Raw genomic sequence first — 65,491 nt, 5'->3', positions numbered from 1 at the left:
CTCTTCCCACCGGCAGAAGTTCACTCTTATTCAAATTGATGCTCAGACCAGAAATGGATTCAAACCACATTAATAGTCAGCTTAGAAAAGTCATTTGCTCTTGGGAATCCTCACAAAAAATCAACGTGTTATCAACAAACAGCAGATGAGACACTTGGATCCCATTGCCACCCCTTCTCCTTATCCTACAACCGGTAAGGAAACACCCCCCCCCCCCCAACTGCTCTGTTAATAAGGCAACTTAAGGCCACCATCCCTAAAACAAATAAGTAAGGGGAAAGGGGATCCCCTTGCCTTAACCCCCTAGTGCTCTGGAAAAAACCTGAAGGCGATCTGTTAATCAAAACTGAAAAAGAAGCAGTGGAGATGCACCACCTGATCCAGCCAGCCCATTTCTCCCCAAGACCCATTTTTTGCATCACTGTCAGTAGAAAATCCTAGTTAATATGATCGTAAGCCTTCTCTAAGTCCAATTTACACAACACACCAAATTCATCCCATTTCAGCAACGAGTCTATGGCCTCATTAGCAATTAACGTAGCATCAAGGATTTGCCTTCCTTCAACAAAAGCATTTTGGGTAGGAGACACCACCTTACTACCTTCTTTAACCTATTAGCTAGGACCTTGGCGAGAAGCTTGTACAGACCTCCCACCAAACTGATGGGTTTATAGTCGCATAAATCATCAGCCCCGCCTTTCTTAGGGATTAAAACCAGGAAAGCGACGTTCAGACTTCTAACAAATTTACCCCTCTAAAAAAAATCCTTGAAAAATTCCGTTAGCTCATCTTTGACAAAGTCCCAGAAAAACTGCCAGAAAGCAAGGGGAAAACCATCTGGACCAAGAGCTTTGTCCCCATTCAACTCTGAGAGGGCCAAAAACACCTCTTCCACATAAAACATCTCCTCCATCCCGGTTGCCTCCTCTTCCCCAATTTTGTCAAACTCCAGACTATTCATACTAGGGTGCCAGCCACTAGGATCCGATAATAGATTCTGATAGGCCCTCACCTCACCCCTTTGATATTCTTGATCTTCTGAAAGCCAGATTCCATTAACTTTAATCTTTTTCAAAAAATTCCTCCTTCTATTAGAATTTGCCATCTCATGAAAGAATCATGTATTCTCATCGCCTTCCTTCAACCATGTTTCTCTTGATTTTTGTCTCCATGAGATTTCCTCATAAAGCGCCCACTTCTTGAAGTCCTCCCTGGCCTCCTTTCTAGCCTCTAACTCCTGCTCATTTAAGACTCTTTGCCGCTCCTGATCATCCCAAAAAGACACTTTGTCCAGAGCCACCCTCATGTTCACCCCCACTTTACCAAAAACTTCCTTGTTCCAATTCTTCAACTTAATTTTTAGAGCCTTTAATTTCTCTGTCAGGATAAAACTATAAGACCCACTATAGTTGAAACCTTGCCACCAGCCCCTAAGCAACTCCTTAAAGCCCTCCTCCTTCAACCACATATTCTCAAAACGAAACGGAATTGGACATCTCCTCACACCACCCCCATCTAACAAAATTGGGAAGTGATCAGACACCGACCTTGGGAGAGTGCACTAAGACACCCCACTAAAATTATTCTCCCAATCCTCCGAAATCAGAGAACGATCCAGTCTTGACCTGGATTGACCATTCAACCCTCCACTCCACGTAAAAGGCCCCCCCTAAAGAGGCAAATCTCTTAAAGCCAACTCATCAATCACCTCCGAAAATCTTCTCATGGATCCAGACAATCTTCCTTCTCTACTACGTTCGCCAAGAAATCTAATCACGTTAAAGTCCCCACCAATACACCAAGGATCATACCACAACCCTCGAATGACACCTAACTCTTCCCAAAAAGGTTCTCTATAACTTTTCAATGTAGGTCCGTAGACCCCCATAAAGATCCACAAGAACCCATCCTCGCAGTTCTTAAAGCGACACGAAATTGAGAAGAGACCACTTCCATGCCTACTAACTCCAAAACTCTCTTTATCCCAAAAGACTACCACCCCACCAGCTGCCCCCCGTGCACTCACTGCTCCCCAACCTAAGAATCTTCCCACACCAAGACTATGAACAACCCCCTAGGACATATCTTGAATTTTAGTCTCCTACAAACACACCACATCCACTCTTTGCGACCTGATTAGGGCCTTAATTACTTTCCTTTTATTTCTATCATTGGCCCCTCTAACATTCCATGATAGAATCTTTAGCTTCATCTAATGGTCGAGAATCTGGCCCCACGTTCTCTAACCAAAGAATTCTCCTTTCTCACACCATTATAATTAATGGACCACTCTAATTTTTTCAATTCGCGGTCAAACTTAGTGGACCCTGACGATCCCTTCTTAAGATTTTGCTTTCTTCTTATCTTGGTCCTTAGGAGCAAATTCAAGATTTCACCTTCAAAACCTTCCGTAGAAAAACCCAGAAACTTACTAAACCTCGCCAGGCAGCTGTCGTCCCATCAACAACCTTTCCCTTCCATATCCTGTACCAACCCCTCAAACTCACCCCCCACAGCTTCTCTAACCACAAACTTCTCCCCTTAGAGACCAATTCCCCATTGGTACCATCAGCCAGGATGATTCTCAGCCGGATCTGCTCCTCTCCGTTAACCACAAAAGCCAAACCACCGAAAGACTCCTCATTCAACACAACCCCTTCCCGACCCCCCATAGGAAAAGAACGAGGATCGACGTACCTGGATGCCTCTTCGCATAGCGCTTCGTCAGTCAAAACCCCCATTTCCGTCGTCTAAGAGGTCATCAACGGCAACACCTCCCTCGACAACTCGGCGAGGGGGTCGTCATCTCCACTTGCGCCTCCACCAGCGCCTCCACCAACGCCTCTATCTTTGGAGAACGACTGCTCGCTTCGAGCCCTAGGAAGAGAGACTAGAGCCTCGTCCCCATAAAAAGCCCCTTCTCCCTTTGTGTCAGTTCCAGCAGACCCAAAGCCCACCCCTGACTCCCCCTCACTGCATCTTAAAAGGCCATTTAAGTGAATGGGCCTTGAAACACGACCCAAATCCACTTGGCTCACGTGACAAGGACCCTAGGCCTCCCCGATTAATAAAACATTAGGCCCACTACAAAGGCCTTCCAACCCAAAGCCCAAGGTGTCCAGACTGATGGACAAGGTCTCCCTACCCCCTCCACTAGGTTTACTGAACCACCTACCCTACCCCTCTCATCAATCTCTTCTCCAGAGACCTCAACAGAAAGGGTGGGTGGGTTACCTCCAGCAAGAGACACGTCCTGTACCTCCATTTGCGTCCTCAACTGCTCCCACCTTCTCCCTTTGACTCCCATAGCAAACAACACATTGAGCTCCGCTAATTTCTTCTCCTACCCTTAGGCCGCCCTTCCCGGAGAAGCTTCCCGCCGGCACCACCTGTGTGAACCAAGGTGGAGATTCCCACCACAGTTGGAGAGAATAGCATCCCAACCCCAAAACTATATGAGCAGAGTTAGGGACCTCCCTTTCCACACGCTTCACCAGAATCCGAGCCCACTACAACTCAATCAAAGATCTGGTGTCTTCATCCACTGCAACAAAACCTCCGCACCCATCTCCGATTCTTTTAAACACCTCAAAACTCCACAGATGGAGTGGGAACCCAACCACCCTTACCCAAGCCTCATCAACATTGGATTTCTTGCAAGAACACCCCACCTTTGGATTCCATTTATCCAAGATAATAAAATTTTCCTTTATGCTTCTTTTGCCTCTGGCCAAAACACACTCAGCCTCGTAAGGCAACTCAAAATCAAACAGGAGGAGTCCCCTACCTAACACAGCAACCTTCAGTTTCCCCTAAACCTCCCAATTCTGACGAGTCCAGCTCCTTACGTATTCCAACTCAGGTAATGGAGCTGAAATAATACCCCACCTCCCTACTAGATACTATCTCATCTGATCTAACCTTCCACACACCTCTCTTTCCCCTACCTCTAACCAAACTGACTCACCTACCCTTCCCGAAGTCGACTTAACAGCATCTGCAAATGACTTCGTCTCCACCCTCTTTTCTCTCCACAGAACCTTCGAAACTCCCTTCAACTTCAACGAAACCTCTGGCACATTGGTAACCTTTATACCTTCTGAAGGGACCACTCCAAGGCCTCTCAACCTTACGGCCAGAGAATTCCAACCACTAGCCTGTCCCTTCCCTTCAGGAAAAATAATACTGTATTTTTTAGCTTCAAGATCTCGAACAGAACATAGAATGAACCTTCCTGCCTTATTCAAACGACGCTCCATTCTAAACTTCCTGTTCCCCTCCATCCAGCCAATAACCCAACTTTGATCATCAACCTCTCTACAACAGACTTCAACACCTTTCAGTAAGCAACGTAGACTAGCATCCCCAAATCTAATCCAAGAGGAGATACCTCTACTTCTCTCCCAAATACAACCTTTCAGCTTTCCTCCCAAATCCTCAACTAGAATCTCGAAGGATTTGGACTCCACCACAAACTGACTTCTTCCACCCCTAACAGCTCTACATTCCCCCATTGACATCGTCTTTTAACCACCCAAGCATCTTTTGATACAACTAAAGCAAATAAAGAGGGGAAGGAAGCACACAATGGTTCATCACCACACTACTTATCTATCCAAAACTTCACCCTTCTCCCATTACCCATTACAAAAGAAAAATGACCCAACAAAGTTCTACATTCCTTCATAATAGATTTCCAAAGCCCAACTGCATACCCATCTCTAACTTCACTAGACCACCACCCACCCTCTTCCTCTCCATTTTTGCCCCTAATCAATCATGTCCAAAAGGCACCTATTTCAATGGCAAACCGCCAAATCTATTTGCACAAAAGCATCTTATTTAACAATGAAAGACGTAGAATCCCTAACCCACCCTTACTCTTGTCCAAACCACAATGAACCACTTCACAAGATGTATCTTCTTATTTTTGTAAACATTATATGCATCGTCGATTAGGCACCAGCCACTAGTCATGTCAAGATGAGTATTCAAAGAACAGAAAACTAAAACGTCCAATAATATATACAAAAGACCCAAAAACAAAACAAATATAACAAGACAAAACAAAAGAATTCTGTGCTTAACTGTATCCCACCCAATATTACATGAAAAATAAAAACTCAAACTCTAAGGCAACACAATGAACCAAACACAACAAAATAAATCAGTGAATATAAACAAGTTGAATACCTCTGCCTCAAGAGAAATAGGAACATAACGACGAAGTTGTTTCTGCAGAGTTAGACTGCGTTCCTCCATGTTCTCTTTGTACCTTAATACACAATCAGTATGTTATTGCCAGGAGAATAAAAAAGTCATACGGATAAGAGAGAATCTGCACATGTTTGATTGTCCTTTACTGGATCCAGTAAGATACTCATGGCCTCACAATAACATGGTCGAGGTTGTCACATTAAAGCAGGTAACAGGGTGTTTTTTTGTCCCCACAATAACCGAAAAAAGAGACGCTTCTTAGAAAGGCAACCAAGCGTGGCCTTATTCATCAAAATAATTTCTTTCCAAGGTCAAATTAATTCAAAAAAAGAAGAAATTAAATATCAAAGATAGGCTCTTCAAAAGATAGCATCAAAATTCTTTTCAGTTTTTCATTCAGATTCCAGGGAATGAATCAGTTTCACATTGAGACCAAAAAAACAAGGAATAATTTACCATGGCAGATCCAATTTATACCTTTGTGCAATTATATCAAAGAGCTGACCATATTTCCCATTTACATCATAGGGAACATACTCTGGATCTTCTTTAGCAAGTAACCTCTTATATTCCTCACAAGAAATGTATTTAACAGCAGAAACTTCTGATTCCTACCAAAAAATTAAAAGGAAACCACAATCTTCAGATTCTTGAAAAAAAGTCTAATAGTGTAAACCATGCAGTTGTAATATGTCATATGTTAACTAAAAGGATAAAGAAGCTTGAGAAATTACACACTGGTCAAAGCACCTGAGATTTTCCACATATGATGCTGAAGCATGAGAACATATAAATCTTAGAATAATGATGTTTGTGCCTTACTATCAGTTGGCCAAGGTCTACAGAAGTGAACAACTACCAAAGTAGATTCCATAGAGGGGTCCTTTCTCTCTTTCTCTCTCTCTCTCTCTAGTTGTTTGATAAGAAACTATACTTGTATGCCAAGTAGTTCTAATACTTAAATTATTAAAATAATCATATATGAATTATAAAATTCCAATGCAAAGAGAAAGCCCAATCAACCCATTTTTTTCCCTTTCTTGCCATTTGCCAATGTGCTTTAGCAATATGGCTAGCAAAGAATCATAAGAAACCAGTAGGCTTCTCATCAAAAAAGAAACCAGTAGGTTGCCAAAATATGGTTAGAAATTTTAATGATCAAGATCAATTGATGTAGCCAAGGTATGCAAGGGTGACAAAAATCAAAATGCCTCTAGCCAAAGGGTGGATAAAGGCCTAGGATTAGACCAGGCTGAAACAGAATCACCAAATGTCGCTAACTGTGAATCACTACATGAGAGAACCAAAACAATAGATTTGGGATGAAGTTTTTACTTCAGTCTAAAGTTATAAAGCTGGTCCATTGAGTTTCCCGTGACACATCCTTTCCATCTCCATTCTCTTCAACATACCGTAGAAAAGTACAAACTACTCCTGACAAGTGGCCATCGATTTTTTTTCCCCCTTTTTAGGGGATAATGAGTAAGAAGTGGAGACCTTAAAAACCAAACAAAAGTGACAAGAAAAGAAAAATAGGTAGAGAGGTCTTAGCCACAGCCCAAACCCAATATGAATAAGGAACCCATGAAAAGAGCATCCCACTTTACCAGAAACATCTAGAATTGTGTAGAGCTAATTATCGAATTTTTATGAGTTTCTCTCCTTATGTCAACCAAGAGATAACAACAAGAAAATCTCCCTCTAATTTAGGCTTGATAGACACAAAGCTTTAGCCTGCAACGAGATTGTCAATAATGCTAGTATCTCTACCTTAATTGATGAACCCACTTCATCAAAATTTAGGGTAAGCTTTTAAATTGTACCTAAATGATGTTTGATCTTGCCACCTATGGGTAGTTGTCCCAGATTTCCCAAAGAACATCCATTGAAGTTTAACTTAATCAAATCCATTTGAGGAGTTCACCACTTAGGCATAGTCTAACTCTTCCCATGTGATCTCTTCGCATGGTAAATATTTTTCCAATCTAGAAACAAAACTACAAAGGAATACCTGTAAAAGGATCAGTAACCAATGCCTAAATGGAGGAGAAAAAGTAAAGGTGATCTAAATAGCCTACATGAATCTCTTTTTGTCCTCAAAGACCTTAGCATTTCAATCTAACCATATAAACCTTAAGTTAGCCACCTGAACAAGAAATCTTTGTTTAAGCTGATGGCCAAAGACTTGAAACGATACTACCAACTTATTTGTTATGGCCCTCTAAGAGACGCCTGATTAACCTTAACAAGACAAAACATACTATGCCAAAGTCCCAATGCTACAAAGCAATGAAAAAAGAGATGATCAACTGATTTAGTACTCCCTAAGCAAATGATGCACCAGTTCTAGATGAGAGCTTTGTAAGGCCTCCTCATCTGAAGCATATCATTGGTATTAATCCTCTCATTAGCCACAAGTCCTACAAAAATCTTAACTGAGAAAGAGTGCTAAAAGTGAACTCACTGAGAAAAATTTTGATGGTGTAAATAACCAAGTCATTCCCACTAAGAAAGGTACATGTGTAATAAGGAGGAAAGAAGAATTGTTAGCTCTTTAATTTATGGACCAGAAATTGAAATTCCAAGATACAGAGGTAGTGGAAGGAACTAGAACAAAAGAAACATGAAAGTCTCTAGTCCTCAAAATCCTGAAAAGAATAAGAAATTGAAGCTTAAAGGTCAATTATCCAACCATAGATCCTGCTAAAAACGAATTTTTGCACTATCTCCCATGGAGATACAAGTACAATTCGAAAAATCAATGAAAACTTGAGAGCAATAGCTTTCCAAGGGCATTGGTTCGACCACCTAACTACAATGTTGACATTTTATTACAATGTAACCCATAAATGCTTACGATGATCCTATGCCATAAAGCATTGCTCTCCCTATAAAATCTTCACAATCACTTACCTAGGACTTTATTCTTCAAGGAGATCCTACTTAGCCCTAAGCCTTCATCTCTTTTTCACTTGCACAAATGCTCCCAATTGATAAGGTGGTCTCTCTTCTCCTCCACAAATCCTAACCAAAGAAAATCCTGCTATACTCTCTCAATCCTAGTAGCTACTTTTACTACTATGTAAAACAAAAAGTAAATAGGTCAGGATAAGAGATAAACAAGACTGTACCAGGGTTATTTTGCCACATAGGAAGCAAAAAGCTTTTTTCCAACCATCTAGACCATAGGATATCCTAGCTAAGAGAAGCCAATCAAAGAGCATATTCTATTCTAGCATTCTCTCCACCCAAAATGCACCACAACATAGAAATAATTTGATTTTTGTGGATAAGAAACCCAAAAAAAAAACAAAAAAAATAATGATGAAAAAAAGAATCATTAAGAAGAATATAGTTAAGGATGAGAGATCTATCAAAAATATAGTTAAGGATGAGAGATATTCATTAAGGAAACAAGAAAAACCTAATCAAACCACGAGAGGAAAACCCAAACAAAAGTAAATAAAAACGAGAACCCTATACACCCAATATCCCAATCACAAGGAAGCAATAACCTAAAAAGATCACAAAACTATACTTCTATGACCCTTCCCAAAATCACGAAAACCAAAGACTAGGACAGTGATGCCATAGTGAACACCTAAGTCAACCTACCTATAGGGAAGGGCCAATGCTACAAAGAGAATAAATGGGTGATGCAGAATTAGTAACCTACTACTCTTGAACAAGACAAAATTATCTGACATTAAAGGATTCTTGGACCTACCAATGTGAAGCATAATGTTGAGACTTTATTATGAGTTGTTTGATACAAGGCCCAACTCTTACAAGCATGTTTGCCTTCCAAAATCTCCTGGCAGGTATAGAAATGTACCTTCACATCTTAGACTTGAAGCCTATCATTACATATTCCACCTCGAACACTAAATGGCTCCCATCTAAATAATATTTTCTAACTAAACAAAAGATATTTCCACCAATACATACATACAAAAGAGTCATGTAGTGCCACATGACACTCCATTTGGGAATACTTAAGCTGTGAAATCATTGCCCTCATCATGAAAAGAAATGTCCACAAAGTCCATTGACAACCATGCTGAATTGAAAATCATCTAGCTTCCGTTGGGCTTTGACTTTTTGCTTGGTTATTGTTGGCAAAAACATATAGCAAATATTGGTGCTTCAGTTTTGGCAAGTTTTTAATCAACTGTTTCACTAAAAAGACACAGGAAACTTTACCAAATGTCTCCAATATTAAATAAAGCTCTACCAATAAGTGTTCTCTTACTCCCGCAAAAGCTTCTTTAATGTAGCTTAGAACAAGGATCGCATCTTGTCAGCATGTAGCACATAAACAAGGACCAATTTCAGAATAATATTACCAAATGAATAAGAAGTTCTCTAGTAAAAAACATTAATCTCCTCACCTGTAGAGTAAAGGCTTCCAGAGGTATAGGAGCAAGAGTTGTTACCAAATACACATCATTGAATTCATTATTAATGAATTTTCCATCATTTATGACACTGCACTCAAAATGCAAAGCCAAGGGCAGTTAGTCAAACAGCAGCAATTTCATGCCTGTATGGAACAAAGGATGAAAAAACAAGCAAAATATTTTAATAATTCATAAAGAATAAATAAAATATACTCTACTTACAAATCTGAGTTTATGGCACAACCATTGAAGTTTTTGAAATTAAGTTCTATGAGAGGCAGTAGTTTTGAAGGTTGACCCAACCTGACATTGTTTGGACAACACCAACTCCTCTTCCTCCTTAGGGTTCATTAAACTAAATTTCAACCATTGTTCTTTGGTCCATCTAGGGAAAATGGGATTAAGGAGAAAACACAATCCCTCCCCCTTAGGGTACATTAAACAAAATTTAAACAATTGTTCATTGAGCAACCAAGGGCAAGTGGGGTTGGTGGAATTTTCAAAGATCATTTAGGCAGGATGGTTAGACATTTTTCAGACCAGCTGCACTCGGCTTGGCCATTAACCCAGGGACTCTTGTTTCATTGGAGGATTGTTTAAGGCTTCTTTATGTGGTATCAGCAACTTTCAGGTGGAGGGGATTCAACTATTGTTCTTCCATGTGATTTCATGGATGTCTCAAGGAAAGAAGAGCATTGCAAATAGGATTGTTGGATTCAGAAAATCATTGACCTGTAAAGAGCTCCAGGTCCTTCTTTGCTTGGAAACCTAGATTGGCAAACCAGGTAAAAGATAGCTTGACCAAGTGAGGAGCCTGGATTTAGTTTGGGTCCTCAGTTGGGGAATTATGGCAGGTGTCTTCTAGCATCACACTATACTAGGCCCATTTTATATTCAGATTCTTTCTTTTCTTCTTTCCCTTTTTTTATTTTATTTGGATAGGCTATTTAGATTCTCTTTCTTTATATGTTTGGTTAAAGGATAATTCAAGCCTTGTCCAACAGTTTCACATTGGCTGATTACTTCCCTGCCACTTTCTTCCACCCAAAGCTATATTTCCCATAAGTTCAAGTCAAATTAGGAAACAAAAATTTAAAAGAATGAATACATCTTCAACCTAAGCAAAGGATGGATATCAGAAGTCAAAGCTACAGACCAGAATCTCAAGGATGGATATTAGAAGTCATAATTGTGTAGCAGGATCTCCCTCATGACCAAGTCGATATCAATAGGAATTCCTTCTTCCCCTACTAAGTCAATGCTAGGGGATGTATTTTATACAGAAGGAGGATACACACGCAAACCAATCACAGGTGGAAACATATCAGGTCCATTGTAGGCCATTCCAATTTCCTTAAAAGAAAAACACATTACTGCCCACTGCTTGTACTCATTTTCTTCTTCCTGCCATCTTTCACAGTTTCTATGGCTTTCCACTTGCAAACAGCTATGCACTCAATGATCTAGTCTTAAATCTTCAGCATGAATAATAAAACCATGTAACAACTTGTTTATTGCACTACCAGTTATCAGGGCCAGTCCAGGCTATCTTGAACACTTTGTTTTTATCCAAAATATCCTTAGTCTTGAGAATCATCCACCTTTTAACATCCTCATTATAAATTTGATTGATATTTTATACATTTTTATTGTCGTTGTTCCTTCCATCAAATATGTCTACTCCAAATGTTCTATTAAAGTATTCACATCTCTACCTATTAGGGTTGTAGCCCAAATTGTTAGTCCACCATTATCTAATAGCTTAAGTTTTTGGGTGTATTAAAGCCTTATTTTACAGAAATTCATGAATTCAAACCTCATTTCTTGTTTATTTCCCCCATTTTATTGAGCCTACATGTAAGCTCAAAGAAAGGTACCCTGAAGTGAGGTGTTAGGACCATAGCCCATGTCAATATATATCGATGGCTATAAACAACTTAAGCTTTTGGGTTAAATTTGTAGCTTAGCAGAACCTTAATATGAATTATATATTTAAACTGGATGCAAACTTCTGAAACTATTGAACTAGATATGATGCATGCAAACAAGCACATGAAAGCCTACTTCTTTTTAACCATTTTCAATGTTCTTCATAAAAACAACTCATTAACTTTTCTGCAAAGCATACACGCTTCACCTCAAAATTTAATAAACATTCCAGGATGCTAGCTCACTAGATGTGGTTAAAAATAACTTCAGACAAAACCTAGCAGAATGACTACCAACACATCTTAGTGATTTATTTTCCAAAAACATTCAACAATGAAAAATGCAAAACATAATGGAGAACTGTGAAATGCCATCACAGAAGAAGGGGCTTGATCTACCAACCATTCTTGAAGGAAAACGAATAAAAATTCAAAGGCATCTTTTGGAAGGATTACACCAAGCTCTTCATGAAGCTCCCTCCTGAAAGCATAAAAACCTAAGTATCAATAACAAGTAGGACAGCATAACCAGAGCCACTAGAACTCGTTCTGTCAAAATAGATCTTTCAAGGGATGGAAAATTATACAAACCCATCTGTTGATATCTGAAAATACAGTAAAAACATAAAATTCTATTCAGGAAATCTATATTTATTTAGCTGCCAGGAATTTTCACATAATATAAGGATTTTTTATCAAAAAAAAAAAATGAAAATCCAATCAACAGATATTAATTTTAATTACTAGAGGAAGATAGAAAAGAAAAACAGTTGAAGAATAGGGTTTCACAGGAAATAATATTCTTTCATTGAGATTATTCTTTTATAGAGTTTACCGCATATACAAATCCTTCAAATTAGGAAACTAAATCACTGATTAAAAGGAAATAATAACTCTTAACAATTACTTTCCTAAAAATACAAAGATTGACAACTAATAAATAATTTACAGCTTTACAAAGTTATTTCTTTCCATATCAGTTTCGGTTTTCCAACACTCCCCCTCAAGCTAGCTTAAAGATATCTTCCATAGCCAGCTTGCCAACTAGAAAATCGAATTGCCTCTTGTGTAGTCCTTTGGTGAAGACATCAGCCACTTGTTCCTTGGTAGGGATATAGGTCATACAGACCAATCCGTTGTCTATCTTCTCTTTAATGAAATGCTTGTCCACTTCCACATGTTTGGTGCGGTCATGGAGAACCGGATTGTGAGCTAGTGAAATTGCTGCCTTGTTGTCACAATACAACTTCATAGGAGATGAACTTGTCATCTTTAACTCTTCCAGTAATCTTCTTATCCATATAATCTCACAAATACCATGAGCTACAGCTCTAAACTCAGCCTCAGCACTACTTCTAGCAACCATGTTCTGTTTTTTTACTTCACCACGTAACCAAGTTGCCACCTACAAATGAACAATACCCAGAGGTGGACCTTCGATCCACTATGCTTCCAGCCCAGTCTGCATCAGTGTAGGTTTCAATTTGTAGGTGTCCTTGTGACTTGCACAGAAGACCTCTACCTGGTGTCCCCTTTAGATACCTTAGAATCCTGTAAACAACTTCAAAATGCTCTGGTCCAAGCGCATGCATAAACTGACTAACCATACCCACTGAGAATGCTATGTCAGGACGTGTATGGGATAGGTAAATCAATCTCCCAACAAGTTTCTGATAACAATCCCGGTCCTTCACATTCTTGGCTTTTGTAGGTTGTAGTTTTACATTCCGCTCTATAGGTGTTTCAGCAGGCTTACATCCTAACATACCTGTCTCATCAAGAAGATCAAGAACATACTTCCGTTGATTTACAAAGATACCTTCTTTGGACCTAGCAAACTCCATCCCAAGAAAGTATTTTAATGCCCCCAAGTCCTTAATCTCAAATTCCTCAGCAAATTTCCCTTTCAGCTTCTCTAGTTCATTGCAATCATCCTCAATTAACACAATATCGTCAACATAGACAATTAAGATGGTTACTTTACCTTCATTTGAATGTTTGTAGAACATCCTGTGATCAGCTTGACTTTGAGTATATCCATAATGCTTTATTACTTTGCCAAAGCGCTCAAACCAAGCTCTAGGCGACTGCTTAAGTCCGTATAAGGACTTTTTCAATTTGCACACTTTCCCAACTCCAAAACTTTCTTCAAAACCTGGTGGAGGACTCATGAACACTTCCTCCTCTAGGTCTCCATTAAGAGAGGCATTTTTAACATCCAATTGGTGTAAGGGCCAATTGGAATTTACTGCAAGGGACAACAAAACTCTAATCGAGTTTATTTTAGCTACGGGGGAGAAAGTCTCTTGGTAGTCTATCCCATAGGTTTGAGTAAAACCCTTTGCCACAAGTCTGGCTTTGTATCTCTCAACACTTCCATCTGCTTTACTCTTTATTGTAAACACCCATTTGCACCCTACAACTTTTTTTTCCCTTGGTAAATCTACAACCTCCCAAGTGCCATTCTTTTTTAAGGCATTCATTTCCTCAAACACTGCCAATTTCCAACTCAGTTCATCTAGTGCTTCTTGAATATTTCTAGGTACCACAAGTTTTGAAATATTTGTAGTGAATGCTTTATAGTTGTCAGAAAGGTCAGTATAGGAGATATATTTAGCAATGGGATGTTTAGTGCAGGCTCGGGTTCCCTTTCTAAGAGCAATAGGGAGATCAAGGTCAAGGTCCTGTGCAGGAACAATTGGGGCTAATCCTAAACCGGGTTCGAGTGCAAATATTTCTGGACTTGGACCAAAGTGTGATGGTAAAGTTAGATCAGTAACAGAAGAAGAAGTAGCATGTATATGAGTAGGAATAGAAGGAGGGTTACCTGAGACATTTAGAGAGCCATTGCCCAGGGCTTTCGGTTGACAATGTGCTGGGATGATCAGCTGGTCTTTACTTCTTCCAGGGACTTTTTTCCTTGAATAAACCACAGGCTCAAGATTGTTTCTATTTTTTTTCATTCATAGTATTTCTTCTTCTGACTAAAAACATTTTATAAGGGGATTAAAACATTTGTAACCCTTTTTATTAGGAGTATATCCTACAAAAACACATTTTTCTGCTCTTGGGTCTAACTTAGATCTTGCCCTTTTTGGAATGTGTACATATGCAGTGCAACCAAATATTTTCAAGGGTAATTCAGAATTAATTCGAAATTCTGTAAATACCTTTTTCAAGCACTCCAAAGGAGTGGTATACTGCAAAATTTTTGTCGGTATCCTGTTGATTAGATATGAAGCAGTTAGTATGGCATCCCCCCATAAGTATTTTGGAATATTCATATAAAACATCATAGCCCGTGCTACTTCTAACAAGTGTTTATTTTTACGTTCAGCTATTCTATTCTGTTCAGGAGTATCAGAACACGAGGATTGATGTAAAATTCTTTTCTCGTTTGAACAGGTTTCCAAAACTTATTAAAGTACTCGGTCCCATTATCAGATCTCAAAATACTGATTTTTGTTTGAAATTGTGGCTACTTTTTAAGGTCCCCAAACATCACTGTGAAAAAGATAAAATGGTTTTGATGTATAGTAGGGTTTTGGAATGTAAGTTTTTCGTTAGCTCTTTGCCAATAAACAACTTTCACATTGAAATGATAAAGGATCAACCTTTTGAAATAACACTGGAAATAAATGTTTTAAATAAGAGAAACTAGGATGGCCTAATCTGCAATGCCAAACCATTATTTGATCACGAACAGAAAGAGAACTAATACTACTTAGTCCTTGAGCAATTTTATTACTAGGTAAATTATCCTCGAAATAATAGATACCATTGATCATCCTAGCACTGCCAATCGTCTTCCCCGAGCTCTGGTCCTAAAAAATACAATGGGATTCATAGAAGATAACACAACAATTAGAATCTCTAGATAATTTGCTAATAGACAAGAGATTACAAGTAAGTTTAGGAACATGGAGAGCAGATTTAAGATCTATTCCCTCAAAGATTTTTATTAGACCTTTTCCTGCAATAGGTGAGAAATTACCATCAACTATCTGAACCTTTTTATTTCCAGGACACAGTGAATAGGATTCAAACATGTTTGAGGAATTGGTCATGTGGTCGGATGCTCCAGAATCGATTATCCATGGAGTAGATTTAAAACAACAAGATAGAGCATATAATTCATTACCTGTGTGTGCTAAAGAAACACTAGAAGTACCGAATGTCAAGTTGGATTTCAGCAGTGCAAGAAGATGCTCCCCTTGTCGTATCTCACCCATATTTGAGGGTCAATTCAAAGATCTGTGATTGATTCCCTAAATCAGAATACATCTGATTTACATTCTCCCAAAGCTCTTGTGTTGTTGGATAGCACATGTAATTAGAGCTAATGTCTTCTTCCATAGAATTCACAAGCCATGTCATCACCATGGAATTCTCAGCATCCCATATAGCATAGTTCGGATCATCCACTGCAGGGGCCTTCTTTTCACCTGTCAAGTAGCCCATCTTTCCACGTCCTCTAATGTACATCCGAACTGATTGAGACCATCTCAAAAAGTTGTCACCATTCAAGCGAATCGTGGTTATTTGGACAGAGTGAGATTCCGAGGTGGTAGGACTGATTTTTGAAGAAACAGTGATGATGGGATTGTTCAGAGAAGGTTGAGGAACAGTAGTGGACTCATTTGAAATATCCGACATGGTTTCAGAGAACAAGGATTGAAAGAGAGGAAGAAGGAGGATTTCGGCAAGCAAATTGCTAGCTCTGATACCAAGTTGAAGGGGTTTCACGGGAAATAATATTCTTTCATTGAGATTATTCTGTTATAGAGTTTACAGCATATACAAATCCTTCAAATTAGGAAACTAAATCACTTATTAAAAGGAAAGAATAACTCCTAACAAGTACTTTCCTAAAAATACAAAGATTGACAATTAATAAATAATTTACAGCTTTATAAAGTTATTTCTTTTCATATCAGTTTCAGTTTTCCAACAAAAACAAACACAGATTCCTTGATTATTTTCTTTGAGAAAAATGTTAATGCATACAGGACAGATCAAATTGGCTTCATGGTTGTCATTATCTCATTGTTGGTAGCTAGACAATCATAATGGATATTTTAGCAAGTATGAACACTGTAACCAAGTTGCAGAGCTGGAAATGTCAAGATTGAAGGGTTTAGGATGTTAACTTTGCGACAATTGTGAGACACCCATCTCAACCCATTCAGTCAACTAGTTCATAATTTTATTTTATTTTTTTATTAGAAACAAACAAATATATTAATTAAGAAAAAATAAAACATGAGAAGGATGAAAAATCCCCCCCATGATATACAAACCTAACCAAAAATATCTAAAGAAACCTCCACTATGCAAGGAGGGCTATACAATAGGAACAGGAAAGCCTATACAAGTGTAACAACTTCTAACCCTGTAGGCCCAACCTTAGGGTGTACATATCAAAAGTCAACTAGTTCATATTACTTTTACTGAAGTTAATATTATAATGATGTCCAGTATATAATTAACAATATTACTATTTCAAAGATGTTAAGAAATGTTATATGGAATTTTAAATTTTAAAAAATAAAATAAAATTATAAAATTATAATAAAAATAAAAATAAAAAAACAAGATAAAGAGGTTGCAACCAAGTTGAATTCACTAGGAATCATAGCAATACCCATTTGATCTTGCCAAGGTGTTACCAAACTAACTACCATGCCCTCAACATAGCCTAATGCAGACAGAAGGTATCCTGATTAGGCGTGGCATGATCTAGATGACAGTTACACTAAACTGGGAAGTATTTGGACATATGGGGAAAATGGTTTTCTCCTCCCTATGGATATAGCCTTGAGAAACGAAGTGTGGAAGCTCCATCAAGAGCAAGCAAATCCCAAGATAGCTAGAATCAAACAAAGTTCATACATGAATGGATTTGTTATTTGTCACCTTGCAGTTATAAGGGATGAATCACCGGCAGATATATGGCCAGCGCTGGAGATATCCCACAACCCGGGCCATGAATCCTTGCAGTCAGCACGTCGTTGAAGAAGCAGTTCTTGTGTACTCTCAGAAAAAATCCACACATGAACAGCAGCATGGTAATCACCGTCTCTATGAACATCTCCCCTATATGTATAGCAAACTAATTTATTCAAAAAGAACATCTAAATTTATGCAAAAGAAGTAAGCAAAATTTTATGTTTACAAAAATGTAGCCATATGGGTCATCACTAAAATTAATTATCACAACAAATAAATGAGAGAAATCTAGCAATTTCTCATCTAGTGGCATGATAATAGCAACTTTGAGGAACATGAACAGTTCTGCCCATGGAAACAATTGAAACCAGACAAAATATTTTATAAGTGGGAAACTATTCAACAAATTTTCCATTCTTGGAACTGTTGCTCAACATAAAGAAGCAGTAGGTAATCAATAGATCAACAATAGCTTTCATGCAACACTGTCATAAACCATTAGTAAAGTGATAAAATCAACAAAAAAATGGTTGGATAACCAAAATTAAATAAGAGAAAAATGCTTATCACTGTTATACATTAAACAGATAATTTAAGACCTCAGTGCAGAAAGTTCTTCAGGCAATAAAATTTACTTAGATTTGCAGCTCAAACAGTAATGCCCAGGTTGGCTCATTCAGCCCATGAACATTAATAGGAAAGTACTAGATAATGTTTAAAATAAATACTAAAAACTTCAAACAGTAAAAAAAAAGGGGGTCTGCTTCTATTCAAATACTGAAGAACAAGAGTAATGTAACTTGGTTTTTCGATTTAGTTTTCATAAAAAATGAGAGTTTCAAATTTGAAATTAATTTACTCTGTTTGGTTGCGGAGTAAATTATAGGATAAAGAAAAAGGAAACCAATTTTGTTTGAGTTTGGTGTCTTTTCCCCATCAGGAACTGAGAAAGAAATTTTCCATTCAATCAATCAGTCATGATACAAAAGTTTAGCTTGTTCAATTTAGTTTTGCCCTTTTTCCAAACTAAAACAACACAAAATATAAGATTCAAAATTTTAACTTTCTTTTCATTCACTTTCTCAACAAGAGGAGCTCAGAGGACCAAATGAAATGTTAAAAGCAAAGAATTGCGCACGGATAAGATTAAAAACTATTCTATGAGAAACTCCATATACTCCACTAGGTTGTGGAGAAAATTTAAGAAAATGGGAATAGAACAAAAAATTTAGACACTATATTTTCCAAAGAAAAGCTAAAACCCCCACACAGCTAACCCCATGTTGGCCACCCATTTAGTAAAATTTAGTTGACCCTTATTGGGGACCAACAAATAAGAAGACAACCCATAAAATATCCCAAATTTTATTTTCTTCATTTTTCTTGGCAACCAAACGAAGCCCAAAACACTAAACTGAATGTTACAAATTAGAAAATACACATTAATAAGATTATCCCTTTGGTTGCCAAGAAAATTTATTTAAAGGGAAAAAATAAAACAAAATCTTCAACACTAGACCCTCCCAAAAAAGCTAAAAGCTCCATTCAATTGATCACAACACTGAAATTAAATTGGTAAAAGAAAAAATAAAAACTCCTTTCAACTGAACCAACCATACCACCCAATTACTAAAATTGAGTTGACTACTTGATTGGTGGGCAGAGCATAAGAAAACAACTCACGAAATATTCAAAATTTTCATCTATATTCCTTCATTTTTTGCATTTTCCGCATATATTAGCAAGAAAAATTAGGAAAATCCACTCAATTATCCTAACAGAACAGCCCAATTAGATTAAAAAAATAAGCTAACTACTTTATTGGTGGGGAGGCCAAAGCATAAGGGAAAAAACCCAAAAGTATCTAAAATTTTCATTTATTTTCCTTTTTTTTTTTCCATTTTCCTGTAAACAAAAAAAGGCCAGTAGATCAAACGAAACTTGAAAGTAAAATAAATAAATAAAATTTAAGCATTCATAAGATTCCCTGCTTGGTTGCAAGAAAATTTTGGAAACTCCACTTCACTGATCCTATTGGTAAAATTGAGTTGACTACTTAAAGGGTGGCACAGCCCACAAAATCCCAGCATTCATTCATTTGTCTTCATCTCTCCATTCTTGACAATCAAACGAAGACCAAACGGAATGTTAAAAAAACAAAACAAGTAAGAATTAACAACGTCCCCGTTTGGTTGCCAATAAAATTTAGGAAACTCCACCCAACTGATCCTAACACAACAACCCAATTAGCAAAATTGAGTTAACTCCTTCATTGGTGGGAGACCAAGAGCATAAGAAAACAACCCACAAAGAATCCAAACATTTCCTCTTCGATTTTTTTTTTCCCTGAGTTTTCTAGGAAAACAAACAGGAAGGCGTAGAAGCAAAGAAGAAGGGGAGTTGCCTGGGCTTGGAAAGGCCAGTCCTTTGACCAGTTTTGGTGAGAACGTCAAAGTGCTCCTCATGAAGCAGAGGCTCCGCCATTGATGCCATCCACACTCAATCGCCGAATAATCAAGCACTCTTTGTTGGTTTTATACTGGTTTATGTTTGTGAGTTCCCGGCAACCGATGCTTGGGAATTTCTTCACGACTTCAACCCCACGCTTGAATCCAATACTGCAACTTTTTGGAAAATGAGAATTGACCTGTTTGGGCACCGGTTTTAAAAACAGTATGAAAAACCTGAAGTGTTTTAATGTTTTACGGAGCAAATGTTTCTTGGGAATACTTTAACACTAGGTGCAACTTGGATGGGTCGGCCCGACCCAACCCATACCCAACTAGATTTTCTCAACCCAAACTTCATTTGGGTTGGGGTCAAGTCAATTTTCGAACAACTTGAGCCTAATACGAACCGATTTAATATTTTTATAATATTTATAATATTTGTTTTCCTATATAATAATTTTTATTTCAAATTACTAAAAAAATATATCAATTTATAATTATATTATGTATTTTTTCATTTTTAAAAAAAGACATAAGTTCATTTTCATTTTTTTATTATTATTTTTAACTTTTGTGTTATTTATTATTTAAAATTTGGTATAAATATATAAATAAAAAATTTTAAAACAACTATATATGGATTTTGAATCATGCAATCCAATCAATTCGATCAAGCCAAGTGCAATCCGATCAACTTAAGGCTAACTCGACCAACCAAAACTTAACTTGATTTTAGAAAAATGAGATTGGATTGGATTTGGTTTAAGTACTTCATGTTAGAGGTTGAGTTGGGTTGAACTTAGATTAGTTGTTTCTTAATTTAGGTTGGATTTGGATTAATCATCAACCTAACCAATCCACCCAAGTTATAGCCCTATAATTAAACTCTCTTTTTTTATGTTAATAAATATGTTTTAAAAATAATTTTTATACAATATCTTATTTTTAATTATTCTTTATATTAAAAGAGTTTATATTTTTTAATTTGTATATATAATACCACCGGGTTTTATAATTTTGATTGTCAAACATGTTTCCCATTTTTTTATTGTGAAAAATAGAAAATTGTTTTTTAAAATAGTTATCAAACACGGTCTCTATTTTTGTGTTTTTTTAAAAAAGACGTGTGTGTGTATATATATATATATATAATGACCTTTTTTGTTGGAAAAATATATCAAAAATATATTTCATTTAATCCCCTGAAAAACAAATATATAACCAAGATAAAATATACATCGCCATTCTGAGGTTACTAAAAATGAACTGGGAATGGGACCTTTCCCCTTACTGGATATATCTGTTAAGAACATCTCTGGGCAGTAGCATGTTGGATCCTGTTCATAAACCCTTGTCATGCCAACATAGGTTCTTCACATATCCCAAAGCGTGCATGTAACATAGTACATATTGGCATGCATAACAAGATGTTTTCCAAAAACAGGATTGAATTTGGAAGCTATGTTTCTTTCTTCATTTTCTTGTGTTTGGACAACGAGCTGATTTTCCTTTTTTTATATAGCGACATGCGTGTTAACTTTCTAGATTAGCATTGACGGTTGCTGCAACTTTTTCGTTAAATTCCAGTTCAAAGATTACGAGCTTTGTCTGTAGTGTTCAGGTATAGATTTGTGGGAGTGTCTCCCCGTAAATGATACTCCAAGGAAGAGTGTTGCATTGAAAGATACCTGCAGGAGGCGCCTGATTGGCAAGCACCTATTTTTTGTGCTACAAGTCGCCCTCCCTCCTCCCCCCTCCTCTCAGTCCCAAGGTTATTCTCGGAGAAGCTTGGGACCATGGGTCTTTTCGGGGATCTGGTATCTGAAATCCAGTCTGAACATTTGACTTTAATCTTTTGTCGAAGTTCAGCGACGACTGAAGGTACTCGATGATCTTCAAGGCTCGAGGCGATTAATGAAATAGACCACATTGTGCGATTAAGACTAGCTAAGAGTGTTTATTTTGCATTCATTGTTACCGGTGTTCTTATCTCTGTATTCTCATCCATGTCGAAAAGGAAAGGGAAAAAGATGGAAGTCATCTTGTTCCATAGAAGAATTTCGGGCGGAGTTTAATATCCCTATGTCAATCGGACTTAGGTTTTTAGAAGAGAATGATGTGACTCTGGATGAAGATAGCCCTGTGGAGGATGAGCTGTTTTTACCAAAGGGTTACTTCGAGGCAGGTCTTAGGTTCTCTTCCTCCTCTATTTAGGGACCTTACTCACCACCTAACACCGTTCGCTTGATTATGTCTATGGTCGTGTTGGATCATATAAAAGGTTTACACATTTCGACAAGGGACGTCATGTACATTTATCACGCTAAGAGATCTCGCATTTCGTATGAATGGTATTTGTCAAATTTGGGATTAGAAATTACTGCTAAAACCTTCTTAGCTTTATGCCACATTTGTATCACGTGGGTTTATCTCAACTGTGCCCTGCTTGTCTTTTGTAAAGACTGAAAAATGGATCTTCTTTGGAGAAGAAATTTTCTCTTCCGCCTCCTTCTTAGTTGCTGATCGTTTAGAGAGGAAAAGAGGGGCTTCTTCTGAGGTGGAGATCCCTTCTGAAGGGAAGTCTCAAAATATATAATCTAGTATTATAGGTTTTTTTTTGGCTCACAATATTTCGAGCAAGAGTCGATCCAATGGCCGAGTCACTAGGTATTCCACAAGTATCTTAGCGAGTAAAGTATCTTTTACATCGTCAACTGCCCTAATTGATTTGATTGATAAAGTTGATGAGGGGAAAGGTACTGCCCAACACAAATAGTCAAGCCTTCTAGAGGCACATGCATCTAAAGGACAAAGTCTAAAAGAGGTTCTTTCTTCCATCCCATTTCTATCTAGTTCGGAATGGTAAAAAGAAACAAATGGAAAATCGACAGTTGGTGAAGATCTTCTGTCAACAATTCATGTTGCTAAAAGGTATTAGAGCTCTCACTAATATCTCCGATTCGATTATAATGGATAAATCCATTGGGTTGAACTACTAGGTAATTACTGGATTATAATGTAAATTTTATTTTTGAAATACTTCGCTTTGTTGGTAGGCTCTCCAATTTGGCTTAGCAATGTGTCATCGTCTCACTACCACGGGTGTAACTCAAATCAATTTGAGAAACCGGGCAAGGAAATATGCTCTATTGACAAATGAAATATCAAATAAATTATCTTTGGTTGAGGAGAACTTTCAGTAAAAGGTTACTTGTTTGAAGACCCAAGTCGTATTTCTAACCACAAAAAATGAGGAGTCAAGTGACCTTTTAGAAGACACTTGTTGCGCAAGAGATGACGTATGAGGTTGATTTACATCAATTGCAAGAGAATTGGGAGAAAGAGAAAGAGGAGAATCCATGGTAGAGTGTTTAATCAATTAACAAATGATCTTTTGGTCGGTGATGAACAAAATCAAGACTGATGCATGCTTGGCTGGAGCGAGGTGCACTTGAAATTGGGAATTGAGACCTTTGTCTACCATAGTTTGAGACCAACAACAAATCAAATGGTGAATTTGGCCAGTTTTTTATTAGCAGCACACCATTAGGTATGGGAGCATACCTTACCAGATTTGAATTAGAGGTATCCATCTTGTTTTTCTTGATTTCTTTTTCATGTTCTACTCATTGGTTGTTGTTTGGTCTTACCATGCTGTTTTAGGGGTTGGGTTTGGATAACCTATTTGGCCTAGCAAAAGAAACTGGAATGTCCTCAAGTGTGCTTAGTGGTGATAAGCAAATTTCTTCGGAGGTACTTGAAGTTGGTAAGCCTATGACAAATCTAGGTGCACCTTCTAGAGATATAGGTGATTCGTCAAGGTCGGCTGCTAGTCCTTCCTTGTAGGGTGCGGGCTCATCTTCAAAATCCTCCCATGCCATAATCTTCTTGACTGTAGGATGACAGTGTATCCTCTTAGTTTTAGACTTTAGTCATCTACGGGAACACGACAAAATGCTTTTTACTGGTGTAATTTTTTTGGACACTTTATGATTAAGATGCTATGCCACACTTTCTTTTAATTTTGTATGTGGCTCAATTTGGTTGCATGTTTGAGTGCTACATGTATGCAACTCTTAGCCGTTGATGTTGTGCAAGCATAAAGATTGAATTATGGTTAGGTTCATGAGAAAGAATGACCGTTGCATCAGCTGTTTGAGGTGCGAACCAATTGATCACCCACAATCCAATTAATTATGTATTGATCCCCTTGTGGCGAGTCACCATGATAGAGCTAGGGCTTATGATTAGACTTGTATTGAAAAGACATTGCCCAGTCATATGACCTCGAGGCCTGTAACATTATCAATTATTTCTTTTTATTTTAGCTCTAGTGTTATTGTAACAAATTAAGGAGGCTAAAAAAGATGTGGCTTGAGTCTATTATTTACACAAGACATACTATATTATTTATGTAGAGCATTTTCTACTAGCTACATAACACACATAAAGACAAAAAGTAGATTTCCAAAAAGGATCAATGAGTGATTTAAGTTTAGAGCAGTACCTTTTTAGGTGCGCTTGATTCCACAATCGTGGTAGCTAAGTGTCATTTGGGTAGGCGAGCCAACAGGAGCACTTGTTGGTATCCAAGATAGCTCGGAGTACCAAGTCTCCTTCATTTATCAAACGATGTCTTACCTTTCGATTGTAGTTTCAGGTCACCCGTTATTGATACTCTACTACTCATATAACTATCATTTCATTTTTCTCCTCAAGAAATGTAACAACTTCAAACATTGCTCCTTGACAAGCTTTGTTGTAGTATGTTTGCACTTGTAGAGAAGGTAGTCTTATTTCCACGGGTACAATTGCTTCCGCACCATAGGCCAATAGGTATGGAGTTTCTTTGGTAGCACTATGTGGGGTAACGCGATAAGCCCATAAGATAGTGGGTAACTTTTCAACTCATTTGGCCTTAAACGACTCCAACATTTTCTTTAGTGCCATGATAATGTTTTATTGTCGACCTTTGCTTGTCCACTTCCTTGTGGATAGGCAAGAGTAGAGAAGTGATGTTGAATGTTTAGTTCTTGACATAGTTTCTTAACTTCCCAAGATTCAAATTACGTCCCATTGCCAGTAGTAATCTCCTAAGGTATGTCGAACTGACAAAATATGTTTTTCAGGACGAAACCTCGGATGTTTTTTCTTTTCACCAAAGAAAGAGGTTTTGTCTCTATCCACTTGATGAAATAATCTGTGGCAATAGCTATCGGAAGGGGTCTCACTAAGTCTAAACCCCAATGTGCAAATGGCCAAATTGAGGTCGTGACATGACATTCAAACGAAGGTTGATGTTGTTGAGGAGCACACCTTTGACATCAGTCATAGGTACATACATAATGAGTTGCGTCTATTTGTATGTACGATCAGTAATAACCAAGGCTGATAGCATGATGGCCTAGGGTTCTTCTTCCATTGTGGTTGTCACATTACCCTTAATGTATCTCAACTAGTAGGTACAATGAATCAACTCAAAATAAACATCGTAAGTATGGTCCTTGAGTAGATCATCGATAGAACTGCTCCTCTATAATCACATACTTGAAGACCCGTGTTTGTAACTTGTGAGCCTTCCTCTTATCATGAGGGGTTATTCCATGTAAAAGAAATTCCATAAAAGGGTACCACCAGTCATCATTTGAAGTGTGTGTTCGAATTACTTCAACCAACGGTTTTTCGACATAGGGTTGGTCTTGATATTCAAGACTCATTGTCTTTTGTTCTACCATACTATGATGTATTGCTAAATTGGCTAAGAGATCTACCACCATGTTTTGATTACGGGGAATTCGGCCGATACAAAATTTTGGGAATGTCTATATCATTTGCTTCACCTACCAAAGGTAAGCTCCCATCAGTGCATCTTTGGCTTCGTAGTGTCCTTGCACTTGATTTACCACAAATTTGGAGCCAGATCTGACATGTAGGTTTCGTGCACCAAGTAGCTGGGCCATCTTCAAGCCATGCAACAAAGCTTCATATTCAATTTCATTGTTTGAGACTTCGAAACCCAATGTTACACTTTTATCGATCGCACCAGATGGAGTTTCCAAGTGTACGCCTACTCTTACTCCTTGTTGGTTTGAGACACCATCAACATAAAGTACTTATATTTCAAGTTCTTGCTGAGACTGCTTGTCTTCATTAGAGTGTTGCTCATTAGTAAACTCGATGAAAAAATCAACTAACATTTGCCCTTTCAAAGTAGTTCACAACCTGCAACTAATATCATACTCGCTTAGTTCCATAGACCATCGCAACATTCGTCCAGAAAGGTCAAGCTTACTAAGCACGCTCTATAATGGGTATGCAATTAGTATGATTATCGAATGAGCTTGAAAATATGGGCACAGTTTTCGTGCAACTATGAGTAATGCTAAAATCAATTGTTCTATCAGGGCATACCTTGGTTTAAGGCCAAGTAAGGCTTTGCTCACATAAAAAAAAAAAAAAAAAGGCTTTTCTTAACATTCATCATTTCAAAACAACACTACTGACCATGTATTTTGAAATAGAAAGGTACATATGCAAGATCTCTCCCAGTTTAAGTACCGAAAGGATATGAGAGTGAGCGAGTTGCTCCTTGAGCTGCTCAAAAGCAGCAGTGCATTCAATATCCCACCGCAAACTCTTCTTTCTCTTTAACACGACAAAAATTGGTTTGCATCGATCTGAAAACCAGGATAAAAAATGTGACAATGCAACTATTCTTCTAATCAATTCTTGTACCTCTTTTTGGGAAGTTGGGATTATCATTTCTTGGATAACAAGAATTTGATCCGGATTAGCCTCTATTCCTCGTTGCGTGACTAGGTAACCCAAGAAGTATCCACTGGTAACCCTAAAAGTACATTTAATGGGGTTAAGCTTGATCCGATGGTCACGTAATACAACGAACACCTTAGCCAAGTGTTGTGGGTGTTGTTGGGCAAACTTACTCTTAACTACCAAATTGTCTACATAAACCTCCACTACTTTGCCAATCTATTTTTCAAAGACGCATGCCATCATACGTTGAAAAGTTGCACCTCCATTTTTCAGCCCAAAAAGCATCACCGCATAGTAATAAGTTCCATGTTCAGTGATGAAGGCAATTTTTTTGACATCTTCAAAGTGCATGGGAATTTGATTGTACCCAATATAGGCATCTAGAAATGACAACACTTCATGCCTTGATACTGAGTCTACCAATTGATCAATGTGAGGAATAGGATAGCTGTCTTTCGGACATACTTTATTAAGATTAGTATAGTCGATGCACATCCTCCACTTGCCGTTATTTTTAGGCACTATAACTACATTAGCAAGCCAAGTCGGATAACATACTTCTCAAACAAAGTCGAAAACCAACAACTTGTTTAATTCTTTCTTGATAATTTGTGCCTTAAATGGAGCTACCTGACATCGCTTCTACTGCACGAGAACTAGGTGTAGATCCACATTAAGCTTGAGGCTGAAAAATTTAGGATTTATACCTAGCATATCCCGCGATTACCATGTAAACACATCAGCATGAGTTTGCAAGCATGTCTCCATTTGTTTCTGTAAAGGTTCTGAAATTAGTTGACTAAGCTTAGTGACTTGTTTATTCTGCATCCCAATCAATACCTCTCACGTGGGTTCTCCCACCTCTTGCTAATGTCAAGGTTCCTTTGGAGCAGGTAGGATATGGGGTATTAATTGATATTGGGTCAAAAGAGGTGTCGGGGATTGAGCTCCCCCTGAATGTACCTCGGTATTAAGTAACACCAAATGACTTTTTCGGGTTGTTAGCTGATCACTTGTTATCTCAACAATCCCTTTGGGCGTTGCTATCTTTATTTTTTAATGATAAGTAGATGTTACAGCCACTATTGCATGAATTCAAGGATGTCCTAAAATTGCATTTTACAAGACTGAACAATCAATCAAGAATAGGGTGTTTACTCACACTTCCTTGGTGACAACTTCCAACATTATTTGTTCGACTGCATGAGTAGTTTTTCCATTAAACCCTACCAACAGGGTTTGAGATGGACATAACTTTTCATGCTCTCAACTCATTGATTGAAAACAGTGATGAAACAAGATGTTGGAGGAACTCCCGGTGTCGACTAAGATCATTTCAACTCGATACTCCCCAATTTGTAAGGTTACTACAAGTGGGTCTTCATGAGGGAGAGATACATCGCACAAGTCTTCCAAGGTAAACTTTATGACATGGTTATCATTTCTAACACACCTTATTCACCTTACCTATGGGATGGACTGGAAGTGTTCCCAACGTTGGAGTAATCTTTGATGTTGACGTTCCTCCATATGAGTCTGCGTTCTACTAGAGGTTGCATTGTCGACCACATGTATCATTGAAAGGGTACCATCTTTAACTCCCGACTATTTTTTTTGTTCCTTATCTACAGGTAGAGGGGGTTGTCTCGATCGATTTTTGACATTTTGTTGTAGTTCCCCTTGTTGTACCAACTCTTCCAAGTAACGATGTAAAGACTTACATTAGTTGGTGTAATGCTCATGTAGGTGACGGTATTGATAGTACTTAGTTTGATCAGGGTGGTCAGTTGGTCAAATCGGGGGAGAGGGCCATTGAAAATTAGGTTCATATTTTATTTTCATCAAAAGCTCTCTATGAGAGATAGTGAACTCAGTATAAGGTACTTCTTTCATTGAGTACCTAAGAGACCTCTTGCTAGGCTCAACCTTCCTTTTAGCCGAAAGTCTCTAAACCTATGTATGTTTTACCTGTGACATTTTTTGCCCGCTCTCCTCTACTCCCATCTCTTTCCCCATATTCGCATAATGATTAGTTTTAGATAAGAGTGCTTCCATTGTGACAAAGCCTGCTTTTAGTGAGCGATCACTACAAGGGGTTACCAAGCAACAAGGCTTTTCCAAAGGCAACGATAACAGTCTTGGGGTTGTTGCTTTCAACCTGCATCATCTTGGTAACAAAATGATGAATAAACTTATGGAGTGGTTCTCTTGGGCTTTGTTTGAGATTGAACAAGTGATCAATGTTAGATCGAGGACGTATATTACATGCATAATGAGTCATGAACTGATCACACAGTTGGGCAAAACTATGAATAGAACAAGTAGGGAGTTGATGGAACCAGGTTAGAGACGATTCTTGAAGACTAGCAAAAAAAAAAAATTGGCATAGCAAGCCCTCACGATCGTCAACGAAAACAATCAATTGACGAAAATGATAGATATGTTCAACAGGATCCCCAGTTCTTTCATAAAGGTTAAACTTAGGAGGCACATAGTGAACATGTAGCTCTTCCTGTAATAGTTGTGGCGATATCGGTGATTGCAACATACTCGTCTAATTTTTAGCTACCCCTGATAACACATTCACTTGCAGCTTAATCTTTTGTACTTCCGCCACTAACCTTCATATTTTTGCTCCAACTCCCAACTTTTGGGCCAAAATGGGCTTGTGCTAGAACTTAATATTGAAAGTGGGCTCATTTCCAAAGTAATGTTCAAAATAGCCCATTTGAATCCACATCAGCATAGAAACCAATTTTTTATACTATTTGTTTTTACTTTACCAACTTCCATCCCGGTTTTGTTCTCTCTTCCCATATGTGTGTGATTTTTTCGTTCAAAACCCTAATCCCACCAGTGGGCCACTGAGAGAGATGTTGGAGCTACAAAGTATCAAGTTTGAGGTTAGTTCTAATCTTCTTTTTTGCTTATTTTATGTAAAGTTTTTGGCACTTTCCCATTTTTTTCCCATATCAGAATCTCGGTTTTCAGAATTTTTTTTTTCCTTTGTTATGAATGATTGGTTAGGGAGTGTGGTTATGGTGAATTGATGGCTATTTGTATCAGGTTTTGGGGCAGTCGTTGGGGAGGATTAGCCTGCGGTGTCGGCATTGAGGAGCTACTCGTCTGCAAAAAAACAGGTGAGAAGTGTGGGCTGTATTGATTGTGTTACACTTGTTGCTTTGTTTGGTTGGTGAGAATTGGCTACAAGGAAAGTAAATTATTGTCACAGAAAACCGAGGCCTCCCATTGCAACTATCGGGCTTAATTAAAATGAGTTTTTAATGTTCTGAAAAACAGAACAAGAAAAGGAAATGAACATGAAAAAGATGGTTGTTGCTTAAAAAAGTGGAGGTTTTGGGTTTGGTTTTTTTTGTATTTAAGTCCATGTTTGTAATAACCTTTTGTTTCAATAAGCAGCTGGCCACCAAAAAATTATCCAATTTCTATTTCAATAATTTAAAATTTGTATTATATTTTAAATGTTTTTTTAGGTATCCCAGGATTAATATTTGTGTGTGTATGAGTCATGACTCTCAATCAAATTAATTTTATATAATATTTGAATAGTAATAGGATTTATGATAATATTATTTATATACTAAATCCATCTCCATCATTTTTCAAAGATGAAAGAAAAAAATAGGGTTAATTATGTAAATTTGTAGTATGAAACGGTTGCTTGAAACGGATTAGGAGAGGTTCAAATTGGTTTGGACTTTGGGTAGAAGATGCATTACACATAGAGATTAGAATGCATTTTTTATTTAATAATATTCTATAATATTTAAATAATAAAAGGATTTATGAGGATATTATCATATATATACGAAATTAACTTATAAGATTTTGTAGTTAAGGGGAAAAAAATTAGGATTAATCGAAAAGAATTTTTTGAATTTATTATGGAGCAATAATTAATAATATTAATAGCCATAGATAACAGATTTTAAAAAAAATGAAAGTTGTAAATAATGATAAACATATTTGAATGGAATGATTTTTAATTCTTTTTTCTTTTTTTAGAATTTGAGTGGAATAGGGAATGTGTTTGCTAAGAATTTCGACCGACTCAATAGATAATGTGAGTCTCCAAGCCATGTTTCAGAAATCTGGCGATATTCTGTTTTGTAAAGTGGTTGTGACCTTGGCTAAACCAATGATATGTTGGATTGAATCTGTTCTTAAAGATGTCTCCAACTTCTACTTGTTCTGAATGTGAGACAACACATTGTCATTAATATGATTGAATTTAGGATGTTTTATTTCTGTGTCAGTTTACCCATGCATTCACTTACACTCATTCCTTGTCTTTGAAGGAGGAAAGGCCTCAACATTCAAAATATTTTATTTTTCCCAAACTGAAGTGAAGTATTTGATAGAAGTTGTACTATTATGGAAGAATTGTTATGAATTGCTCATATATTTGAGGTTATAATATAAAATACTAGCTTTTTAAAAGTAACGAATTGAGGTATGGGAAACGTGTTCTGTTAACTGTAGAAATATTTTTATATATTTTTTGGTTATCTAAATTTAATGTTTCTATCATAAACTGGATGTATCTTGCATGAATATATATACATTTACTAACATGTTTGCTAGGAAAAAAATGATTTTGGATATAAACAATTTCAAAGTAAAAAATGAATAAATAATTTTTTTTATGATCAAGAGATCTTGAATAATTTTGTCTCAACAGCTTTTAAATATAAAATACTCATCTAGAATTTTTTTTGCCTTGATATCAAGAAAACTTCTCAAATATGAGTAAATTTTTTTTTTTTTTAAAAGGTCAAATTCTTAAAGTACAAACACTTTCTCTTTAAAAAGACTTTTGTATTTGGTTATATCCAAAAATTTAATTTTTATTTAATTATAATTTTTAAAGATATCAAAATTACTCATACTTTTAATAAAAATATTATTAAAATAAAATAGTAAAAGTATAAAATGAATGGTCCAACTCTAAAAAAACCTATTCTAAAATAGACCATATACCTCATGTTTGATGACTCCACTTAGACTACTAGATTGTGGATGTGATGGGAGTGGAGGAGGATGAAAGGGAGGCCAAAAGTGAACCCATATGAAAAAACTTTGATTATGGGTTGGAGAAATTGAATGTGGGTAGGGACCATATTGTTTATGTGATCCTTTGTCAATTGGGTTGTACTTCATTTTCGTGAGTGCACACTAGACAGTATTACAAATGGTGAGGCCCTTGGACATGTCTAGGTGTTCAAGTAGGGTGTGATGCCAGGGAATATAAAAAAAAATTACCGAGAAAGCATTTTTATTATTATACTAGAATTTAGAATCACAATCTACATGTTATCTACATTCTGCAATGCAAGCATAATAGCAAGGAAGGTTATCAAATATGATTTTCAGGATCTAATTTTTAAAATAACACCAAATAAAATATCAAAGTTTTTAATTTTATGTTCCATATATAAAACAATATAATAACCTTAAGATATGGTTTTTATTTATGAGATATTGAAAATTATTTTTTTTACAAGGTTCTTTAGAAAATCTTTTTTTTTTTTTATATTTAAAATAACATATTTAACATATATTTATTTTTAAAAATATATTTAACAGATAATTTTGAGTTGTAAAAAAATTAACATAATTAACATATATTTATTTTAAAATTTAATTTTTAATATAAAAATATTAATTTCATTTTATAAAAAAATATTAAAAGTTAATCTCATCCTAATTATCAAATTAGAAAAATAAACTAAACGCTTTGGTAACCCAAACACATGTAAAACATTTTATTGGACCACAAAAATAATATTAATTCATAATATCATCCTACTCTTTACTTATACACTTATTTGCTTATAAATTACTTTCATTTGAGTTGAACTTGGTATTTAGACATGAAGCTTTGTTACATTTCAATATTTATTTGGTTTATTATTGTATTTTATGAATCATTGACCATAAAGTATTATTTTTTACTTGAATAAATATTGTTTTTTTATGTAATAACCTTTTGTTATTATTTATGTGAAGGCAATTATGACTGATTCCATAGTAGAAGTGCTATGTTATTGGAATGGAACAATTTTGAGGACAGAAATGGATTTGAGATATATTGGAAACAATGTAGAGATTGAGCCTATAGATGTGCCCATTCATACGACCTTTGTGGAGTTGTTGAAGATAATATATAATATCATTGGTGTTGACAGAGACTATCAGTTAGTCTTGAAATGTCGACATCCAACTGAAATGAACAAATTTCAACCATTAGTGGTGAGAAATGATCGGACAGTTGCACGTATGCTACTGGTGCCATCGAAGTATGGAATGCCTTCAGTTCAATTATTCATAGAGCAAACTCCCAACCACTATCATTTGAGTAATGAAATCGGTCATTTGACACGATTATCAACAGGTGATACTGATGTTGATGACGAAAATGAGAGAGATGAAGAAGATGATAGAGATAATGCAATCGACACAGATGAGATTCATTTACCTAATGATGATGAAAATTGTTGTCAAAGAGAAAATATTGATTTGGTGATGGTCCAACAAGTTGTGGAATGTGAAAGCACAAGATTTGTGAACCTTGAAGTTGGTGATAGGTCTAATAATCCTGAGGTTGAGTTTGAGGTTGAAAACACATCATTAGTTGCCTCCCCACATGGCACCCGATTTAATATCTCTAATGACAACCTAGAGGAAATATTTGTACCCGTTTCATATCATATGCCATCTACACCACAATTTTTAAATATGGACGAGGTAATTAATTGTGTTGTAAGTTATTGGACTCCATGGGAAAAACCAACTTTAGGAAATGTTGATGGGGAATTATCAATTGGCCAAATATTTTCCTCAAAATCATATTTGCAACATGCTGTGAAGATGTTTTCCATAAAGGCGCACAAAGAGTTTATTGTTTATAGATCAAATGCAAGTGTGTTAGTTCTTCAATGTAAAAAAGCACCAGAGTGCCAATGGCGACTAAGGACAATGACAGTGAAAGATACGGGTATGTTTAGAATCATAAAGTACAAAAGTCCTCATACATGTGTCAATCCATGTATTAATCAAGACCATTCACAGTTGGATTCCAGCTTTGTATCTGAGTATATTGAAACATTGGTGAAGGCAGAAATGACCATTACAATTGCTACAATTCAAGTTGTTGTTGCGGAACAATTTGGTTACCAAATTTCTTATCAAAAAGCAATGAAGGCAAAAAAGAAAGCAATGACTCGATTATTTGGTGATTGGTACAAGTCTTATGCAGAGTTGCCTCGTTTCTTCCTTGCCTTGGAGCAGTCAAATCCTAGATGCATTATGTATTCCAAAATGGTTCCTGAAAACAACGCAAATGAAGAAAATTATCAGCGCGTTTTTTGGGCATTCACTCCATCTATTAAAGGGTTTGCTCACTGTCGACCAGTTCTTAGTATTGATGGGACACATTTGTATGGAAAATATAAAGGGACTTTGCTGATTGCTATGGGATGTGATGGTAATAACCAATTGTTTCCACTTGCATTTGCCATTACAGAATGAGAGAATACAGATAGTTGGAGTTGGTTTTTGGCATGTATCAGAGTTGGAGTAACACAAAGGAAAGGGTTGTGTCTGATTTCTGATCGTCATCCTGGCATTATAGCTACTGTCAATGAAACATATTCGGGATGGACTGAGCCAGATGCTTGTCATAGATTTTGCATGCGTCATTTAGCGAGTAACTTCAACACAAAGTTCAAAGATAAGACTTTAAAGGATCTCATGTGTAGGGCTGCTATTGAGAGTAAAGTCAAAAAATTTATTTCTCACATGGAAACAATTGGCCAAATAAATGCCGAGGAGAAATTGGTTGGAGCAAATTCCTCTTGAAAAATGGGCACTCTCACATGATGGTGGGCGGAGATATGGGATTATGACAACTAACATGTCTGAAGTTTTTAATGGTGTCCTTAAGGGTGCTCGTAACTTACCAATAATAGCTTTAGTCCAGTTAACTTTCTATCGGGTTAACAGTTACTTCACAATTAGGCGGGAGCATGGTGCTAGTCGGCTCGCTTCAGGTGAAGAATTCACTCCACATATTGACGCCAAGATAAAGACTAAAGTTGTTAAGGCGGGTGCACATGAGGTTCTTTTGTATGATTATGTGGCGAGACGTTTTCATGTTAAAACTAGACACTCTATTGGAAGCAGTAATAGGAAACTTCGCTCAGTCGACAGTTGCTCGACCACCACTTGTTTGAGGTCGGTCGACATCTCGAGGGAGAGGTAGATATAGTAGTTGTTAGCTCATCACATCGTCAGTATCAGCATCATTACAACCCCCTACCTTTTTATCATCACGATTAGTACAGTCACCCATCTCTTCAGACGTACCATCAGTGCAGCACCCTACTTCTTCAAACCCACCATCAGCCCAACCCCTTACCTCTTCAGACCTACCATCAGTACAACCCCCTACCTCTTTAGACCTATCTCCATTACAACCTCCTACCTCTTCAGACCCACCATTAGTGCAGATTGACACATCTACTTAGCTAGATTTATCGCCAGCCACTTCGAGGGGTAGGCAGGGCCTACGTCGACCTAGATTGCTACCTCCACCACCACCTCTATTTCCAGCTCTATCCCCATCACAGACAGATGTTCTTCATGTGTCACATGCAGTACCTACTACAGTTAGAGAGGAGCGTCTAAAAAGGAAGAGAGTACCAGTTACATATAGGTTCTCTCCTTGTAGAGGCATGTGGGATTATATATGTTTTTTATTTTCCACTATATTAATGTTTAGTGGATATTTTTTGTGACTTTAATTAAACTATTAAAAATTACATTTTGTAGTAGACTTTTTGTAATTAATTTCATTAACTAGTTTTGTAAAAAAATCTATATATGACAACTACGACTTAAGAGTATACTATTATTTCGATAAAGATAAATTTATCATAATACAAATAAATTAATATCTTAAAAAACAACAAATTAAATATTTTAAATTAATAAATTGTACAATTTTATATATTATTTATATGTTCTATAAATTTATTATTTTAAGATTATTAATTTATTAATAAATAAAACATTCATTTATAATATCTTCTATTTATTAATTTATGTTTGTTGAAATAATACTAGATTCTTAAGTTTAAATATAAATAATTTATTATTAAAGTATATATTTTTAATTTCAATAATAAATTGTAATTTAATAGTTTTTAATTAAATTTGAAAGTAAAAAAAAAATTATAATTGAAATCTCAGTTACCAACTAGCTTAAAAGTATATTATTATTTCGATAAAAATAAATTTATCATAATACAAATAAATTAATATCTTAAAAAACAACAAATTAAATATCTTAAATTAATCAATTATACAATTTTATATATTATTTATATGTTATATAAATTTATTATTTTAAGATTATTAATTTATTAATAAATAAAATATTCATTTATAATATCTTTTATTTATCAATTTATGTTTGTTGAAGTAATACTAGATTTTTAAGTTTAAATATAAAAAATTTATTATTTAAGTATATTTTTTAAATTTCAATCATAAATTGTAATTTAATAGTTTTTAATTAAATTTGAAAGTAAAAAAAAAAATTATAATTGAAATCTCAATTATCAACTGCGGCTTAAAAGTATACTATTATTTCGATAAAGATAAATTTATCATAATACAAATAAATTAATATCTTAAAAAATAACAAATTAAATATATTAAATTAATAAATTATACAATTTTATATATTATTTATATGTTATATAAGTTTATTATTTTAAGATTATTAATTTATTAATAAATAAAATATTCATTTATAATATCTTCTATTTATCAATTTATGTTTGTTGAAGTAATACTAGAATTTTAAATTTAAATATAAATAATTTATTATTTACATATATTTTTAAATTTCATTCATAAATTGTAATTTAATAATTTTTAATTAAATTTTAAATTTAAATAAAAATTAACTAAAGCCGCAGTTTAAATAAAAATTAACTAAAGTCGCAGTTGGCAACTGCGGCTTTAGTTAAAAAATGAAGCCATGTTTGATAATTGCAGCTTTAGTACAAAAATAAAGTCGCAGTTACCAACTGCGGGTTTAGTTCAAAAATGAAGTCGGAGTTGCCAACTACGGTTTTCACTAAAATGACGAAAAAAATATATTTTTTTAATGACATGGTGCCTACGTGGTACCAAAGAGGCCAATTTGAACATAAATTAGTGGTTAGATGTTACAATTTAAATTGGACATTTAGCTCATCACATCGTCTTCCTGCCATGTCAGGTTTCTTGACGGAGTACTTGCTCTCCTTTGTCGGCCATAAAATTGATAGACCAACTTGTCTTGTCTAGCCAAAAGATCTTCAAGTTGTCGGTGATGTTCACGTCGTAATTGACCCATTTGATGTTGCATCCGTGACAAACGATTTGCATCAAATCTTATTCATTTAACTTGCTTTCACGGATCAGTCCTTCTTCGATCAATTCTTCATTTTCAGTCATGGTTTTCTATTCTGACTAAAAAAAAAAGTTCCCTTAGCAAAGAACTTCCCACAAACGGCGCCAAATTTGGAAGCTGTTTTTCTTTCTTCATTTTCTTGTGTATCTTTTATATGTTTAGAATTGCTGCATGCATACGATGCCATGAGAAAATTATTTTTGGAGGTTAGTGTTTTATAAGGTTAAAGGCATTCTTAAGGCATTTGCCTAAATGAGGTGAAACATAAGCCTCAAGGTGAGTTGGTCAACAATAGTTGTTCATGTGCACTACTTTGAGATGCACAAACTTAGCTCCTCTGGAGGGTGTACTATTTTTTTCTAGTATACTTGAGAAATGTGTAACTTCAATATGCAAAAATTTTAATTCTTAATAAAATTTTAAAAAAAATTAATACAAATGATTAAATATAATTTTTTTTTAATGTAAAATGAATTTTATTTTGTATAAATAAAAAATTAAAAATTTTAACCAAACAAAATGTTAGAACCATATTAAAGTTTCCATTATATATATATATATATATATATATATATAATTAAGCATTTCAACCAAGCAAAAAATTAAAATCATGTTCAAGTTACAATCATGACCAAAAAGGTAAAACCATGATCATTGGCTTTGATTTTCATATGAAAATTTAAAGGGAAAAGTGGGTTTTGCCTCATTAATTTGAAAAAAATATAGAAAAATGAACCTCAATTTTTATAAATTAGTTTTATCTTAATTAATTTAAAAATATTTTAAAATATATGTACTTTTTCATAAGTCAAACAACTTAAAATGACCTTTACTTGTTAGGGCAATAACACCAATTGACAATTTTATTTGTTTTTTACCATGAAAACTAATTTAAGATCAATAAAATAAGAAATTTTAAAAATTAAAAGTAAAAAAAAACTTTAAAATTAAATATATAAAAATAAAATATTAACATTCATTTCGCTAAATCACACCAATATAAAATACAATGAGAATCAATATTTAATTTTTTTTTTTAATTTGTAAGTTTTCTGGTTTTAATTCTATTTAATTTTTAACTTTTTGGTTTTTATTGTATTTAATTTTTAAGTATTTTAAAATTTTAAAATTTCTTATTATATTGTTGATGTCAATTAACAAAATTTTTATTCAATGTTATTATTAAAAAAAAAAAGAAGAAGAAAATGAGTTGATTGAGATAATACATGATATAAAATCATATTAATTAGGGAATTCAAAAGATTTTATTTATCATTTGAGGATGCTAGAGAATTTTTTTTCAAAATGATCTGTATATCATATTATCAATAAAAAATTTATGATATGTTTATTTGTAAAATACTTTTATTAAATTAAAATGATAAATTAATTATTTGATAATTTTATTTAATATTATCAAGTAAAAGGGTATTTTAGGAAATGTTTACATCACTTTTGCATTAATTAGTTATCTAAGCATACACACTTATATTACTTTCATTGTACATAACTTAAGTACATTAGAAGTTGTACAGATAATACAAGTCATAAATTTCTAACAAGATGATAAGTTATTTATAATTAATTCATGAATTTGGGCAATCCAATAGAGACTATAATACACTATTCTCTTGTGTCAAGCATGAAATGAGATATTAGGTGGAAGACTTTTGGGTAGACGAGTTCTGTGACGACTACAACAGTCTTGACACTTCATTGAAGATTCGATCTAGGAACATCCTGATCGTAGGTTCGAGTTTCTATCTCTATATTTGTGTTCTTTGTTAGCTTTTAATGTCGTATTTTTCCACCATTATATATTTAGAGAAACCTAGGATAGAATACGTGCTTCCTATATGATTCAAGGTCGAGGAACGGAACAATTAGGAGTTCCTAGAAACTGGAATCAAAACCTTAGGTTAGGTTCTTGCATGCTAGGTCTTTTCTAGGATGTGCTCACATATGTTTCACAAGGTTTTTCCTTTCATCCTATGACCTAGAGGGATGTATAAATGGAAGTTTATTCGTTCTCATGAATGAATATGGATAGTGTGATATATGTTTTTCTTTTCTCTATATTGGATTGTAAGCTTTGTGTTTAAGAGCGTAGACTTTTTCTTCATTGTAAAAATTAATTTTTTATCCATCTTTGTAATCTAAGAGAAGGAAGATCGTGATCTAAGCATTCAGAAAAATCCTTGGTGGACAAAAAAGTGAGTTTTCTAATGGAAAAGTGGCCAAAAAATGTTGGAGAAGCAACCTCGGGTGTGCAGCTAAAAACTGTAGTGTCGAGCGCTTAAATTAGTGCTTGGGCAACCTACAACACTTAAGCACTCATCAAGTGCTCAATCAAGGCACTCAAGCGCTCCAAATCATTTTGAATGCCCTTCAAGAACATTTTGGGCACTTGAGCATTGGTGACGGTTGTTTGCTGATTTAGGATATTTTTCTTAAGGCCTTTTTTTTTTTTTTTTTTTTTTTAATTTCTAACCCTATTTTTTGGTTGTAGGTATTTTTGGTAATTTGGATTTTATCCAAATTTGTTATCAATTATGCAATAAGATTATTTTATGTTTTTTTTATATATGGCCTGAAATAAAATATTCTTGTATTCTTATAAGAAATAAATTTTCATAAAAATTTATTTTCAAATATTATTTATTTTGAATTGGATGTTAGTTTTTTTTTTTTTTTGGTTATTTCCTTTCGGAATTTCCCTCTGGTTATAGGATAAGTGGTTCTTCAAGCCCTCCCCTTGAGAGAAAGAGAACAACATCTATGACGATCCTCTGGCTCTCTCCCCCAAGAGGAGGAGGATAGAACCAAGTCCTTCATGCTCTCCCCCCCTTGGGAGAATGACTATTTTTGGATAAGAAAAGTTCAAGACAAGGAAATTAAGAACAATTTCCATTTAGCACAAGCATTCTAATTTAGGTAATAAATAAAAGTTTTAGAAAATCTTATGATAAAAATAGTTACCAAAATATTTTTGAAAATTTTAGCAATTTAATGAGAACAAAACATTTTGAAAGTACTTTCTATAGAGTATGCATGTGAACTTTTGGGGGGTTTTACACTTATATATAAGAGAATTTCTTTCAAGGTTTTTATTATACCTCTAACACCATTAGTATCGATGGAAAATATGATACCTCTAATACCATTAGTATCAATGGAAAATATGATACCACTCAGAGTGTCAGTAAAAATTCTAATACCATGTATCAGTGTAATTATATAAAGATTAAATCATTCACACATATTAGAAAAAAAGAATTATCTTGATTCGACCAATCTTGCTTATATTATCGCACAAGGAAACCCATTCACAATGCTTTTGAAAAAAAAAAATTTTTAAAAAGGAAGAGAGAAAAACAAAAAAAAAAAAAGACACATGCAACTCTTTAGCCCAAAATAACCCAATTCTTAGATTATGTTTGGTTCCCAAAAAATTTGAAGGAAAATGTGAGGAAAAAAAAAATAGAAAAGAAAAGCGAAATGAAAGAAAAAGTGAATAATAATAAAAAAAAAGATTAAAATTTAATAAATTATTTTTATATGTTTTTTAAAACTCATTTCAATTATTTTCCTCCATTATATAAAGACTAAATAATTTTGAAATGCATAATTTTTTTAACTAATTTTAACTATATTTATTTCCTTTCTAATTTGCCATTGTGGAACCAAACATGAAAAACCATTTTCCTTAGTATTTTTTCCCTTAGTACTTTCCTAGAACCAAAGATAGCCTTAATATCTACACCCTAAACCACAAGTCCTTGCTTCATCATGCGTTTCTCATTTTTTCTTACATCTCTACCTATCCAACATAGTCTTCATAATCTCATCTCAATCTCTTAATTTTTTCTTCTAATCATCTAGATATTCCTAACAACTTTGCTCGATATCTATTGTTACAAGGAAATACCCATACATATAATACTTTATACAATATTTTTTACCAAAAGAAACATTTTCTAAACAAGAATTTAAGACACAAGTAAAAAAGCTTTCCTTCCTTTTTTTTGTTCTTTTTTGATAGGCAAACTGAAATTCATATAGAAGGCTCCTAATAGAAGGGGGCACATCAACCCTATCTATCCTATCTACACAAGGATAGTTAGACTGATTGTACATTATTGGACTTTATAAAAGGTCATAATTTGCCCTTATTTTGGAAGAGAGAGATGCATGGCTCCTTGGATCTTCTAACTATCAATTGCCAAGAATGTTGATCAAATTCATTGTGTATGCATGCATGCATGCCTACCTGCCAGAGCCTGTTTAATTCCAACTACTTAATCTAAACAATACTAGAAACTTCTTTCCTTAACAAATATCTCATAAAAAGTCAGCAGTTTGAAAACCAAAAACAAAGTATGGATCATCTGACTTGAGTTAGATAATCAAACTTTCCTTGTTAAAAAAAAAAAAAGGATACTTCTACAAGTCATGGTACAGGTATGTTAACATGAAAATCCACCAGCCCTCTTCACAGGACTGGGAAAAACCATTGATACACAAGCCATCCCTCAAAATTATCAAGGCAAGCTAGGGACTCTACCTCTATATAAAGATAATCGTTGTTACTGAACCTAGAAATCTAACAAGCTTAAAATTTTCTCTTCTACCTACCCATTTTTTGATTAATATGTTGGAGACGTTTGGTGGATCATATTTACAAAGCGTCTACCAGGGCTGCTAGCTAAAGGTCGAGTTTACCAAATGCAGTACCCCCAAAGTAAGCAGTAATGCCCTTTAAATGGTTTTGCACATAATTTTCTTCAATCTGCACATGTCAAAGGTGTTGTTATAATTAGGCAAGGAAACTTACAGGTGGAGAAAATTGACCTAGATGGCATTAGAAGAAATGGAGATCGATAGGAAGATGTCAGATGACCATCCTATAAACTGGTACCTCAATATTTAGAGGAGGAGAAGATAGCCAAGAAAGTTCTTCCACTTGGCGCAAGTCCACATTCCGGGGTAAGAACATAATGATGTTAGGTGTTATTGCTTGAGCGGCTTGAAATAATGAATACCTGCACAAGCATTGTGGTTAGGTTTCAAGGAAGTGAACCATCAAAGCATCAGTGACAGATTGTTTCAAGTGTGCGATACACCTAAAATTCACAACTTAAGTTAATGCTTTAGTGGAAGTCCCTTAGAGAACCAAGCAACTTTGCCCAAGTATGTCCTAAGAACATGGAGCTAATGTAGATGTAAGCATTAACATCAGTATTGATTTAAAAATAAATAAAAAGTCTAAATGAAAATTTCTAATGAAATATTGGGAAGCCTTAATAGAGACATCAGTTTAAAATTTACAGCCAGAATATTAGATAAAATGTGTACATGGCAAGTAGCCAGTTGTAGGTAGCAAAATGATCTGTAGCCGGGAGCATGGTGAAAACATCAATCAACATAATACCATCTGTGCATGATCATTAACATGCAGAACCATGTAATATCACTAAAAGCATACAACCCACTAAAATGTTCAATAACATGATACATCATTTATGTACCCATTTGAAAATTAAAAGAAAATAATAATAATAAAATGATCATTCTTCAAATGACAACAGACCTTTTTCTATTCTATACCATTCTTTATGTGCTAGATGAAGTAATAGATTTTTCAACATTTTTAATTTAACGCTACCAATGAAAGTGAAAACAAAGACATCTTTGCTTACCCATCTTTCGGTTTGAGTAAATCAAGGGAAAAATTCGGAATTGTTTTATATGCTGGCCCTCCCCATGGTGGTGCAAGAAATGCTATGTCTCCCTAACAAAATTAGCAAACAGAAAGCTTAAAATGAAAAATAATGTTAACAAAAGAGTTTATTCCATCTCATATTAAAAAAATTTCACCAGCTTCAGGTAAAAAAATTCTGTTTCAGCTCAATATTACAAAATGCAGTTGAAGCACTTTTTCCTTTGCCCTCTATGTGTAACAAAGATTGTTAGATATTACAAAAAATCATTATTCCATGAATCAAGAGGCTCAGATCTTAAGAGTCATGTTTCCAAAAGTTCATCTATCAACAAAAAATTAGAAACTTCAACAACAATAATCTTAAGTCCTGAATCAAACAAATTTTGACAAACTGAAACTTAAGCTAAAGAAACCAAAAGAGAGGGGGAGGAAACTAAATAGCTCACTGCAATAACAGCAGGAGCAGTGCCCCTAAAGTAACTACTGAATAGAAAGCAACTTATAAGAAACAACTCTATCAAATACCTAGCTTATAACTAATTATATTAACTGGGAGCAAACCCCATATGCATTATAGCAGTCCCAATACAGAAATTATAAAAAATAAAAACTGAATTATCACTTTTTAATGAAGTGTGCACAGACCTAAGAAACCATAGTTTTTGTGGCACAGCACCATTAAATCCTAAAAACAACAAGTGGACCATTATTTCTCGAATAAATCTGCAAGGGCTTAATTGCTCACTTCATTCTGAGGGAATCAAAGGAAAGGGAGTCATACCCTTTCCTTTGTTTACTTGCATTTTAGCATTTTCGGAATCAAAATGTAGGAGTAGGCCCACCAATATTTGAGGAAACCTATTCCTCCAAATGGGGCAATGGGATTCTCCTCCAAAAGCAAAGAAATGGATTCCAAGAGTTGGACTACCTAAATGCCACTCCCACTAGTCCTAAATACTTTAAAATAAAGATTTAAATATTTTAAAATAAAGTTCTAAATATTTAAAATTTTGAATACAAATCAAAATATTAAAAATGAATATTTAATTATTTAAATATTAAAAACCATTAAAATAAATATTTGCCCATTGGAGCTAATTTTTAAAAGGTGTAAAAATCATGGATCCTTCAAAACCATTATTATAGCAAATATTTTTTATTTTAAAAAATAATCCCATAATTTAAATTAATAAAAATCCTTTTTTAAAAAATGCAAATATTAGAAATATGATTTTTATTCATTTTCAATATATTTTTTTTAATCTCTAATGATAATAATGAAAATTATTTGTAACCTATCAAAAAATAAAAACATTATGTGTGTAAGGGCAAAATGATCAAAGTACAACAGTTCATTCTGTTTCCTGCATGGTTAGTAAACACTTCAAAGGCAATCAACTTCATTTCAATTCCAATTCATGCATTGCAAGTAAATGCTTCAATGGAATTCCTGATTCTGATTCCCTTTCCTTTCATTCATTTTCTTTCCCTTATCCAATTTCTTTAAATCCAATTTCTTTTTCCTTTAAAGTTTAGCAAACACGTCATAAATTTCCATCTAGCCTTTGAAATTTAGTAAACATGCCATAAATTACCATCTAGGCATCAGCACAATGGTGTTTTCTGCATCAGCAATCATGAAGTGAACCTTATTTCATTTAATTGAGACTTTCCAAGTTGTCTTGCTAACTGTTCCATTTTTCCATTAGTCAATGGCTAACAGTGCACCAGTGATCAATGTTTAGCATGCAGATGTTGCCAACTATCATTAAGCTAAATTTCAATGACTCTTGCTAAGGCAAAGCTGTTCAAAATTAAAACAAGAAGATTACAGAAGTTTTGACCCTATTCCAAGTATCAACTCAAGGAGCTTCACCCAAGGCTTTTTTAGAAAGAAATAAGTTTCTCAATAAATAGCATATTCTGTGCAGTTTCTTTAATAATTAAATGGCACTCCAGTTATTCAAATAGAGAGAGATATCATAATGAAGTCAAGTTGCCTACAAAGGGTGGAGTGGAAGCTTGAAAACTCCTAGACTAAGTAAGTAACTATCCTTGTCAAAGTTAGAATGGAGTACAAGAGAATGGTTTTAGCAGCTAAAGTTCCCCAAAATGGAAGTTCCAACTGAATCAACAATTGACAGTCTTCCTATTGAGAGGATTGAAGATGAAAGAAAACAATTAAATCAAAATTCCTAATACCATAATTGCATGATCCTACCCTAGCTACTACACAGAAACAACAGCATTACAAGTCAATAAAAGCAACCCCACACGGGATAATGGAATCCAGAAAGGTCAACTTAATGCTGAAGAAACTAAGGTCAAATTAACTTTGTTTGACAAATTCAATCAAATTATCTAAATATCTAAAAACCAAATTACCAGAATATTATAAAGCACTCCCAACAAAACAAAGGAAACACAATCTAAAGGAGCAGGAAACTGCAGGCACCGACTAACAAACCAACTGGCATGACATTGCTTTTAAATCAACTGCAGGAATAGGCAGTATTAATTAGAATTTAAAAGGTACAAAGGACAACATTACCTTCAAAGATGAAGCAAGTTGGAAAAAATCTCCAATAATAAAATCAATATAATCTGCCACTCCATATATCTTCGCATTATTAAAAGCCAATTCAACCTTGTGAGGATCAATGTCAATAGCAACAACATGGTGACACCTAAAAGGGGCAAAAAGAATAGTCAACCAACTCCTATTCTAGAGATAAAATATAGATTAATCCTTTAAATCTGACATGATTAAAATAAAAGATAAACAAAGCCAAGGTTGAAAACCAAAAACTAGAGCTTTGCAAAGGTGTAGTGGCATTTACCCAGTCAAATATACTTACATGGTTAGTGAAATGCTTTTGATTCTCTCTCTCTCCACACGCACGCGCGCACACACACACACATTGTGATAGACAAAATGTTATACAGGAAGACACAGTCAAGGGAAAAAAAGCACTACCCCAAAATGAAGCTTATCATCCCCTCAAGCTGTCAATGAAATCTAACAAAGATAATTTTCACCCCTCTACAGACCCGTGAACAAAGGGAGAGTAGATCGAAGTAGATCTTTCAATGTTAAAAAGAACTAAGATGAATATAACCCATAATTCCTATAATCAAGAAACTTCAACCAAATTTGAATGGGCTCAAGCACTCGGCTTGTTGAACAAGTAAACAAAATAAAGATAACTGACAAGTTAAAGGCAGAGACATAAAGCAAAACCCACATTTTAGCAAATTGAATGGTATTGCCTCCAACACCTGAAAAGCAATCAATTACACATCCACCCCCACTCCTCTCGGCATGCCTTATTGCAATCTCCTCAGGTGTAACAGAAAACCAACCTTCCTCATCCATTTTGATACCATCATCATAGCTTGAAAAAAGATTGTACCTTTGAAGCCAATACTTCTCAACAAGAGGGCTGATCCCTTTTTCTGTGGTTCTCTTTCTCCCTTTAATTTTCACTGAGGACAAGAAACAAAAAGAAGGTGGGGGTTTCAGACTATGCCTCGTGGAGGTTTCAATTGTTTCCCCAGAAAATAAAAAACAGTTCCCCACTTCTCAAACTAATTGTTCCAAGCAATCATTTTTCAATCATAACAGGCTGCCCATAAAAGTGGAAAAAAAAAAAAAATTGAGATTAGTAATGTACCATTTGTTTGCTGAGAAAATTTGGGAAAATAAAAGAAACTAAAATGTTTTCATTGCTCTCACTCTCAAAAAACAAGAAATGAAATTAGCTTGCAACTCTCTCAACTACTTCTTGGAAATTGGGTCCAAAATACCATGGTTTCAGGGTATGAAGCCATCTATCATTGAAAATGGTTCCATGGAACAATGCGGGTTTCAGAGTATGCTCCACTGAGCTCTTGTTTGTTTCCCAGAAGGCATTTATTTTCCCTGAAAATAAAAATTTAATCCCCACTTCTAAGGATAACTGTCTCAAGCAACCATTTCCCATGCAAACAACCAACACAAAAAAGAATCGGGGGAAAAAAAAAAACCAGACAAACAAAGAGAAAAAAAAAGGAAAATAAACAAATGAAGTTGTTGGTTGAGGCTAATAATAGAGATTAGCAATGCTATAAACTTAACAGAGCTTCTGCTCGTTTCCAAACAAAGTCTTTTTCCCTTTTTTTTTTTTTCCAAAGATGAATATAATCCCCAGATATCACATTTCTACCCACAAAGATGAGATACCTAATCCGATAAGGAAAGAAAAACAGAATAAGAAAGGAAAACTCCGAAATTGATGATAGGCCAACGAAATATAGTGACGTAATGCAAATACACAATGAGAACGGTGTGTTTGTTTCCTGAGAAACTATGGAAAAAGAGGAGAAACTAAAAATTTTCAAAGGGGTTAGGGTTTTTTCTCCCGTACGTCGCCGTTTCGAGAGCTTCCGTTTCTTTGAACGACGCCTTGTTGGTTTGTTTGAGAGCTCAGACTCCATGAGAGTCAGTGGATTTGCTCTGATTTTAATTTTCAGTATCAGCATCAGTACTGCAGGTGGAAGATCAATGACTACTCGGTCGTTGCATCTGAGCGACGTCGTTTCATGAAACGGAGAAAACGGAACGACACCGTTTCAGAACGTCCAATTATATTTTCTTTCCTCCACATTTCCCTCAAATTTTTTGAGAACCAAACATGGTTTTAAAGTTATTTGGACTTTGAACTTTTAAAATTTCAAAATATAATTTCTTACTAAATTTGATGCTAAAATATATATAATTATTTATTTAGTTTTCTATATATTTTTGTGAGGAATCTAATAATATTCCACTCAATTTTTAGATCAAATTTTTATCCATGAAGAAATAGATAATTATATAATTAAAATTTTATTTTATAATAATATTGGGCAAAAAAGGGAGACTATGCAACCATTTTTTAATAGACAATGATATAATTATTATTTTTTAACATAAATTTCAAAAGAAAAAAAAATACTATAAAAAATAAAAATATCTTCTCCTAAAATGCTAAAGAGACAGAGTTCTATAACAATTAAATTATAATAATAACATCGAAATTATAATAATAAGATCAATGTTTTTACAACAAAAGAATTTCTATAAATAAAATTATAATTAATCAAAAAAGAAGAATAAAAGTAGGAGGGAGCTTGGTCATGGCATGTCATGGTCATGTTTAAAGTCACTTAAAATGATTTTTTTTTTTCTTTTTGTATGATATAATATAAAACTTCTATCAAAACATTTTTTTTTTCCAATTTATATTCAAACACAAAGAAATTTTCTTTAGAATAGAAAATATGCAACAAACTAAAAACACTAGAATCACTCTTAGGTCTAAAAGCATTTGAAAAATAATCACTTCCAAATGGAGCATAAAGGTCTAAAATAATTTTCTTATATTTAAATAATATATAAAAATAAGAAAAAAAAATGGCAATATGTTTGGTTTCAAAAGAATACTAAGGAAAGTAAAAAATAGTATGAAAAATAATTTTTGCATATTTGATTTATCATGAAAAAAAATTTTAAATTATTTAAAAAGAGAGAAAAAAAAAGGAGTTTGAAGGAACATTTAAGAATAATTTATAAACTTTAAATTTAACTTTTTTCTTTTCTTTTGTCTAGCATTTTCCTTTAGATTAAGTTGTGGTTCCGAGAGAAAGTATTACGAAAAGAAAAAAAAATGCTAATAAAATTGGTTTTTTCATATTTGGTTTATCCTATAAAAAATATTTAAAAAAAAAGGAAAAAAGAAATATAATTAAGATTAATAAGAAATTTAAACATTTTCAAATTATTTAATATTGAGGAGTTAAAATGAGTTTAAAATAGTATATAAAAATAATTTATTGACTTTAAATTTATTTTTATTTTCCTTTGTTTTTTATGTTCTTTCATTTTTCCTCTCCATTTTTTTCTCCTCACATTTTCTTTCATATTTTTCGAGAACCAAAATTTTCAAAATGGAAACTTAAAAAGGAACAAAAATGAAAAACTATTTAAACATTTTCCCTCTATTAATCTTAAAAAGAGTTAATTTAATTTTGATTACCAAACATTTTTTTTTTTTTTTCATTCATATTTTCTCTCCATCTTCCCTATTTTCTTTCCCTCAAACTTTTTCATTCAAATCCTCTTGATTTTCTTTCACCCAAACTTCCTAAGAAACAGACAACCACAAAGATAAGTAACTTTCCTAGAAATTTAATCAAAATCACAATAGAGTTATTGAAAGCATTGTTAATTTTTTTAATCAAGTTTAGCCTCATAAACTTAAGTTCAACTGGTTCATAAAATACCCGCCTAAAGCAGACAAACCACTTTCTGATTCGTACATCCCAACTTGACAAATAAAGGAAGAAACAAAGAAAGAGCTCTGTTTCTTTAGTTGATGCCAGATAATTCATACCGAGAAAAGCAATATTCACAGTACAACCACACCTCTTAGCTGGAGAAGCAGATAATGGATGTGCTTGTCGTCGTCATCATCATCATCATCATCATCATCACAAGGTCACTAAAAATGGAAGAATACCAACAACCATAATTTAATTTCTTGATAATAAGAATTAACTGTTGAGGTTGTAACAGTTCTGTTCCCGGATCGATTGCTGCTGGAATTTATGTATACTTGATTGAATGACAATGAGCTAGTTGAGCAGTAGAAAACAACCTACTAGTAACACAAAAACAATATGTTCAGATTTCAAACTCCAGGAGGAAGGATAAGAAGACCAAAAACAATGACAACTCTATGAGCCGGATCAGCATCTGGGTGTTAGAAGAATTTCAGTTTGCCTGAGGATAGACTACTTTTTGCATGCTCTAGGCGACATGAGGTTCTCTCGCTTCCAGTCAACCCAGAGCATGATCTGGTGGAGCCTAGTGTGACAGCAAAGTAGAGGTAAATGGTGCAAAGGAAGGCCAGGAGGACGAGAGCTGTTAGGAGGAAGCGATGCCTCTGGATCAGTGTTGAGCAACTCCCCAACTCCTCTCGAGCTTGGAATTGCTTCCTGAAGGATGGTGAAGAGAATGCAGTCTGTGACCTCCGATGAGGAGATAGAATGCTGTCATGAACCATTGCTGACAATCCCCTTTGGCCACACCTGAATTTTTCTGCACCCAAATTGTGGAAGATGAGGGGTAAAAAGGGTTGATTAAGACAAGGTCTCGAAACAAAACAACATCACCCAAAAGGGATTAATAGTAGAAAGAATAGTGATATAAGAATCAGAAATATTTACTTGTGAATATGACAAAACAACCAAGGTTCATAGCAAAGAATAAGGACGAAAGACAGTAGTATGTGGGGAATAACGATGGTCTGACAAGTCGTTGTTCATGGGGAATAATGAGACCATACACTGTGGTGCCACTATTAAAATATCCAAATGATTATGACAGCTGGAACCCTAGAGCAACAATAATGTGCATCCTGAGTGATGGACAGAAGGGTAAAAAATAGAAGTGATGGTGAATAAGAAAATGACCAATGGAGCTTGCTTTAAAGAAAAATATGGGGCCATGCTTCCACCTATGTGAATCCTTTGCTGTCAAATAAGTACTAATAGAAATGGAGTCAGAAATTGTTTTCAGGAAGATTGAAGTTCAAGATATATTGGTGAGGACTGAGTTTGTTGGTTGAATCAGCCCCGCTGAAGTACAAGCTATCTTATAGAAAAATGTCGTTTGATGGACAAATACACACAAGATTGCAAGCTGATGTCTATAATAATAAGTGAAGAACAGGGGAAAATGGAGCATGATTTATCCCGAAAATTTCAATGGTACCTTTTATTATTAGCAAACCCATCCAACCAACCATCATATCAATGAATTTGTTTGTTTCTGATCTTAAAAAAGGGGGGAAAAAGAAAGAAAAAAAGGAATCTGTCAAACCAACAATCAACAACGTTCAGAGAAAATTTTATCCTCTTTCAACTTCCAACTGTGTGGAGAGGAGCAATACTGAGATAATGTAAAAGACACAAGCTTCTCTCACAACAATTGGCTAGAACTGAGAGTGTATTGCTGGCACAAGGATGGGAGGAGTATTACCAAGATAATCATCCAAGAACAAAATACCGAGGATGCTTGTGAGGAATAAAACAAAAACAATCAACACTTGGATAGTGTACACTATCCTCTTTCACATGCAAACACTAAAAACATTAAGGACACTTAACATCTAGCCTGGTATAGATAGCATCAAGACAGACAGTTTTAATTATGGGTACAGGTGAAGAAACAATTCTTTGTTGAAGTGGAATCCAATATGTGCAAAAGCATTTATAGGGCCTACCAAAAGAAACACACAGAAGAAAGACGTGACTTGCAAGTTGAGACAGCCTAGTTAGAGGCAAAACTTGTGGGTGTTCTTGTGGATCTACTATTTTAAAAGGATTAAACATCCTTTCCTCTTTTTCATCTGCATTAAACAGTAAGTCTGACCTAAAACATCGAAGACATGCACTCTCATGTGCAGGACTGCACCTTTAAGCTATCTTGAATTTCTTTGTGATCACGGGGATAATAAGCACATTACATCTCTAAGCCATTATTTTCTTGATAAGATTTTTTTAGGTTCTATCCTAATCCTTCCAAGAAGAAATTACTTAAAAATAGATTTATTTCTTCTGCTATTTTTGACATTTTCCTTTTATTTCTTTCGTCTATCGTATCCATAGACAAACTCAGACTCTAAACAAGAACCTTCCTTCTCAAAAACCAAAAATGAGAACACAATTTTCTCCAATGTTCTTTATCAATTGAAACTGACACAAATATAATTTCCTTCTCAGACTCTAATCAATGTGCAAAGAGAAAATCAAGACACGTTACAGAACAAGGAAAAGTAACATACTTCATTCAAAGATGCATCAACTTTCCAACATGGAAACGTACATAGTAGCCAAACAATTCCACATTTGGTTGACCAGAAGATACAGAAAAGCAAAGCCCAAGTTTTAAAAAAAATTCCCAACCCCACGTTTCCAATCAAAATTTTCCGTCAAAATTTCCAGAAAATTTTCTCATCCAAGTATTGTCATCAAAATTTCCAAGTAAATTTCCAAATCGGATTTTGCAAGCAAAAGTCCTATCAAATTTACCCATCAATCAAACACAATCTTCAAAGTAACTCAATTTACGGAGAAACAAAGAAACACAGACACCGATTTTCCCCAACATTAAAAAGCTTAAAGTAATAACAACAGCAACCCCACGTTTGTCTGACGAGAAAACAAAGAAAAAGAAAACCTAATTCGAAAAACCTCCCATCCCCACATTTCCCATGGAGTTTTCCCACCAAAATTGCCCATCAAATTTTCCCATCGGAATTTCCACCAACAAAAAAAAAAACTCCAAAACGACCCAACTCACAGACAAACAAATCTACAACCATTAAAGAAAAAAAAAAAAAAAACTGCATCCCAGATCTGCAGAAACAGGAAGACTAGATTACAAAACAAGAAACTTACAGTGGAGAAAGACGACGCCGATCACAACCCAGATGACCCTGGAAAACGAGGATTGATTTTTTTTTTTTTTTTCTCTCTCTCTCGTATTCGGTATGACTATAATTGGCTGTTCCCTTATTAGCTTTTCCCTTTGGCGTGTGCCTCGCCCTTGTGGCTCGGCTCTCCGTGTGTGAGGATGCCTTCAGATATAGTTGTGGGGTTTGCGTGTTGACGACTATGCTCTTTAATTTATTGAGGGGAAAAAGGTCGGATGAAGTTGGCGCTTGGTGGCAAGTTAGGGGCGTCATTTAAGGCAGAAAAAAAGAAACTGATGAGTAGTTGGTCGTGTTTGTCTTAGTTGCTTCTTTAATAAACATAGTAAAGTTTTGTATTTTTCTATTGAAAACAATAAGTAGCATCCAATTAATCGAGCCACAAGCCTAGTCACTTGAATCTTCCGCCTTGGTTGAGTCGCATGAGTATCTACTTGGATATGTTTAGCTCTATTTCCCTAATATGCAATCTTAAGAAAGGTAAAACTTTATGGTATAATCTTTTCCTTGTTACAACCAACCAATAAATAATAATTAATATACAAAGGATAATGGGCATCTATCATCTTTTCCATACTTATCAAGGACAATTTATAAAATGGAATGTATTTCTTTAAAAATGAGGGACCAATTTAAGCACAAAAGGTCATTCTAGAAGGTCTATTGTTGGCAATGATGTCCTTTGATGGTAGAGTAGAGCAAAGTTGATATAATAATTGATGTCATTTGTGGGAATTGTCTTAATTATAATGTTGGAAATGGTCCACACTCAAGATAACTTTAGCTATTGAGGGATCAGGCCTCTACTTTTGTTATAGAGGAACAACCATGTGCTATGAAAGAGCAACTTAGAAGGCAACAATTAGATAAAGAAGCCTTTGTAAGAATAATTGATTAAATGAAAATAAGGCTTTGAAAGCTAGGCTTGATAAGCAACTATTGGATTTTAATACTCTCTTCATATGTAAGTGATTAATTAGGTACAAGTTGACAGTAATAGGTTCCTATTAAATCTCAAGTGGAACTAATGCCATATTTGATCAATAATGATGATGATTGTATAACTAGTCAATAGACTCTTCTATGACACATACTTGCTAGTGAGAATGAGGAATGGAAGCTTGGTGTTACATTAACATCATGGATGGAGATCATTAGAAATCCATTCACCAAATGAGTATTGTTACATGAGTCTCCACGTTGATTCACTATCCCTAAATTTAATCTCTTTGATGGGACAAATAATCCATCCGATCATTTAATGCATTGGAGAAAAGCAATGACCTTAGAGGTGAAGAGTAGTGATATAATATTATGTAAAATCTTTCCTTCAAGTATTGTTGTGGTTTTAGAATTTACCCTAAGATTCTATTACCTCCTTCCAAGACTTATGTAAATATTTTGTGGTCAGTATTGTTGTTCTACCTAACCTAAAACTAGGGTAATGACCCTCTCTAGGATAAAGAAAAGGATTGATGATTTATTCAAACAATTCATCTTTAGGTTTAGTCAACATCTAGCAAGGATTGAAGGAGTGCATGAAACTTTAATTGTGCTTGCCATCTATGAGGTCCTTATCTTGGGCTTCATGTTACAAAACTCTATTGTTAAGAATAATATTAAGAGTTTGGAGGAAGTCTTTAGAAAGGAATGCAAGAATATGCTCTTAGAAGAGGATCATGTGGCCTTTGGATCTTCCTAAGGCATTATAATCAATCATCAAATGAACTAACACAAAGATAGGAACTTTTATTGCTTATGAGGAAAGAGTGCACACCTTGAGAGTTGAAAAGTGGCAAGAAAAGAGTGCTCAAACATCTAAGTTCCCTCCATCAAATAACACTTTCAATATAGACATTAGCTAAGCTAGGATAACTGCTAAACATATTTAATGGCACTATGATGCCACCATTGGGTAAGATTATACTACTTAGCATAGTTGGACGAGTAAGTTTACTTGTTCCATTCATTATAGTTGATAGCCCATCTTCATACAACATTATTCTTAGTAGGAACTAATTACACGCCATGAAGGCGATCCCTTACTCGTATCATGAGATGATTAGCTATTGGACTAAGATGAGCTAGGTTAATGCAAATAGTGATTAGTTGTTTGCTCCAAAGAGCTATAAGATATCTCAAGATCCTTTGTAGCTTGGACACAACTTTGGTAGCTTAAAAAAATCAAAATTAGAAAGCTCGTTGAACTTGATAGCAAGGAGTTGAAGGGGTAGAGAAAACCATCTATAGTTGAGCCTTTAGCATTTTGGGCATTGTATGATAACGATCATAGTAAAACTATAATGCCTTAGATCAAATTTAATAGATAATAATGTGGACTTGCATTTTTTCACATGCGTCCCCACTTGATGGCAAGATTTGTTTTTTTTTTTTTTTTTTTTTTTTTATTGTGAAAAATTAGAGTCACCACTTATTTTTATTTATTTTTTGAAGGGAAGAAGAAGAAGAAGAAGAAGAAGAAGAAGAAGAAGAATGAAGCTCTAACCTTTAAGGAGGTTTATATAGGCTTCTAATGTGAAAACTTACATAATTACCAAAATGCTTATATGCATAAAAATGAACTAAAAACCCATCCAACCTTTATAAATTGTGTCATTAAGGAATATGAGTTCAAAACAGGGACCACTAAGGCCTATAGGAGTATTGGCTCCCTCAAAATCCAATTCTGAGGTTGATTCAACATCCCACTTTAGAGAATCAACATAACTCTAATATCCTATGTATTTTACAACAAGACACCAAGTGCTCATGTCTGTGACTTGCTATCCATTGTATATAGTATCCCCATGACCTAATCACCTGTAGTGTAACAAGGTGAAAACTATCAACGTTCCAAGACTATTTTTATAATCCTTGAGTTACATATCCTCCTATTATGTGATTAAATGACATACTTTAGCTCGCTAATGTTGGGATTGAGCCCTTAAAAGCAAGACATGTTGTAACAAAATTAGACTTAATTATCTTTTTGTTATCCTTTTAGTGTATTGACATTGATTTGAGTATTTAACCCATGTCTTTTACATTGTACATGACTTGTGTGTATTAAAAGTTGCACAAAAGATACAAATCATGAATTCCTTTTAAGTAGATAAGTTGTCCACAGTCAGTTCATGGATTTAGGCAATCTAGTTGAGATTGTAGTGCACCATCTCCTAATTGGAGGGATGACTTGTCTTGGTCATCGGGATGGGTTTTCCATGGTGAGTGCACTAGTGTATGTGATGCACACTGGACAAGACCTACAATGAATCATGATGCAAGACTATCAATTATCATGATTCACCAAGCTACTATACTACATGAACTCTCAACCTTGAGAGGATATTGAACTTGTTCCAAAATCAATAGGAGACTTTGATCTATGGGTGAGATCTTAAAGTGGTCATATATCCCCATGGATTAACAAGTCATTGTTGATGAAGGCTAGTGGCAACAAGTATTCTCATTAGGGGCACCATGATATCTCATGGGATTGAGAAGGTGTGTCCCATTGGGTGATCCAAAGGACATGTGATCATGAAATCTGTGGCCACAGTAATTTCTTTAGTGGAATTTGTCATATGCTCTTTGGAGCTAGAGTATGTTAGTTGATCACATAAGTAAGACATGTAACTTAAGGATTTGAGGGGTAATCTTAATAAGTGATGACACTACCTCATTAGATTATGGACACTAGTTCACGGGGAGTTTGCATGCAGTGAATAGTAAGTCATGGACTCGAGCTTCATCTCGTTATTTACATAGGGTATTGAAGTGCAGTTGATTTTCTTTAGTGGAACAGTAAATCAACTTTAGAATTGGATTTTGAGGGAGCTAGTACTCTTATGGGTCCCAATGCTTCCCACTCTAAGTTCATATACCATGATGACACGATTTATGAAGGTTAGATTGGTTCATTCTTGTGCATAAGAGCATTTTGGTAATTACGCAAGGTTGCATAAGGGATAATGAACAAGGTCTCTACATTGGGCTAATTGATTAATTAGATGACCTAATGTGATTAATTAATCAATTAGGGCCCATTTTAGGCTAGATTAAGTGACCTAAGCTTTGATGGGCTCAAGTCACTTAAGCCTAGTGGGCAACCCTATAAATACCTCTTATGGGTTAGGATTTCCTAATGACGTTCAGTTAGTCATCTTCCACTTCCAAAGAGAGAGAGATAAAGAGAGCCAAAACTTCCTCCATTCCATTGCCCACACTTTGGAGTGCTAAGATCATGGTTTGAGTCATCGAGTAGAAGATCTTGGGTGTACAAAACCTCTAGATTTTTTAGGCACATTCTTCATTAGATGGATTTTGATCTAGGAACATCCATATCACAAGTATGAGTTACGTATCTCTAGATCTATGATTGATAATGGTTTTAATTGCCATTTTATTTCACTACGATAGATTTAAAGATGCCTAGGGATAGATGCATGCACCTTACGAGATCCAAGACATGGGAATGGAGTAATCTAGGGTTCCCAACAACTAAGAGCATATGTCAAGTTCCATTAAAAGAATTACTGTTATCCCACAAATTTCATGATCACAATTCTTTAGGATCACCTAATGGGACACACTATTTTAAAGTCCATGAGATATCATGGTGCTTTTATTGAGAATACCTATTGTTACCAGCTTGCACCAACAATAACCTAATCAATAGAGAATATATGAATAACTTACGATCTCACTTGTAGGTCAAAACCACTATTAACTTCTGCACAAACTTAATATTCTCTCAAGGTTAAGAGACTATATAATATAGTAGCTTGGTGAAGTTATGACTACCTGATAGCCTTATGTCTAGACTCATTATAGGTCTTGTCCAATATGTAACCATACATACTGCTGCACTCACCATGGGTTGAATAAATCATCTACTTGTAAGGAACTCATGACTTAGATCTTTCGTGCAACTTCTAATGCACCCAAGTCATGTATAATGTAAGAGAGGCTAGACTAGAATCCTCATAAAGTGTAATACATGGATTAAGGATAGATAAAAGTGATTTTGGAATATCATTAAATGAATAATGTATTCCAAACTTGTTACATCATGTCATGCTTTTAAGGTCTTTATCCTAACAATAATACCATATCTTGATGCTTCGAAATTGAAGTGCAAGAACTCCTTTAATATTATCTCAAATACTTGGCTTAAAGTTGTTTTAACATGAGAAAATCCTTATTGAGCCCCAAGGCTATGATTTGGTGACAAAGTGGGTATTAGAGGCTTAAAGGATAGTATATGGAGGTCAAACTCACAAGTTTGAGGCATTAAGTTTGATTAAAATGTGTTTATGTTTAAAATTCTCCAAATGAGAATAATTATGGGTAATCTTGCTGTTACCTTAATTATGGATATTTTCATGGAAAAAAAAATGAAGTCAAAGGGATCCCTTATCCTTAACACTTTTACAAATTTATGTATGACAAATTTCAATTTATGTTCACTTAGTTTTGTCCTTATTTTTCACAAAATTCATCGATATCTTTTTCCAAACTCTTGAATAAATTAAATAATAGCCTCAAAATTTTTCACTCACCCTTCAAGTCTTTCCAATTCCCCTAAACCCCTAAGGTAACCTCCTAATGGTTTGGCACATAACTAATTAAGATATTAAGACTATAATAGACTTTCTATACTTGGGGATACTATACATTTAGGAGTGGTAAACACTCAAAAGCTTACTAAAAATCATGGTTTAGTTATGAAAATATGACATTTTTTTAGTGTCAATCAATACATTTCAATGGTATTCTATAATAGGATTTGTGCTATAACATAAAATGTTAGCATTATATCACGTGATCATTTTTAATTGGTAATTGTAGATAATAATGTTCCCACTTTTGATTGGTAGAAGAATTGGAAATTGAAATAACATAATTAAGTTAGTGTGAGTGTGACAAATTGACATGACATGATACAACTTATCCTTTAAGTCACCAAATTTTATCATATTGCTGGCTAGCCTTATTCAAGAGGATAATGGTGATACACTCCATTTGGACCATCAATTACTTGTCATTTTAATAACAGACTATTGTAGTCAAATTGTACACTTTCATGCCTAAAAATAATGAAATTGAATTAATAATATATGAGAAATAAACAAAAGGAAAATTCTTACTTGAGACTCTCCAAACTAAATAAACCATAGTAGTATACCTTTATCAACTGTCATAGCTAAAACAATTGGACATTGAAAAGATTTTAAAATATGCAAACAATTTGAGTTTTTGATCTAAAATCCATAGAGTTCATAAATCCTTAGTGTTAATTAGCATTTCTAAACTCGATGTAGACCTTCCATTTTGTCTCTTTAGCACATGTCTTTAAGTTCATTTCTAGTACTCCACAATAGTTCCTTGGTGGCCCATTGCTACTCATACTACTTACATTTTTTAGCCACCCTATAGACTTTGGTTGAGGGATTTATCTATCCCTCCCTGTTGTAACCTTGCCAGCCCTTTGAGTTTAAGTTAGGCTTCACTAGGGTTCACTTTAGGTTAGATTCCATTTAGTATGCCCTGTGTCACTTAAGCACTTTTTGATTCACTTTCTTGCATGTTTTGCATAGTTGCATGACTCGCATGGCTTGTATAACTTGCATGTGCTTGATTCTTTTTTTATTGGTTAGTTTTATTCACTTACTTATTTATTTATTTACTTGTTTTAGGAAATTGCTTAAGATTAATGATTCTTTTTTTTTAAGTTATTTGAAATTATATTTTATTTTTAAGGTTTAACTTAAAATCCCTTAAAATCACCTGGGCCAATACTTGGTCAGCTTTTTGGACTCTCTGGAGATCTATTAGTTATCTCTTACGAGCCTTTGGGAGGTGGTTTAAAGGTAGGATTACCTAGAATGGCCAATACTTGGTAAGCTTTTCGGACTCCTAAGAGATCCATTAGTTATCTCTTACGAGCCTTTGAAGGGTAATCCAAGGTTAGGATCACCTTGAATGACCAATACTTGGTAAGCTTTTCATAGTGAGAGGTGATTAGTTATCTCTTACGAGCCATTGAAAGATGATTCACAGTGAGAGGTCTTTAGTGTTTGAAACCATTAATGGGAAGCAACTACAGTTTTTCATGGACTAGTGGGATCAAATCTTGATTGCTAAATACACACCGGTTTGGGAGATAACCATTCTTTATGTTATTATCCCCAATGCGAGGAAAAGATTCGGAATCTCCCTCTTTTGTCTAAGGAACCTGAACCTAGTGACCTAAAACTCCAAAAAACCTTTTCTTTGTAATTAATTTGAGTTAATATTTTTGGTTAGCTTAAAACCAAACCTTTTCAACCAAAATTATGTTTTCTTTTAAAGCTAACTCATAAAAGAAAAAACACCATTTCAGTACTTTAACTAATATCACGTGTGATATGAAAACCCATCCTTGTGGACGATCCTAGAACCACTATACTATGCTAGCTATGCTACCCTAGTGTATGGTGAATTAGGTTTATAAATTTTGTTGATAACTCTCATCTGAGGATTATAGTACACCAATTGGGGACAAATTAATAATGTCGGAGTTTCTCAAGGTGTTGGATAATAGACACCACGTCAACTTGTAATCCTTCATGTTGTGCTTTGTATAAACCAAGTGAAAATGGAAATGCGTTGCATGATAAGGTCCTTATCTGCGTCTGATTGAACTACATGCTTACTTTTCCTTGTTGCTCTTTTGCCTTCACAAGTGTAAAGAATTTGTTGAATCCAATCACATGGGGACTAGTTTATGATTCTGGCTAGTTTGATAAGTTTGAAGAATAAGAAGCTATTTAGGAAACTGGATATCTGAAGATCAATGAAGACATGATTACTCAATTGAAGGAAACTATTTGTGGGCAGGTTGATGATAGAGATAGAGCTCTAATTACGATCCAAGAGAACGCCGTTGTGAGGCACTACTAGAATAATGACAGTGGTCCTGCTTCCTCTATGTGGTAAATCCAAGTGACCTCTCACCACTTTTTGAATCAGAATTGGGAAGAATCTTGGAAGACATTTAGTCAGAGTGCACTTGATCATGGCTTGGGTTGTGAAGGCTTTAGCATGAAAGCAAAAACTTTAAGGAGAGATGGTAGTGAGACTCACTTCTTCATTGATGACTTGAGCGAATCAAGTTTGCTAACAGTGGCAAATAATGTTGGTGTGCAGAATTCTACTTTGCCAATCTATACATCGAAATCCAGGGGATCTAGCGAATTCTCTATTGATTCTGTCTCAATTTGGGCATTGAAAAGGGTTTTAAATTCACTACTTCATTATGAATTTCTAGAATGGTTGAAAGAATGGATGAAGATCACACCATGTCCCAAATACAAGAAAATGGAACCAATGTCTGGATAATAACTTACAACAACTGTGACATCCAAAGGAGGAACCATTTAGACCATCCCCAGCAACCACTTATGTATGGTCACCTTTTGTCCCTTAAAAATGCACCACTCCCAAGCATGTGTTTGGCACAATTCTAGAAATGATAGCTAGAGGAACCAACTCATGGACTTTCTTCATGCTCAGAAAACCAATGTTACACGAGAATTAGAGCATAAGGTTTCAAACTCTAGCACACTCTTTTGGGTTCCACTCTACCAATTGAGATTTAAATGAAAAGTTTTCATGGATGGAAAAGTTTATGTAGAAGGAAACTGAGATCATTGCTCTTGACGTTTTCATAGAAGAGCCACCACAAAAGAAAACATAGTAGTACAACATGAGAACGTAATTCTAGGAATTTGTCTAGAAACAATCCTATAATTGTGGAAAACATCAATTTTTGGAAAACTATGCTCTTATCTACAAGAACAAAAATCAAGGATGAGCAATGAAAAGCTTAGTGCTCAGGAAAACGACATCGAGAAGTCAGATATGGAGATGCTAGAAATCAAAGACTACAAGCTTAGAAAACAGACTGTAGATGACGAGAGAAAAATCGATAGAGAATGCAATCTAAAGTAAGAGAATAACTATTCTTGGGTCTGCTCAGAATATTAAAATGATCGCTGAAGCTTATCTATAAAACCTTAGTACATAGTTCTTAGAATGTGGCTTTTAGTGGGGTATCACGAATAGGTCTATATTCCAAGGCTTGAATGGTCAAACTCTGTAAGACCAGTCTAAGTGATCTCTATTGATAATCTAGCTTTGGTGACCTTTTGTGAAAAAATGGAGAAGGGCGTGCTCATCTTCAAAATGTCCAGGTTGCACCGCTATTAGAGAGGGAATTCAGTTGGGCTCTCAAACCAAGCTATCCTAAAAACTGGATCACATTTGGCAGTTGTATAGTCAAGTAATGAATTGGGTTCTACTGCCTAGAGTTCCCAAACTCCAACACGACTAATTGAAGACAACTAAAGCGCTAGTTTTCAAGGGCTATTATCGCGCGTGATTGACAAGGGAGGTGTAACGGAAGATAAAAATAATGAAGGAAACGTACATAATTAAATAAGGCATGCTAGAAAATTGCGGCAGAATGGAATTAAGCAAATCAACTTCAAATTTAGCAATACAATCCCTATTTTCAATACAACCTCTAAAGGGTGAAGTTTCTATAGAGAATTCAAAGATGAAAAATGGTCTTTTCGTTCATAATACACTTGGTGGCAAAAGTTCTATGAATTGTCTTCAACTCCTGTTACTTCTTACTAGGCGCACAATGGACAGTTTGATGCACTGTGTCTTCGTCTAGACTTCAAAAGTTTCTCCTGTGCTTTTATGTCCATTGGCTTTTCTCATTTCTAGAAATGAGAGAACTACTGGTACTTAATGTTTAAAGTTGTAGACTGATCGGGAAAGTTCCAGAATGAGCTTATAAAAAAGCAAAATTGATGCATGTTGAGTCTTTGGCTTATACCCTTGAAGGGGGATTGAAAAAAAAGAGCAAAATGTAGTTAGAGATCCAACACTAGCAAGGTAGTCTCAGTCACACCTTTAGGCTCCACGTATACCGTGCTAATTTTTGATGCACCAAAATTAAGGGCTCAATAGGATGAGAAAAGAAATGATCCTTTAATTTGGAAATGAGGTTCCTACGTATTCGATTTTTAGGCTGTTTGATGGGCATAACAAGTTTGAGCAATGAGAGGATAGAAGTTTAGTTTTGTGCCACAAGATTGAAAATTGCCACAACTGTTGCCCGAAGGATTGCATTTCTACATGACAAGGTGAAGCCACATGTTGCCATCATAAGAAGCTTTTACTGTTGTCGTTTTCTACCCTTTGGTATTGTCATCATCCAAAGTATGAGGTCCTTGCCCTCATGGAACAATATGACTCTATTTATTATGTTGATGCTATCCACATAGCCTTTTCAACACTCGAGAAGGGATTTAGAAGGCAGATCTCCAGAGAAACTTTGGAATTGGGATTAAAGGCAACTCATCCTACAGAAATGGACCTTGAAATTATAGGAAGGAGCATCACTATGGAACTTCAACAGTGGAACGATGGTTTTTGAAATTAGAGAATAACATCAACATCTACAACCATCTGCATTGCAAGTCATAGTTGCGTCCTCGGGTCACACTCCTAAGTGGCCTCTTTGGTGAACACTTCCCTGTTTCTCTTGCATCCCTCTTGTTTTCCTCGTAATCTTACATGTTTTAAATTATGTTTTCAAAATCATTTTCATCCAAATAACCTTGAATTTAAAGAACCATCCTCAGACCTTCCTTAAGCAGTAAAATTCAGTTTTTAATAAATTTACTACCATATTCTTTCGGTAAGCACCTTTATCAATTTATTTATAATTTTCTTGATTTTTTTCAATAAGCATAAACAAACTTCATGATTCCAAATAATGGAATTCATGCAAAATTAATTAGGGCTTTGGTGGGGCTTGATATCCATGATATTTTCTTCAATATGGATTATTTGTATTTGATTGATTATACTTTCTCTTTGTGGTATATGAGATAATTTTACATCTGTTATTGAGTTAACCTTGTTTTCCATATAGGCATTTCAACTTGCTATCAAGGTATGCTCCCTCTCATATACTTTTGAGAATTCTATGAACATGTATACTATTGGAGATTGTATCCGTGTTTGATGTAATCCTTGGGTGCTTAGATGTATGTTAGATTTTTTTTTGGATATAATGCATGTTGTATACTATATTTCTATACTAACTTTGATCTTTTATGATAGTGATTGAGAAGCAGTCCAGGTACACACTTTGACTCTTTTTTATGATCATGATTTGACTTTCTAACTTGGCATGTTAATTCTGAAATCACCTTAGCCTACCTAGGTACCTTCAATCAATTGATTCATTGTCATTTCTCCCTCGATTAGCCATTAGAGACCTCTTTAGGGTTTAGAGGGGTGCTACCTCTTAGAGGTACCTTCCTAATAGGTAACCTAATCCCTGGACCAAGACTTAGGTTTTTCAAGATTTGCTTTTCCAAAACTATCGAGTCACTTCTTTAGGGTTTTCTTTCTTGTTTTATTTTTCCTTTTAAAATAAAATAAAATAAGTGGTGACTCCAACTTTTTCAAAGCTAATTTTTCACCAATAAAATGAGTCTTGCCATTGAGTGGGGACGCACGTGAAAAATGCGGGTCCATACTCAAATATTTAATTAGTGATGAAATGTTAGAGTTAAAATGTGACTTTTTCTTTCTCTAGCTCATCACCAAAGGAATGAAATTTTAAAATGCAAAAGTTAAATAGATTCAATTGATATTTTTTTAATTATCTTTCAATTTTTAGTTCTATCTTGTCATATGACAATAAAAAAAATTCAAAATATAAACTAAAATAAAATAATTCAAATGTACCATTATTATTATATTTTATTTTTAGTTAATATATTTCATAAAAAAATAGTATATTAAGTGATACATGACCTAATGGACTATTAATATTTCTTAAAAAAATACAAAGTCATACTAATCTTTGATAAGATTTAGTGAAATCGTATTAATATTTTCTCTAATTTGAAATATGGTCATTGTTATCCTTTTATGTCATAGTCAATATTTTTTTTTTTTGACAATTTGCAAAGATTTTATTTTAAAATATTTATATCTTCAAATGGTGTTCATGAATGACATGTTTATTTTTAGTTTTTGTTTTTAATTTAAAGTTAATCCACCTAGTATCACAAAAATGATTTAAAGGAAGTCCAAGAATTTGGAAAATGATTGTGTATATATACACATACAATTTATTTTTTATATCCACTAATTTAATTTTGAAGCAGTTATATATTTACAAAGATAACAATTAAGTGGAGAATGATAGAGAATAGAACACTATGTCTAGTCACCTAGAAAGTGTTTTGTAAATTAACTTAATGATTTAATATGACTTAATAACTTAATTTAGGTCATTTAGGAGATTAAACATGTTTGATAAAATAACTTAATATTATAACTTCAAGTAAAAAATAACTTTAAGTATTAAACCAAAATAGTTTACTTATTCTTAATCTCAAATTTCTTTTACCTCACGTGCCCATGGTTGGTGAGAATATTTCACAACCATGACTCTACATTCACAAATCATCTTTTATAGTAAATATTTTTTAGTTATCTTATACATCTATAATACATGTTTAACAAATAAATTTATTACTTAAGATTAGTCAAAGTAAATATTAATTAAAATTAATGAGGGTAAATATGTCAATTTTATAAAATAGAATAAATTGTAAGCTAACTTTACCAAACAATCTCCCTTGACAAGAGATTCTTGTATGAAAAATGCTAGTACATCGCCAATTTTCTTCTCTTTTCATCTTTGAGACAACTAACAAATGTCGCACTATAGATACCATCATAGTAATAACATGTTTCACTAAGTTCATCTTCATTGTGGGTCTCTTCTTCTTTTGGATAACTCTTTAATTTAGATTCTAGTTCTCCAACACAAAAGTGTAAACCTTTACTTAAGGGTAACATCATAATGATCATGCCTACCACACTTAAATCATAAAGGAGTCAGATCTAGCTTTTTATATCCAATGCTCATTGAAGTTTTACCCTTATTAGCATCTCTATTAGGCATAT

At 34.7% G+C, this 65,491-nt stretch overlaps 3 protein-coding genes across 4 annotated transcripts; all 3 read right to left on the bottom strand.

Annotated features, from left to right (window-relative positions):
* Positions 1-5,091: 5,091 nt before the first annotated feature.
* LOC117922135 (nudix hydrolase 3-like) lies at positions 5,092-20,182 on the bottom strand. The gene is made up of 6 exons (XM_034840165.1): positions 19,899-20,182; positions 17,462-17,641; positions 11,949-12,026; positions 9,609-9,705; positions 5,695-5,828; positions 5,092-5,275 (listed from the first exon to the last, which is right to left on the bottom strand). The coding sequence occupies exons 1-6, from the start codon at positions 19,985-19,987 to the stop codon at positions 5,131-5,133; spliced, it is 723 nt and encodes a 240-aa protein (XP_034696056.1). The 5' UTR covers positions 19,988-20,182; the 3' UTR covers positions 5,092-5,130.
* A 21,333-nt stretch (positions 20,183-41,515) lies between these two features.
* LOC117921568 (trimethylguanosine synthase-like) lies at positions 41,516-47,423 on the bottom strand. Of its 2 annotated transcripts, XM_034839485.1 has the most exons (7): positions 47,333-47,391; positions 46,734-46,848; positions 46,172-46,412; positions 45,478-45,613; positions 42,904-42,995; positions 42,123-42,246; positions 41,516-41,993 (listed from the first exon to the last, which is right to left on the bottom strand). In XM_034839485.1, the coding sequence occupies exons 3-7, from the start codon at positions 46,300-46,302 to the stop codon at positions 41,910-41,912; spliced, it is 567 nt and encodes a 188-aa protein (XP_034695376.1). In that variant the 5' UTR covers positions 46,303-46,412; positions 46,734-46,848; positions 47,333-47,391; the 3' UTR covers positions 41,516-41,909. The 2 variants fall into 2 exon arrangements, with proteins under 2 accessions (XP_034695376.1, XP_034695375.1); XM_034839484.1 differs by lacking the exon at positions 46,734-46,848 and having other exon boundaries at positions 47,333-47,423.
* Positions 47,424-49,287: 1,864 nt separating this feature from the next.
* LOC117922696 lies at positions 49,288-52,611 on the bottom strand. The gene is made up of 2 exons (XM_034840877.1): positions 52,410-52,611; positions 49,288-50,046 (listed from the first exon to the last, which is right to left on the bottom strand). Exon 2 carries the CDS (start codon positions 50,009-50,011, stop codon positions 49,709-49,711), a length of 303 nt encoding a protein of 100 aa, XP_034696768.1. The 5' UTR covers positions 50,012-50,046; positions 52,410-52,611; the 3' UTR covers positions 49,288-49,708.
* Between the last annotated feature and the right edge of the window lie 12,880 nt (positions 52,612-65,491).

The sequence above is a fragment of the Vitis riparia genome, chromosome 9 (assembly GCF_004353265.1).
Source record: "Vitis riparia cultivar Riparia Gloire de Montpellier isolate 1030 chromosome 9, EGFV_Vit.rip_1.0, whole genome shotgun sequence".
Lineage (NCBI taxonomy): Eukaryota > Viridiplantae > Streptophyta > Magnoliopsida > Vitales > Vitaceae > Vitis > Vitis riparia.
This window is presented reverse-complemented; position numbering and strand designations above follow the sequence as displayed.

Bases quoted from the DNA above. Each gene is read 5' to 3' on its own strand.
- LOC117922135 (XM_034840165.1), bottom strand. From the start codon at position 19,987: ATGGCATCAATGGCGGAGCCTCTGCTTCATGAGGAGCACTTTGACGTT. The intron at 12,027-17,461 runs GTGACAAATAAC...TTATGCTTTCAG, and splicing joins TCATCCCTTATAACTGCAAG to GAGGGAGCTTCATGAAGAGC. The intron at 5,276-5,694 runs GTATAAATTGGA...TTGTGTATTAAG, and splicing joins TTTGATATAATTGCACAAAG to GTACAAAGAGAACATGGAGG.
- LOC117921568 (XM_034839484.1), bottom strand. From the start codon at position 47,402: ATGGAGTCTGAGCTCTCAAACAAACCAACAAGGCGTCGTTCAAAGAAA. The intron at 46,413-47,332 runs GTACGGGAGAAA...TCTTGTCCTCAG, and splicing joins GAAGCTCTCGAAACGGCGAC to TGAAAATTAAAGGGAGAAAG. The intron at 42,247-42,903 runs GTAAGCAAAGAT...ATGCTTGTGCAG, and splicing joins TTACTCAAACCGAAAGATGG to GTATTCATTATTTCAAGCCG.
- LOC117922696 (XM_034840877.1), bottom strand. From the start codon at position 50,011: ATGGTTCATGACAGCATTCTATCTCCTCATCGGAGGTCACAGACTGCA.